General features: G+C 42.5%; 1 protein-coding gene across 3 annotated transcripts; it reads right to left on the bottom strand.

Moving 5' to 3' along the window:
- Window positions 1-13,795: 13,795 nt before the first annotated feature.
- Window positions 13,796-57,708, bottom strand: runx3 (RUNX family transcription factor 3). Of its 3 annotated transcripts, none has more exons than XM_029493518.1 (8): window positions 57,486-57,708; window positions 57,055-57,167; window positions 39,124-39,365; window positions 38,207-38,363; window positions 36,727-36,831; window positions 25,156-25,302; window positions 19,248-19,322; window positions 13,796-14,342 (listed from the first exon to the last, which is right to left on the bottom strand). In XM_029493518.1, the coding sequence occupies exons 2-8, from the start codon at window positions 57,110-57,112 to the stop codon at window positions 13,861-13,863; spliced, it is 1,266 nt and encodes a 421-aa protein (XP_029349378.1). In that variant the 5' UTR covers window positions 57,113-57,167; window positions 57,486-57,708; the 3' UTR covers window positions 13,796-13,860. The 3 variants fall into 3 exon arrangements, with proteins under 3 accessions (XP_029349378.1, XP_029349379.1, XP_029349380.1); XM_029493519.1 differs by having other exon boundaries at window positions 57,513-57,708; XM_029493520.1 differs by lacking the exons at window positions 57,055-57,167; window positions 57,486-57,708 and having other exon boundaries at window positions 39,124-40,222.
- Between the last annotated feature and the right edge of the window lie 12,470 nt (window positions 57,709-70,178).

Genomic DNA, 70,178 nt, shown 5'->3' with positions numbered 1-70,178 from the left:
CTTGTGTGTGGCATGCAAATGAACCAATAACATTAATAATGGCGGTGGTCCACTCAGGTGTACCAGGGCAGAGGTGTTGGGCTTGAGCCTACTGGCTCAGCAGCTGGTTTTACTGGCACACCTGAATGAGGCACAACCACAGTGAATGTTATTAGTTCCTCCTGTGCCCCCCAACTCCACAGAAGCTTTAATAACGGACTGACAGAATGACGCCTGAACGCACCGCCGCTCCCCATTGAACAGAACAGGAGCTCGTTGGTGATGAAGATTGGCCCCAGGTGTGAGGGGCCTCCTGCAGCCAATCAGAGCGGAGCAGACAGCAGCAGCTCTGTTGTTGTTATTGTTGGGCAGCAGTTCCCGTCAAACTACCGACCCCCCACAGCTCTCCGCCGCCTTTATCTCCGGCCTCAATCTTCACAAATGTTGGCCCTTATGCAGGAAATATGTTGGCATCAGTTCGCTCCAGCCCGACGGGCCCGCTCGTCCGCTGCGTCTGGTTAGCGCCGAGCTTGTGTTGACCCTCCAACAAGGTGTGTCTTTCCTGCCAAACGTCTTCACGTCGCGCAGGCTGTCATTGAGCCATCAGCTTGTGTGTCTTTTTTGGCTGCAACAGAGAGTTTTTGTGCGTCGGCATATAGTTCCTCATAAATAGGCCTATATACTCAGATTGCTCTGAAAAACACATCAATATGCTAAGAGTGATGCGGAGTGGCACCCTGAAGGAAAGTAGGAAACTCGATATTTTTATATATTTGCTTTGTTTAAACAGGTTTCAGATGCAATGAATATCAATGCTTTGGAGATATATTTGGTGTCAAGGGGTGTTTCTTAAAGGTCCAATTCGACTGAATGATTAAAAAAAAAAAAAACAACCCAAACCTGTAGTATATCCTCAGTAAGCTATAGATTTCTGCTGCCACCTCAATAAAAACCAGGTGACTGTTCATATCAGTGAAAAATGTATACTCAAAACTGTAAAGGCGAATATATGTTCCCAGAAACCCAGTCCTTCCAAGTTTGTAATGAAACATTTTTTGTGTGAAACAACGCTATTCCATAAAGATCTTAACATTGAAAATGTTGAATCTTTTAAAAGTTATAAATTGGTTCTTATAAATAACATGTTTTCACATTGGTAAAAGTGCTCACAATACAGAACAAATACTTTTATCATACAGGTAATTTCAAATATTTTGCATTGTTGGTGGATTAATCCATCATTCCAACAATGCATCTGATTCTAATTAATACATCAAAATTTGTCTCTATAAGTCTTTATATTTCTGATTTTAATAAGACAGACTCACCCCTGGTTCAAAGTGGGATGGAAGTATTTAGGAATAATTTCCTAAATAATAAGTAAAATGTTGCAATGAAAACTATTGAGAGTTCCTTATCTTATCCAGAAAATTGGTGACATTGTTACAGGTTTAAGAATAAGCAGTTATTGTTATATTTTTAAAAAATGGGGTAAGAAAAACAAGCCACTTGCTAGATAGCCCAACATTTTCAGAAGTTTACTTTTCATTCATAATTTTCATGATTCTCGGTCTGCAAAATTGTGGACCAGATTGGGTTCCAAGCCCTAAAACAGTTTCTTCAATCCTTCATGTCAGGCCACTGTACTCATGCTGTCTCTGCACCAAACCCTGCCACTCATTATTTGACCACTGGAAGGGTCTAATGTTACTACAATAAGTGGAGTTCATTGTGGCATCAGCCACCCCATCAACTCCCAGACCACCGAGTAACAGCCCAGCTTATCTGCTCTACTCCAGTGCCCGCAGCCTACCAGTCAGGGTGTGTTTTGTGTGCTTACATTGTTTATTTTAGCCCTCATTAAAATGTGGTGTGGTGGCTGCCTCTCTCCGGGGCTCAGTGGCTACTGTGGTGGGGAGATAGGGGACTGTGGTGGACCCCCTTGGGCGGCCCACAAAAAGCTGCCTCACCCCTTTTCCCCTGCTTGCTCACCCCATCTGGATCCTGGAGTCAAAGCCCTGTGGCAGAACTGCGGTTAACTACCGCTGTTGGTTGGTAAATAGGCACAGTGATGGTTCAGTGATAGAAAACTCAAGTTGGAGATGTGCCATTCCCCTAATTGCCACTAGAGGGTACTCAGCCACAGTAAGCCAAAAGAGAGGGAACCTCTGAAGCCCAGCAGACATTATTCTCCAGGGCTTTTGTTCTTATCTCCTCTACATGGTCAGCACTTTTTTCACAGGAAGCCTGAGAGAGAGGGTGTGTGTGTGTGTGTGTGTGTGTGTGTGTGTGTGTGTGTGTGTGTGTGTGTGTGTGTGTGTGTGTGTGTGTGTGTGTGTGTGTGTGTGTGTGTGTGTGTGTGTGTGTGTGTGGAGATGGTGAGTCGGGGATAAAGAACGATGTGGGTCTTAAAATTGGTCCTTTAACTAAAGAAAACATCAGCTGCCGACTTGAAAAACACACTGTGACGTCAGGTATTTCATGCCTGCAGGAGCGTTTGTCCAGGTTGTTTAGTCTCTTTATAAGACTACAATAGTGGCCTGTTTTATTTTGTCTGTGACAGAAAACTATTAGACATAAAGGCTTTGCTCTGTCAGCAGCCGCACCCCTACCTTATCTCTACACAGGGGAAGGTTTACCTTGCAGTTTATGTTACACTAGTGTGTCAAAGCTTGCGGCGAGTATCTGTCTGGTATGTGGTGAATAATTGGTTTGTCTGTACTGCTTGTGTGTAAAACGTGCTGAAATGTGTGTTTTATCATAAACAAGCCATCCTTCTGTTGTTCCATTTAAAGGGAATGAGGGAGTATCTGTTGGGTGCACTGATAATCGTGTGTTTGCGTGTGCGCTTGCGCCTGTGCATGTTTTTGTGCAAAAGTAAACTAGCAGGTTCCTTTTCAGAGCCATATAGCACATCCATGGGGAGAGAGAGAGGAGGGCTTTGAAGTTTTGGTTCTGCCATCCATCTCCAGCTTGCTGGCTTTCTTTTCATGCCAGCTACTGCAGAGGCTAGGCCTGTTGTGGAGAAATGCCCCGGCTGGCTCCTCCCTGCCATGTCGCCATGGTAAATGACAACAGACTACACTCTTTACTGACAATAAAGCTGCTCTCTGTTTTGATTTTTGCTTTTGTTCCGTCTGTACTGCCTTAAAGCAGACAGTTGTCAAACACAGCTCAAGTGCGCAACCAAGATGCCAGACATTTGATCACAGTAGAAAGAAATGAGTACAGAGGCCTAGAGCAAAAGGCAATTAACTTCTAGCACACGTTAATGGTCATATCTGATCTGCCCACGCTGCAGGTGCTGGCCGGCTAACCGTGGTTTCTCTCTGATCTAAACCAAAGATTCTCCTTTACTTGCCAGCAGCCATGTAGACTGTGACACTCTGGAGAAGGAGGTGGTGGATAAGAATGAGGGGAGATGTATATTGATTGCTGCTCGCTCATAGCATGTGCATGGTTTGTGTTGGATAAGCCCACTAGCCTAATGGCTTTTAGACTTCAATAAGGTTGTTGCACACAGCGTGGTTTAAGTAAGTAACAAAAGGCTCTGTCAGAATGCTTTACACATTAATAAGACATACACTGTTACTTCTCAGGCCTGTCAGCTCATCAGGAACACACAAGTCGTGAATACATAGCCAAAAAGACTGGTTTACTGTTGTCATCTTGAGTGTTTCTTTGGCCACACTGGTTTTGAGCTGAGATCTGCATTAGCTTTTTTTTTAACTTAAAGGAATTCGTTTGATTTGAGCAGTGAAAGCTGTGGCTCACTCACCCCATAAACTTGTAGTGTCTCTGGACTTGTGTACAGGAAAAGTCCTGTCTCAGCCTGACAAACATGAAGAAGTGCCAGCAGCTATGAACGTTTTTACAGTTTACTTAATGAGGAAGACCTGTGTCCTAGTACTAGGAAAAGAGAAAAAGGGTCAGAGCTCCATTGTCTTGGTTAATATATTGCAAGAGAACCACAGGCCTCACTTGAGAACGAAATTGAGGTTTTTATTTTTTCGTGCTGCTTTCTGATTCTGCTTCTAAAGTCTTCTTGTTTTTATTTAAGTCCTTTATTAGGAGCAGGGTTTTTCTCTTTTTGTGGAGAAAGGCACTGTGGCCCACGCTGTTTCTACTCAATGTAATTATTGAGTAGGTCTGGCTTTGATGGCATATGGGTGGTCATGTAACCCAACATACTGTGTTATATACAGACATATTTCATACCTGAGCCCGTCTTATATGAATTTAATTGTCCTTAACCACTATGTGGGTGTATTTTCCCTCACTGACACATTTAACCCAAGAAACTCTTTTCTCCTGGATATTTTGTTGTGCTTCTCCTTCGTGTGTCTGTCTTTAAAGCCACTGTGTCCCTGCAAACCCTCAAAGTGCTGGGCTTCAATGCATCGTTACCGTATTTTTCCACCAAGATGACTGTCGCTTGCCGGGAAGGCTGTACTTTGTGTGTATGTGCATGCCACTTTTGTGCCATTTTTGGAAGAGTCCCTGTGTTCTCTCTGCACCAGCGCTCGAGCTACGGAAGCCTCCTGGGTCCATTTCTTCTGTGGCTGGACCACATACCCCAGAATCCTGCTTTGGTTGGATATGTGTCTGTTGTTTTTTCCAGCCATCATAAGGAAGACAAACCCCTCCACTGTCTCACCATCCTATATTAACTGGCTGTGTTTGGCCCTGGACACTACCATAACAGGTCCTCTCTGGATTGCCACTGGTTTCAGTAAAAATCAACGCCTCCTTTACCCCAGACTGACACTTTTCAACGTGCAGATTCAGTTTACCCCATTTGCGCTTAGCTTCTTCTGCCATCAGAAGGGGTGCATGTATGTGGACAAATTGTCCCTTCTCTAACTCCTCTATAGCCTCTAAGGATAGTCAATTAGCTCCAAATCTTCATTTTCAGGTGCCTGGGTGGCAGACTAAATATGATTTGACATGCTGCAGTATGAAAATAGTTGAAATGTTATTTTTATACCTGCTAAGTTCTGTCCATTCTCTTCTTTAGTCTATGCTCGATGCCATTGGTTGGCATTACTGCCACCTTAGGTATATCCTAAAGGTGCTCTAAGATGGGGACGCCGTACAGCTGTCTTTTTATTGGCTGAGTGCTCTCTGATCTGCCAAAGAAGTGGGAAACAATAGAAGACCAGAACAGTGAGCTGGCTACAGATCAGTTGGTGCCAGCTTCTCCTAGACGCTACGTCTTATTTCCTTTTTGATTACTCATGCCTGCCTGATGAGCGGCACACTCACACTCCTCTCTGCTTGCCTGCGAGAGAAATCACAAAGACTTTTTGTAGTGGACTGGTTTTGATTTGGAGGTTGGAATGCCTTTGTGATAATGTTGCAAGATTTGTTGGCAGGGTTGTGGTGTGTGTGTGTGTGTGTGTGTGTGTGTGTGTGTGTGTGTGTGTCAAAAAATAAGTGTTGGTATTGTGTGTATTTTCATGATTCAGGTCATGCTTTTTTTTTCTTTTTTTTTTTTTTTTTTTTGTATTGTGTGGTTGTCCATTTTTTATTTTTATTTTATTTTATTTTATTTTATTTTATTTTTTGGTCTGCACTAATCTGTCAGTTTCCACTGGGCTTCCAGGGTCTGTCCATAAACAGCCTTTAAAACCAAGAAATAGGAGTGCTGGCACTGAAGTCAAAACTGTATTGCCACCCAAGCGTGCAGCTAGCCTGCTGTGGGCTGGGTCCCCTTTGCCTGGCTAGCTCCCACCACTGCTTGTTACCCCTCCCACCCCCACCCCACAACCACCACCACCAGGCCGGAGGTAGGAAATCAAACCAATTACGGTTGTATTTAAAGAAAATTGGAGCAGGGCCGGAAAAGTCAAGGCATTTCCAAAAACCACAAAACGAAAACTACAGGGCCACTCTTTGGCAAAATGCAGGGGGACCTTGGAGTAGAGTGGAATGGCACTTCTCAGAAAGAGCAAGGAGACCTATATTGTTTGGTTTTAATGTATAAAATATGATGTTTTCATCCACTTGTGTCCTTACCAACCAAACCTTCAAAAAATACCCTACAATTCATTTTTATGTCCTACATAATAGCACGTAAAGTAAACAGCTTGTGTGAGAGAGATTGATGGAGCCTCCTCGTGTTGGACCTGTTGTAAGAACTAACTTTGTTTATCTTCAGGTCTGCTGTGCCCTGCTGTGATTGGCCTGCTCCTCATTATATGCCTGAATCCACCAGGACATACATGAACCCAAATCCTCCTTGGCTCTCTCTGCTGCTGCAGCCCCTGCTAAGGTACAGTTTCTTTCATAACGCACAAACACCTGTAGGCTTCACATTGGGGGAGGACAACGTGTATATTAGATGTGAATATGTATGTATGTGGCATTCACTGGGGGGATCTTTACAACACGAGAGTTTGTCTGAGATCAGTGTTGCAGTTGCCACCCCCTGAGCTGATGTGTTCTCTCTGTTTTTCCTCTCTCCCTCTGATCCTCTTCCTCACTGTCATCTCTCAGGAAAACCCCCTCATTACCCAACCTTCATTTTCTATCCCCCCACAAACCCTCTTTGTTCCATGGCCCATTTGTCTGTTATATCTCAGCACTTAAAAGTAATTATTTCTAAATATGAATGCTCTTTAACAGATGTCTCCAGACACTTTAAATATATTTTTCCTCCCTCATATTCCTCTTTGCCTCATGGGGAAAAGACAAAAAAAGAGAAATCAAGGTGTCTGCTGTCTGCAGGCCAACACACATGTTGTCACAGTTTGCATGTGTGCAGACTCATGCACAGTCAGACCTGATGATGTGCTTTTGTCTGTGCAGGTGCATGTACAGAAAACAGAGCACACATACATACAAGCTGTTTACTTTACATACTCACACTGTAAAGAGTGTAAGATGATCTCCCATTAAGGATGAAAACAAACCAGTGTGTGGGAGGTGTCCCCTGAGGAGTTCCTTAGTCGCTATAGAGGAACCATGGGAACTGTTAAGGATAGGCCTGCAGGGCAGCCATGGCCAGACACGAGGGTGTGTGCTACTGCCACTGCTGGACTACAGACGGAACAAAAAAAAGCAAAGGCTTTTAGTCCCCTCACCTGTCTTAATGGCAACAATAGCTCACACTTTCTTGGGTGTCAATTTTGTCTTGATACATTCAGACCTGTCTTTGATTATCTGGATGAGAGAATTTCATGATCGTAGTGATCAAAACACCAACAGAAATCAAAATGACTGGGTGACAGAGGCATAATGTAAAATGATTACAGACTTTTTTTTATCAACGCTTGTTTGGCTCGGGGAAAACATGTTTTTAATGTTGTGTGGCTGTCAGTTTATGGGTCAGTGATACTTCAACAGTTATCACTGATTTCTTTAGACCTACATAAGCCCTCACCGGTGAAAGATCAGATGGACAGTGCCAGAATGTCACTTGCTTTTAGAGGGAGACAAGATACTGGCTATTAACAAATGAAGTTTTTCCAGAGTAGATAGTGGGAACAAAAAGACCATGGAACTTTAAATGACTGTGTTCCCACATGATTTAAAACAGACTTGGGCAGTCATCCTCCTTTTACTTACTGCTTGCGCACATGGATGAAAAAAGAAAGGCAGATAAAAAGATAGACAGTGTGTATGTGAACTGCCAATTTAGTGTGTTCCCCTGCTTTAGCAGGAAGTGAACAGAGACCTGGTCCACAGGGATCCCTGTTTCCTTTTCTCGCCTTCTTTCCTCCCCCCTTATTCAGGACCCCACCGTGATGGGGAGAGCCTGGCAGTGAGCTACAGTGTGTGGAGTTTATAGTGTGTGCGTGTGCGCGCGCGTGTGTGTGTGTGTGGAGTTTATAGTGTGGAGTTTATAGTGTGTGTGTGTGTGTGTGTCTTAATTTCCTGTTTTATAGAGGAAGCACTGTTCACATGTACAGATCGTTATACAGATTTTCACTGTGAGAAAAAAGGGACAGAAAAAAAGATTGTCAATTCTCATGAATCTGTATGGGAAACAACTAGCATTGTTTCTGGGAAACTGCCCAACTCTTTTTGTAAAAACATATTTTGGTTTGCTGGTGAAGTGCAAATTCAATGTCTAAATCAAGCTTTGAAGAGCATGTCATTTCATTATTCCAGTCAGCATTATCCACAAAACACTACAAGCCATTATGCTCATATGATATGTTCTACTTTCATTCCCTAACTAATCACATTAAGGGCAGATTGGTTAGACACAAAGCTGTGGTCATTATGTAATGGCAAAAATCTAAATGTAAGCTATTAGTATGTCTAAATCAAAGTTAGCTGCTGTGGTCTCAGGCAGAATACCCTCAAACCATGGTCCGGGCCACAGGTCCTCAATGCCGTGGTCTGTTGGTTTTCTATAAAGGCCTTCATCTGGTTTTGACTCATTTACATGTCTTGGTTTCCTGTGACGGGACGAGTGAGCAAGGATAACAGAGTTCAGTCAAATGCTCCCTGTGTTTATTGCTGCTATAAGGACACTTCCTTGTATTAGTGTTGTCTGTACTCTTATTTCTTATTTCTTTAAATTGCAGCTTCAAATAGAAAACATTCAAAAGCTTTGTCGTTTAAAAATCAAACAGTATCTTTCAGACATGTTAGAACTATTTTTTTACTAAATGGAAAGAAATAATGTTAATAAGCACCAAACACCATTGTTGCATAATCTCACCTTCACAAAAATTTGTCTAGCTCCATAAATAATTGTTTACATTTTAATTTTGTATATTAGCATTTTATCTCCAGTCAAACAAAGGTGACCCTAAGTTTAAGAAGGCAGCTTATATGATTGATACTGTGACACTGTTTCTGCAATTGCCTCTGGTAAGCGTTCAACGATCCTCTTGGCCTGAGCGGGAACTGAGTCCTAGCCCCATAGAGAGGTGCTCCACTGTGGGAACTGGGGCTGCCTGGTCTATCGTAACACAGAGTAGTCTCTGTAGACCCAGCATGGATGAGAAACTACCTTCGCTGGGATCCCTCTGATCTGGGAGAGCCCTCTCTCTCTCTCTCTCTCTCTCTCTCTCTCTCTTTCCCCATCTTTCCCTCCATAGCCTGCTCCCTGTCAGAGAGGCAGCACTGGTCATCAGTGTGAGAATGGTTGCATCACAGCTCTCGTGGTTTCTTAGCCCCTGGCCCCTGTGTTTCTCTGTCAATCTGTGGGAACCCTGATTTTGGACGCCAGCCTCTGTTCCCACCACTAGTCTGGTTAGAGAATAGACTTCTGGTCATGTACCAGGCACCCAAACCCAAGCTGGTTCTAGCCCACTCCTTCTCACGGGTTCGGGGAAGAGAGGTCACCGGCTGCAGTAGAGGCCCTAATGGGTTTCGCATGCAGGTACCACAGAAGCAACACGGGATACTGTGTTCATGAGAAATGAGAGGGTTTTAACGATTTGGTGCTTTTTCCAAAACACTCCCTCTCTCCCTTCCCTCCTGTTTTTCTCTGTATCTCTTTCTGTATCTGTCTTTCATTTGTATCTATAAATAGTTCTTTTGCTCTCATCTTTCTGAGCAATTTGAAGTTGTGTGAGGGATGATTCTGTTACAAGGCAAATCCAAAGACATTCATGGGGAGTTAACATTTTGGGAAGGATGTAGCAGGACCAGAGATTGGATGAAAACAGCAGTTTAGCTTATATACATCCATGACAAAGACCGAACCAGATGAGGACTCCTCTGCTCTCCACATGTATCTGAGAGAGTCAGGTCTCACTAGAGTGTTTGAAGACAGCTAAAAAATTCCCCTGAGCTCAGGCAAATTGAAAACTTATCATCCTTTCTTTGTGCTTCCTGAACGATGGGGGGCCCAGCCAGGAGCAATGCACAGAGCCACTTTATGATGAGACCTGGAGACTATAGAGCGGTTAAGATGGTGCAGATCTGTCATATGCTCAAACTGTGAGGTGGAGCACAGACTGTCTGGGTGGAGGCTGGTGTGAGATCTGTCAGCAGGGAATTGTGTATGTGAGTTTTCTTGTGCGTGCATGGAAGTGCTTTGAGTGTGCAGAGTTAATTGAATACAGTGTGTATCAAGGCTGCGTGTGTGTCTGTGTCTCTCAGCTTTGTTGTTCTGCCAACACTGCCCCCATAGAAGGCCTGACACACACAGAAGAAACCATACAGAAAGGAGGGAAATGAATGAGAAGAAAGGATAAAAGAGAAAGAGGGCATAGATAAAGGAGAGAATAAACAGGGAGAATAAAAGAGTGAAAAACTGAAGGAGGAGGAAAAACAAAGCGTTCAGAAGTGAAAGCCCTTTCATGGCACATCAACAGGTGGCATTAGTTAAAGGGTGACGAAATGTGGATATTATGTTTCAGGTTAACCACATGAGACATCCAAAATCAGACCACCCCCCAAGGTAGCATCTCCAGTGTTCAATCTTGAAATCAGCCCTGCATAAATTAACAACCATGTAGCTGCTTAAAAGCAGTGGGTTGACATTCCAAACTTCTCCTGTATTGTTTTTAACAAGTGACAACTTGCCAACATGCGCTAACATGGAGACTGCCAGGGCGGAGCAGGATTCCTGAGCACTGCTGTATTTACACCCTGGGTACCACCGTGTTGATGGCCGGGTAGAAGTGAAGGTAATTGCCAGTGAGAGTCTCACTAATGGGGGAGAAGATTGTAATTATTAAAGGGGGTTATTGGGATGAATTGGCAGAGTTATGAGGTGGAGGCGGTGGCATGTGTGGTATTTACTGTGTTACGAGAAAGAAGTCTGAAGAACAGAAGTGGTTGGATCAGAATGTGCTGGCATCAAATTGGATCCCATGAACATTTGATGTTTTTCTTTTTTTGCTTTTTTTTTTCCCTTCCCCACCCGTTTGTCTGCTGATGTGAAGATATTTCTGATGAAGTTGAATTAAAACCTACCTCCATGCTTACTCAACACCTCCCCTTTTTAAACCATGAAAGACTTTCAAGAAATGAGTTTTAAAATGACCGAACTGTCACAGTAAGGATGTGTCTATAGTAATGGGAAGAATGTGTCTGTAAATATTAAAGCTAAAGTTAATGTGTGTGATTTTTCTCAAAGGGCCAGGTGGGACTTTTTAGGTTGAAAAAAATTTTACCAATATGATTTTCTTAAATGAAACAAACTGCAGTTGTGAAGGCAAAAGTGAGAGACTTTTTTTTTTTTTTATTAAAATGATTAAAAACTACATTATCCGCAAATTGTACAAGCACTCAATATGGAAACATTAATGATATTAATACATATGTAGATGAGAATCTTAAATTAACATATTTTCAGATGTACATGCTTTGAGCATAAAGAGAAATGAAGACAGCATGATGACCTTTGGTATATGAAACAGAAAAGGAGAGATAAAAGAGAAAATGTAACATTGTGCTCTTTAGTCCAATATACAGTAAAATTCACTTGTACATTTTGGCTTTCTAGTTTTGCATAAAGAATGATATCAGATCAATCAAGACATGATTAATTTACCACACACCCAGCTGTTTTAGCGACAGTTGTGAAGCTCTTTTTTTTTTTTTTTTTTTTTTTAAAGGAGCCACACACATATAAATATAAGTGTGATTTCTCTAGCTGCATGACTTTACTCACAGTAAAGTAAGGTCTTCTATTATAAAGGCTCCAGAGGAGACAGCAGGGAATATGGTTTCCTCCAAATCAAAGGTAATAGGAATGAGACATTGATACTGATTGTTATAAAAAAATAAGAATAAGGCAGAGGGTTTCATGATAGATCAGCAAAACACCATGCATAACTTTTTTTTTTTTTTTTTTTACCTGAGCTGCAAAATCGTAGCTTTGGTTCACTATCATTTTGAAATAAAATCTTGTGTAATAACTGCATACCTGTCTTACAGTCATGAATGATAATTATCCTCCTTGTTATGGGAGACTTTCCAGGTAAATTTGAGGTACCTGATAGTGGCTGTAAATGCGTTTGTATGGATCATACCAGGATGATCTGTGCAGGTGTATGAATTATTGGCAGAGCCACCAGCTCCTGGAACTAATAAGCAGTAAACCAGACAAACAAAGACATAATCTATCACCATAATGGCTTCAAAGCACAGAAAAGACCTGTGCATAACATGGGATGGTTTTTTTTTTTTTTTTGCATAACTGCAAGGTGTTGGTAAGAAGATACGACTCTGACCCCACTGCCTCCCTCTATCCCTTCATCCTCAAACTCTTCTTCCTCCAGGGATAGAGGGATCACACATGTACCTGCAGGGGAAAACACCCACAGGACAGGGGGAATATGCACACACACACCTGTGGTGCAGGAATGTGTGTGTGTGTGTGTGTGTGTGTGTGTGTGTGTGTGCGCGTGTGCGTGGTGAAGAATTGTTTTAAAGACACACAAAATGTGTTCAGTATATATATATAAAGGATTTTAAAAAAATTATTTAGTTCGGTCGACTGAGATATTTGAAAATGCAAAACCATAAAAGAGATATGATATCAAACAGAGTGCAAAAATTAAGCAAATGACTCATTTAGCGCAGGAAGGAAATTTGGAAATAGTTTAAAAAGTCATGGCTTTAGATACACCACCTTACTAACAGAATCCATTGGGTGTGGTTCATAAGGAATAAAAGTTTTTAGTGCATCAAAGCTACATTGGAAGACAAAATAATTACATTAAAAGTTTTTTTTTTTATAATTTAGTAACAATATATTACACAAATTCCAAATGCATACTTAACAGCAAAACATGACATATATACTGTGTGTGTATGTGTATAAAAGGAAAGGTAGCAAGAAATGCTCCAAAGAAATTAGATGCACATCTAGATTGAATGTACATTTTCTTTCTTATTTCATTTGGCTCAAATAAATATCAAAAGTAAACTGTCATCCAGTTCAAAAATACCAAACTAGGACTTTTTCAGAAAAGGGCTTCAATAAGAAATTTAAGGAAAAAGCAAAAAGTAGACAAAACAGGATATGGTTATTTCTGGAGTATAAGAAACCAATAAACACTCCTCTGTGTGTCTTTTACATTCCTCAAAATATCAGCCATTGTCCTGTTAAAACCCGATACACTGATGACGCATCAGAGGAGATCTCATTGCTTAAAAGTTCTGACAGATAAAATGCTTTTTTTGTGTTTAAACATCTGCCACATACCATAGCACCAAAGGCTGTTATGTTCATTTGGACAATAAATTAGACAATAAGGTTCTAAGTACTGTGAGCACTGGGAACGGCAGGATTTTTTCACAACTGACAAATTTTCATAGCAATGTTCAAATTTCTTACAGAAATTAAAGCTTGAGAGAGCCGATCACGACACCACTGCAGCTGTGCACTGGAAGGATATTGGTGTCACCGGTGGAGCAACCCTTCAGTGAGACTGCTCTTCTCAACCGACAAAGTGAGTTGGATCAGTCCCATCAGTCTGGTTGACAAGTGTCCATTGTGGTTTTTCAGTTCATCAGCTGCATGGACTGTTTAGACTTCCATTGTCTTTTGTTCTTTTGTCTCTGATGACTACCTGTTTACATCAGACAAATGATCCTGAAACATTACTATGACTTACTTCTATTTACAGTCTTGGCTGAACATCATCTCAGTTCATATGGCTTTGATAGTCCCTTAAGAGTACAGTGCAGGAGTTCACTCAAAATTTACAAAATACATGGAAGTCTTGGGAGAGTTGGTAAAACACAGAAGTCTTTAAAATGAGTGCCAGAGAAATGATCGACAAACATGCAGCAATTTTCTCTTTTTTTGTTGTTTTTTTTTTTTCTTTCAGTGTTCATCATCTTTTTTTTTTCTTTTTTTTTTGTTTTGTTTCTTGTTCATTTCCTCTTTAACCCCCCCCCCCCCCCCCCCCCCCCCCCCGACAAACACACACACACTCTGATCGTTTAGTTGTCAGTCAGTCAATAAGGCCTCCAGACGGACTCATCCAAGCGGCCTGAAGCACTCATGGCCGTGGGGGAGTTGCTGTGGCTGCCATCAGCTTCCACGCCCTCACTTTGGGTGTTCAGGCCAGGGTTCATCAAGCTGTTGGTCCCTCCAGTGCCTCCAGCCCCTGAGCAGGACAGCAGACGGGTGGGAGAGCGCTCTCCTCCACTGTTCCCCGGCGCCACCATGGAGAACTGGTAGGATCCAGAACCTGTGCCATAATACAGGTAGGAGTTGGACTGGAAGTTCTGGGTCTGGTTGTTTGAGTAGGGTGGTGGCAGGTAGGTGTGGTATCGAGAAGAGGCTGACATGCTGAGGCCACTGATGCCAGTGCTAGAGGTGTTGGCGGAGTATGGGAAGGCCCCAGGGTAATGCATTCGTGGGTCTGAGAACCGAGGATCAGTCAGTGGCGACAGAGATGGGAAGGTGGTCCTCTGTTGGAAGAGATCTGTAGTCCCTGTTGGAAAAAACAAAGAATCTAAATGGTTGGAACAAGCATACCGCCATGAATGAAAACTTCTGCTGTGATTATGAAACGAGTTCAGAAATTTCTCATTTTCAGTTGCTTTAAAAATGAAAAACCACATCTCAACATGCACAAACTTTGCCTAAACCCGAGTTCTGAGCTCAGATATCTTGCGATATGCCTGTCCATGGAAATATTTGCTCAAAGTAATGAAGTGAGACATTTTTTGCTTAATAACAGTCATCAAGCACTGACAACACATCATCCCACAGCCCCATGCACAAGACTGAAGTTATGAGAAGGCCCCCTCACCACAGCCCTCCTACCTCTCCTTTAAAAAAGAGAGCAATGCACAGTATTCTGTCTCTCTCAAAGCAATGAAAAGAGGCATTGTCAGCGGTGAGGGGTGCTTTGTATAAACACTGATGGCTTGTTGCACTGTTGTGCAATGTATCATAAATCATACTTGGGTGACAGACACAGACTGTCACGATCACAGACAGAAGAGGACAATGAAAAGAGTTTTGGAAAGGGAGGGAGAGTGTGTTTCTGTGAATATCCTCTGTGTATCGCAGTCCAGGACCTGTCAGAATTTACTGCTAAGTGTAATCTCACAGGTAACAGTGTATAGTTGGCCCGAGCTGTTAGGACTTCAGTTTCACTGCACACTTTGTAATTTCTTCAGCTGACAAAAGGAAAGTAGAAATATTGCTCAAAGGTTTGACTTGGCAGTCAGCTTTTCTAAGATTTGTGGCTGCTACTGTCACCAACTTAGCTCCATAAGTTAAACAGCATGTTGCCCATCTCACTTAGCTGAAGAATATGATTGACTGATCTTACATTCTACGTTTCAGATATGAGCGCATTCACTACCCTGAAGTCCTCCAGTACCTCTGAGTTCTGCCTCCTGAAACCTACTGTATAATTTGAGTTTAGCTTGTGGGACAGGGACAGTTAGGTTCAATGTTTTATCTGCATTATACAATATAGGTTAGTATTAGAAGAAGATATAATAGTTTAGAAAATCAAGCCACTTATGCCATGGTGAGAAAATCTAAGGTATTTGCCTCCCTCTTGACATTTCAGGCCTATTTCTAGCTTCTGAGACACTTTATAGCAAAAGTCACACACACATATCTGTTTTGGCTCAAAAATTGAATTCTAATGCTCAGGTCGAAGTCTTGGCTGACGAGTTAAGCATGTTGAGTCTTTGCACTCGTGACACTCAGATATCTTGGAAGAAGCTAAGGTGGCTAACGGCCAGGCTGAACTATTCTCCAACTGTAAACGCCCTTAATCTAGTTATACTCAATGAGTAGAGACACTTCCTCATAGTGTGCTCATACCTGGTCTCAGCATACAATATGCTCCATCCACACCTGCCTCTTGTGCACACAGTGCTATACTCACACACACCTCAGTCCATGGTTATTTGTTTGTCCGCATGTGGCTTTCATGCGTCCAACATACCCACATGACTGGAAGTGTAAAATGTGGATTTGGATGGCAGAGAAAAGAGAGCTTGTATTTGTGAAATAGCAAGCGGTTGCACGCCACTGCCCTGAGGGGGGAGAATGCCAAACTTGCGTGCCACGGTCTTGTTCAAATGTCTTTTCCCTATGTCTGGAGAAACGGGTCCATTTTCAGCTGCAAAAAAATCTGTTCCTTTGCAATTTCCATGGCCCCTGCAAGACTCTGTCTCTCTTTTTCTTTTTCTTTTTTTTACAACACACTTTTGCAGTTGAGTTTCCTCCTCTTTTTTGGGATGAGGGAGTTTGATAGTGGGGGGGCTGTTTCTTTTTCCAGAGTCTACCAGGCACTGGAGTCAGACTCCATATCTGATTTCACGCGCAGAAAATCCAAGCCTTCAGCTGCTGTTGATTCGGGTGAAGTGGAGTTGGCCTGCTAATTCCTACCGGACTCCCAAAAAGCTGTGGCCCTCTCCCACATTCTCCCTCTCCCTCTCTCTCTGTCCCTTCATCTTTTTCTGTCTATGCTAAATTTAGGATTCAGGGTAAAGCAGGGGAGGGGGTGTGTAGTGTGGGCTCCTGATGGCTTTGGCTGCTGGGGCCCTCCCCACTCGTGATCTCCATTTAAATGGAGTTGGTGGAAATGTGTTGGCTAAACTGCGGTGGGGATCGACTCCTGTGTTCTGTCAGCGGAAACAGACTGGACACTTATCACAACACCTTAATGGGCTTGTGCAGTACCAACCTCTTGGCCTGGAGCCAGAGGAAGCCTGCTGCCAACATAAAGTCTCCATGGTACAGTAGCACCCTCTGGAGGAGAGGGCTAAACAAACTGCTCTGTAATTGAGAAGCAAAAGTTTTTAGGTCTGATCTTCCTCCCTCTTAACCATGTTGCATACCTTACTGCATCCCCACCCTCCCCCACCCAGTATAAGTACAGGCTACACTGTTGTGGCTGCGGTAACAGTGGTTTATCTTTGGCAGAGAGGGTCTTCCTAACTGAGCCGAGTAGTAGCTCACTGTAACCTCTGCGGCCTAAAACCACACATGATCTCCATTAGGCTCATCTGAAATGTGTTGGCTAAATTGCAGGGACAGGAGAGGGGATAGACCCCAGAGGGCTAGCTGGCACAGTCTGCCGTCTGTGATGTTCCCAGTCTATGAAGCTGGTAGCTGGGAATCAGTTTTTTATAGAGAACATAGTGTTCTAGCACTCTTTCTTTTCTGCTCTCGCTCGGAAGCCTAGCACCACAGACTTAATTCTGTTGCACCAAGGGTGGAGTTCTCTTCCTTTTTGCTTAGCTCAAGAAGTCCACTAGTCCACAGTCAACCGTGTAACCCAGATATGACGGGAGGTTTGCCTCATTTGCATACGGGAGAAACTGATTTTGATTGTTAACATACGGGCAAGTTTGAGGCGGGCACGTCTGTGTGTAATTGTACGCAGGGTTATGTGTTTGTGTGCGTGTGTGTCCACATGTGGTGGCTGGCAATGGGGAGATGCAAATCCAGGCGCTCACCTGTGAAATGTTTACTCAGGCTTGATGCAAACTGTGACGGCCAGCGCCCAGGGAATGGTGTCTCAGGCAAATAAGTTGAGGGAAGGGAAAGGGAGCGAGAGCTACATACACAGACACTGTGCTGCAGATTGAGATTGTTTCTAATCTCTCAGCTCATCTCATCCCCGAAGAGACTCCCCTGAGCTGTTCTATGTATTTTATGACTCCTGTCAGAGGAAGAGAGTGTCTTTTTGATTACTGACTGGTTTGCACAGCTGTCATGGCATGCCACGAGGGTGAGTTGTCATTGTTGATAACAGGGTGATGACAAGGCAGCATAACGCCACGGCAGACCTGTTGCTGTACAGGCCAAAGAACAGGAGACTCACATGAACACAAATGATCGCCAAGTGTTTATTTAAGCACCAAGGCCTTGGGGAAAGAACATTATGTCGAATGCAAATGATAATCACCTTTCTACTGTGACACTATGTTCAACAGCCCCAAAGCCTCATCCATGTCCTGCACTTTATCATGTCACCGCAGATGATTTTGCATGTCCCCAGCTTTTGACGTGCAATACAAGCTAGGTTAAAGGAGGTTCGCGATCACAAAAAAACCTGATATTTTCCTAATGCATCAACAACAAGGTGACATGATCTAAAAGTTTGTTTGTTCAGCAAATCCTTGTTTATGAAAGACATGGTACTTCCTTGTACAACCACTGATGAGATGTGTTCTGCTGACCACAGAGAATCTCATCGTGTATGAATACAAGTATCACTATTCTTCATCATGCTTTTTTCCATCTTAGTCACAGTGTCTTAATTGTTAAGATCGACTGGAATTTCAAGTTTACGCTGCAAGATCTCAAACATATCCTTTTCTAACCATCATTGTAACTCACACCATTATTAGTGTCTTGTGATGCAATGAATCTCTAACTAGAAAAGGCCGTACTCATTACTCAGACAGTCAAATTTCTTCTCTTCAGTTTCAGGCGTCGTATCCTATCTGAGAAATTGTGGAAAAGAGAGCAAGACCAGTGAACCAGATCTAAGGCTTTTTCTTTCTTCTCTGCCTGTGTTTGTGTGTGTGTGTGTGTGTGTGTGTGTGTGTGTGTGTGTGTGTGTGTGTGTGTGTGTGTGTGTGTGTGTGTGTGTGTGTGTGTGTGTGTGTGTGTGTGTGTGTGTGTGTGTGTGTGTGTGTGTGTGTGTGTGTGTGTCTTAATGTCTGTCCTCATCACAGTGTGAGTGGATGACTCAGCGTGTCTGGTGTGGTGTGGTGGTTTCTGGGTAGGGGACGGATAGGAGACTGTGGGGGCTGTTAGACAGCAAATCCAAATCTTCAAGAAACAAATGAAAGAGGGAATGGGAGGGAAAGACCAAGAAGAAGAAGAAGAAGAAGAAGCAAGCAGTGTGGTGGCGTCTTAGGAATGTTCCGGTATGTAGTAGGGCCCTACGGGCAAAATGAAAAGGACAAATTGTCGCAGCTAATGGCACACCCTGAGTTATGTCTGCCTTTCCAGCTTCTCTGCTTCATTATTGTTTGCTTCAAAGGCAGTTGGCATGTCTGTTAATTGAAATAAATGACTCTGGGAATCTGTAGCTTCTTCTGCGATGTTCTTAAAGATGGACCGTTTGGAAGGTGTGAACTATCTTTGCCAGTTAAACATGCCGCAGTTCGCTGCTCTGTATTTATCACTCCTGTAATTCAGGCCAGTGCTTACTAGTGACCTCACCCCTCATGCAGTTTGTTGATTACTTACTTCTGGACAGCTAACTAACATCTAACAGGTAAATTTCTAATTAAAATACATGCACGAACATCATTTCAATAAAAAAAAAAAAATCACAAAAATTTGCATCAAATCAGAAGTCACTGCATAAGGAAAGTTTTGGCAGGTCAGAACCTCTGAATTGCCTCACCTGGCCATGGTCTCAGGTCCTCCTCCACCTTGCATGTCTTCAGAGTGGGGGTGTCCATTTGCTCCTGCCACAGGGCTGTTTCAATAGAAAGTATGAATAGTTGGTTAGCACTAATATCTCCATATGAAAAAGGAGAGACAGTCTGTTTGTGCAGGACCATACAACTTGTGTTAATTCTGAGAAGTGTGTAGGTTGTGTATGTTTAAAAGTGAGAAAGGTGCTGCCTGTGCCATAAAAATTTAAACATGATTTCCAGAAAAATCCTTCATGACAGACTTGTCAAAACTGTCTTGACATCTGGTGGACTGAGGATGTTTCTTCCTGTCACAGTTTGGCCTCTGCTGACTGAGCAGTGAAGACTGGGAAGAGTAAGGGTGGATTTCTCACCAGAGTGAGACCAAGCTTGGAAAAACATGCTTGATGGGAGCATGGGAGATATTTTTGGGTTATTCAGACGAGACATTGGAGAGGCAGCGGAGACCTGTGAAGCACAGGACACTCAATAGCCTGTCCAGCCAAGCTGTCAGGAAGTGAAGGAGGGTCACAGACCTACTGGCCCAACGCGTGGGACCCTGCTTCACACTCAACGGCCACACCACAGGAGGCCTGACACAAACAGGGGCTGTTTGCTTTAAGTCTGAGACGGTGCAGTTCTTACAAGCCAACTTTCACGAAAGACTGTGGACATGAGGAGACGCAGCACATGACATGGATTGTACAGATGTCTAGTCGACATGCCTTTGAAAAATTTTGCATATTCCTAGGTTTCCCCCCCCCCCCTGAATTACACAGAAATATTAACATCATGCATTCAGAATCCAGCATAGCATATAACAGTATAATTTCTTTGCTATTAATTCAGCAGTCAACCATGTGTTGTCATTTTGACCTGCCCTCCCATGTTGAGATACCGCAATGTAGTAAACTCCTAACCACCTGCAGTGGCAATTAGGATGAAGAATTATGCCAGAAGCAGAGAGAGTGGTGATGTTGGGTTCTTCATCTTTAGCCAAACTGGTCTCAGCATGTGCAACATCTTTGCTTCCCCTGGAGCTCCTCCACTTCCTTTGCAAAGGCCCAAATCAGCACTCAGTCAACGAGAGGTCCCGCACTATGCCTCACAATGGCAAATTCTTACACATAAATGGCCTTATTCAGAAAGGCTTGCAAGCAGCTGGTACGATTCGCTCAAGAAAATAAACATTTCCTTCAAATATTTTGATTGGCCAGCAGACAAAGTCAATACCAGAGGCACAGATTACCCCTGTTAATAAGAGAACCAACCCCCTGGGTGGAGCTGAGGAGTGGGGAAGGAAGGGGCTGAGATGGGAAGAAGTGGCGACTGCGTCACCAATAAGTAGCTTTGGGATGGTGCCAGTACAGTTTTGGGGGGGACACAAATAAACACATGCACTGCTTTTAAATTACATTTGTAGATGAAAGGGATGGCTATTTGGCTGTTTGAGCCAAAATGGCGGCCATCCTCGTGATTCAAGCAACGCCTCTGAGACATGTAATGCGCCTGCCTTAATGAAGCGTGTTATTGAGACACAGTGAATGCTGGTCCTTGTGCTAGCTTCCTGCTCCGCTTAGGCCTTAGGCGTTGCAATGGGGAGAGAATGTGAGAGAGCAAGCAAGAGAGAAAGAAAGACGCCAGCAAAGGAAGGAGAGAGAAAGAGAGCATGTTAGAGAGGGGAGGAACACGGCCTTGGCTCAGCTATGTGGGACATTTGATATGTCTTTTGAGCCCTCACTTATAACGCAAGCAAAAACAAACACATGGGCTGAAAAATCCTATGTTCTCTTTGAGAGCTCATCGTCCTCCCGCCCTTCCCCTCTCTCCAGACTCAATAGAGACTGTTCATAGCACACATGTAGTTTCTGTAATTGCTGAAATGTAAAACTCAGCCTGACTCTGATGTGAAATTATAACTTACACAAACAGTTGAGTCTAGTAAAAAACAACTTGCCCTCACTTCTTTTTTTCCACCAAGGAGGTGGCTTCAAAAAGATTATTATTTTTTTCTTTTTTTGTTGGAGAACAGAAACATTTTCAGTTTGAATTATTCATCTCAGGGTCACAAAAAGAGTAACCACAAGTGAAGCTTTCAGGCACCATAACAAATAAACTCTGTGGCAGCATTTGACATATTATGTAAATATTGGAGTGAAGAAGTAAAACAGAGTGTCTAAAGGGCTGGTCCAGATTCCTGCTCATTTTGGTTGTATTGGCCTCAGAGGGCCAGCTTCCTGCTTGGGTTTGGCAGAAATCAGCATGAAACCCAACTAGCGTGACGCCTATACTCAAAAGTCCACACCACAGCTACCTGACGGTGCTAATTTCCTGTCTTGCTCTTGCTTCTAATTGGCTGATCATGTCATTCTGGATGTGTGAATTAGTGTGAGCGTTAGTAGCACAGCGCTGCCTTGAACCTGGGGGGGGGGCGGCCGGCTTGTTTATGTGGAGTAAACAGTGTGGTCACTGTGGACAAGGCAGGAGGGGCATGGCTGCATTGGGCATGTCCTCTATCAAACAGGACTTTCTCACGTTGAAGTCCAGTTGAGTGGCTGCAGCAGGAACACACTATACAAGAGCGCCACAGCTGCAGCAGATGTCAGTTGGACCGGCCAAATCAGAGGTACCAACATTTGTGTTGGTGTAGTAGAAGAGCTTTGTTCCTCTGCAATATAAATGCTGCGTACATTTAAAAATTTGTTGTGTAATTTATTTCTGCAAGATTCAGCTGACATTCTTACAAATCACCGCGTTGGTCATACATTCAGAGAGAGAGAGAGATACATGTGCACATGCACCCATTCACGCTCACACACACTGACAAATTTTTATTTACAAAGACACAAACACGCACAGACGCTCATCAAAGCCTTGAGCACTTGACTTGATGGCGGAACGTTATGCTGTATGCTTTAGTTTCTGATATTCATCTTCAGAGAGGAACACACAGGTGTTGGAACAAATAACACGTTAAATGATACCACCTCAAAAGTGCCAGGACTTTCTTTTCCCCCACTCTCTCTCACTGTTAAAGCACATTTAAGTTAAAAGAGCTGCTTTCGTCTGGGCTGTCTATTAGAGGCCATGCTAGGGGCTTGTTGAGTTTTGTCTGTATTTAAAATGGAACAAGGCAAAACTGGAATCTATTTTCCTATTTACACTTTGGGGAAAATCAAATTTTCTATCAATAGTTTGCTTTTCCCAAGGCTGGAAAGAGCTGTGTATAGATTCTAAGTTCCATAGTTATATCAGTATCAGTGGGGAAAAGAAACACCCACAGATATATAGTATACACATGTTCCTCACTTGAGGTTTTGAAAACTAGAATAACAATTTACTACTTGATTGTCTGAGTGTCAGATTTGCTTGACTGCACTAGTTGAACCACGCATTTTCAACCACACGCACACTCCCTCCGCCCTCTCTAAGAATCATTCCACATGTCTAGCAGGCTTACCTGTGGCCGCTGAAGAACAAAAACAAGCAGCAAATGCAATGTCTGCCAGTGTGCAGGAATCTTGTCACTGCATGCACTGTAATGAGCTCTTAATTACCCCGTCTGTCTGGGCCACTAACAGAGAACTTGCAGCGCTAGCACGGAATTGTGTATGTGTGTATGTTTTGTGCTTTTAATGGGCCTATGTTGCAATTGTCTGTGTGTGTGTGTGTGTGTGTGTGTGTGTGTGTGTGTGTGTGTGAGAGAGGGAGAGAGAGAGAGCGAGCAAGTTAAAAATCCAGGGTACCATTGAGCAGATGTCTTCAGACATGTCCTGTTGACAACAAAACTGAGACAGTGCTTCATGACACAGACAAACAAACTGAAGCAAGGTGGCTTTAGGGGGAGATGACACTGACATTTAGTCGTCTTCAAGGGGAAATGCAAGGTTACAGCCCTGGATAATGGAAAACATCTTTTGTAACTGCGAGACGGGAATCCACTTAATTATAACGTGTTGATGGGCGATCTATCACCCAGCAATTCCCAAACAAACAGGCCCCAGGATTTAGAATAAAATACAACAGTGTCTGGCTCAACTGCCAGAAGCAGAGATGTGTGTGATGTTGATATGTAAACATTTCACTGTGTCTCTGAATGGGATTTATTACAACAAAGTCTATTTTTGTTTGAGCTTTGCTTGTAATACTGTGGTGGTGTTGTCTGTGAGTGATTCCTACACATACTAGAGTGCACTGTGTGATCTGGGCTGGGACATACATTTTCAGTCTTGTGCTTAGACACTCCAAAAGATAGATGTGGTGGGAGGGAGCAGGGCCCTCTGCTCTGTTATTTAATTATTTTACCACACTTGCCCTGTGGTATGCCGTCATGATGGTAATACCACAGATTAAGGTGTGTGGTTTTTACAACCCTTCCCCTCCTCTTTCTTACTTACACACACACAGACACTTCTTATAGACGGCCTCCAGTCACTGGCAGCTGTAACTTGAGGCTCAAGGCCTTCCCAGTTGCTGACAGTTCCAACTGATGTTAATATGTTGTGTCTGCTCACAGTGCATATACTGTACATGTGTGAGTTTCAACATCACAGCCCTTTGAAGCCTGACAAGCCTATGACGCTCTAATTCCTGCCCTAATCCTGTGTGAGGCAGACAAGAGCAGTGCAAAGAGCTGCTCTTCGTCTGCTGTCTGGACCAAGTCTGTACACCTCTCTTTGCCGACTAGAGCCCCCACCCCCCTTAGTTTTCAAGTCAGTCCTCAGAAACCTAAATCTCCCAGTAGAAGCTTAGCTGCAGGGGGCTTTTTATTGGCAGACAACGTACACAGCTCATGCCAAACTCTAAACCATCAGAAAATTATCATCACAGTGGCCGTATTGTGTTGAAGCTCCACTCTGTTTATTTTCAGCATAGCCACTCGATGGTGTTTCTAAAATGGCTGACATGTTTTCAGCTCAGTACAGGCTTTGCAAGGGAACAAAATCAACGTCAACACGAAGTAAGGACATGGGGGAGCAGGGCAAAAGACCCTGTTTTCTTCACAGTCAGCTGTTAGATAGGAATATACTGGTGACTCAGCGCTGGCTAAGCTAAGCACAAGGCCAAACACTGGTGTATGACTGTGATACACACTGATAGAGTTCCACCCACACACGACCCAACACTCCCAAACAAGCCCTCCTGTACACAGCAACATGCTGATACTAAAGTAATGAGGTTCATTAGCCAGCATGAGAACCTGAGAGTAGGCGGAAGAGGAAAGGTGTGAGTAAATGTGAGTAGTGTGCATGCTTCCAGCTATGGCACTTTGTAAAAGAGGCTCTGTCATATGATGGAGAGTGAACACTCATCCTCATTCCAAGCGTCACCCACGCAGATGTCCACAGCACACACATATGCTTGACACAACCCCCTCCCCTCCATCGCACCATTTCAGTCTGAGTTTCAGTCTGAGAGTGACGTGATTGCCAAGGTAGCGGGCGGCTGCTACATTCCTGAGGCTGTAGTGTGTGGTGTGCTTCAGTACCCAGTCCAAGCTTGGTTGGCAGCATCCACCATGCCACCTGGCCACAGACTCAACCTTGCACTCTGTGGGGCCTGGACCCACCAAGACAGGGCATCCGGGGACAGAGCTTACATGAGCTTCCTCTTGAACGGCCAACACATATAACAGCTCCCAGATTAGGGAAACAGATCCTAAAAGCCAAGCTCAGAGGAAATGCACATGAAGAGCACTTGGCTTAGTTTAATGCAGGTTGAACGGTATGTACTGTGTTGATGTCTGACAGATTTATATTGCAGACTATCTACCCACTGGCCAAATGAAATATACTTTTGTCAAGGCAGGTATAAATTTATTGTAAGTGATGGCACATAATGGGTTGAATTGAGGGACTTTGGTTATTAGCAATTGTATGGATCAGTGGTCCTCACCTTGTGTGGTGCTGAGATGGGTTTGGTGGATGGGACGGGGATTATTGTTCACGGGGCCTATACGCATAGACCGTTGGTAGCGCTCAATCTCTGACAGCCTGTCCGAGAACTGCATCTTCTGGGAGTCTTCTATCTTCACTCTGTGCCCTGAAACAAGCAACATGAGGAGGAAGAGTAAGAGAGAAATCAAAGACTTGCTAATTTGCCACTTAGGCAAGGGAAATGGCAGCAGTGGCACTTAATATTTCCAATGTTGTATAAAAAATTGTCTTTTTGGAAGCATTCTTCTTCTCCATAATTTAACTAATTGACTTGGAGCTTGACAAATCCTGGCACAACAACTTCTCTTTTCCTTGCTACAATTAATGTGAAATTGGCTTGGACTGTGACCATCATGATTCTCCATTGTCCACACATAAACACAGGGAATTATAAGGGAGACAGAGAGAAAGAGAGAGAGTGTCACTGTGTTTTCAGCTTCCAAATACAAAAATATTATTAGAATGTCAGCAGACCTTGAAATACATTGGCTAGACACTAAGTGTTACCCAAGCTGCACCTGTGGCCGCGTCATCCACAGATAAAGACAGTGTAAGTGGTTGAAAATAATTGCTTGAGGAATGTTGTTTTCTCAGAACCTAAAGTCTAAGAAATAAACTATACACTGTGACATTGGGCTTTTCTGTGAACTGATGAAGTTACAAGATGTTATCTTGCTTAAAAAAGACGAAATTGTGTGATCTACCACCCTCACACACACACACCCCACACATACACGCGTACATAAATGTATTCAGGTCTGACTGACAGAGCACTTAGTCAGAAGGAAACACCCAGACAGAGCTTCCAAACCATGTATCATCAGTCTTAAACATAACAGAGAAAGCAAAAGACTGGAAGAACTTTTGTGTGTGTGTGTGTGTGTGTGTGTGTGTGTGTGAGAGAAAGTGGGGGGGGGGTGTAGGAGGTGAGAATGAACTGCGTATGTGAAGCAGTCTGCTGCATCTTTTGTTAGTCCATGCAGGGAGATGGTAAAAAAACAAAAACCCCTCTGATCATGCTTTTTTATGACTACACTTACATTTATGCTTACACGTACAAATACACATGCACACATATGTGCACACCATCTACATGTGAACACACCTCAAATGTCAGACCTGAGTCCGGATGAGGGCTTTGTCTCTAATGGGAGGAAGAGATTTTAATGTAACTATCAATGCACCAAAACTGTGTGTGAACCAGCATGTATACATTCTGTGGTTTTCTCCCTGGCATCTCTTCAGAGTAGCCTAATGTGAAGTAATGGCTGGATTTGAATATTTTATCACTATATAAAGGGGGCAAGGCAGACGGACCAATATGGATTTTGCCCGTCCTTTCTCTCCACTGACCCATGGGCAATATATCTTCCCTCAGAGGCTGACCCATGGGTAAAGTTTCCTCCCGTTTACCGCTCTGTCCATTTGTTTGTGCCCACCACCATCTCCTCTCCGTTCTCTCTTCACAAACTATATAGAAATACCTACCTTCAACACTTGGCAACACTTGCCCCCCTTCCCCACCAAAAAAAAGAAAAATGAACCATTGCACTGCACTTCACTCTTGTAAAAAAGAGATAGAGACTCAGTCATGACTAATAGGTCTGAGCAGAGACAGAAGCGCTGTTGCTGCTCTCCAGCTGTTTGTTTTCTCGAGCATTAGGACATGGGATGCCAAAGTGTGTGTGTGCGTCCGTGACTTCACCCACCACTGCACCAATTTGCTCCATGCTGTTACTTAGGAACATATCCTGGACAGATGCACCCCCTGCCACACACACACTCAATCTTTTTTATTCTTGCTCACATACATGCATATCAGTCTGCCTTCTCTGTAAACCGTGATGGAAGGCATGAACGCCAGCGTTTTTACTTTCTCTCACTCACACACACTAAAGGTCCGAGCTTCATCAGCCACATAGACACTGTGGCTACTGTCTGTTCCAGGCCAGAGCTGGGGCGGCCAGGGGAAGCAGCTCTCCAAATATAGCCCCTATATATGTCCTCGTGTAGTTATTAAGAGATTTACACCACCTCAAAAGGCTGAGGTCAGGGAAATGATACATCCCACTGCTCTCTGGTTGGAAAAAAAGACAGACGGGCAGGAAAAAAAAATAATAATTGGTCAGTTTTTCTGTGGCCAGTGGTGGTCTAAGATGAATTAACTGGCTCTTTAGGGATGAAAGTGATCATTCAGTCACACACACACACACACACACACACACACACTACTTGAGCCTAACTGTGGATCTTGTGGCCCATTTCCAGCTGGCAAGGGCAGTGCAGTTGGTGGCACACTGTTCATAGTGTCCAGTAGGGGGTTTAGTGGGCTGTAAGATTGAGATTTTGGGGGGAGCAGAAACTTTACACAGGAAGAAGGGGGGAGCCCATTAACCAGGAGCCATAGTCCCTGTTCTTCTCACTTTGACTTTTTTACAGGGCAGCACACTTTTAAGTTTTTGAAAGACATTTTGTTTTACTGGACCAACTTCAATCTACTTTTCTCTTAACTTATGTCTCTGTGAATTCTTCAGGTCATGTTTGTCTTTGTCCAAACCTTTGTGGTTCCAAAGGTGTTGTGATAAGACTGTGGGAAGCTTGTTTTTGTAATACTAAATCAAAATGGAACTATCACTTGGATGTTGTCTAAACCATGTGATGACTGTACCTTGAACTTGACTCGCACATTGAGTATTGCTGAAAGAAAACAGCCAAACAGTGTAGAAAAGTTTGAATGACTGCCTAAATCATTACTGTCAGAAGCCATATCCTTCATGTAAACCTTGTATTAATATGCTCTCTTTGGCCAGTTGACCCGGACTGAAGCCACAGTGTGTCTACTCCGACCACCAACATTTGACTTATCTCTACAAGGCCGGAGGCCAGAGGGGTGCGAGCGCACCACACCAACCCCTTTTCAGAGGGGTTTCTGTGGTTGGATGAATATTTAATGTGTCAGGGTGCACTTAGGAGAGAATGCCCTTGTTTTTCTCTCTATGATATCATAACCACAAGATAGAGCTGGGAGATGGGGGCCAATGCACACATGAGGCCTAAACAGCAGCGCTCAATATGCACCCAGACCTGAAATGGATGCTAAAGGTTGTAGATTTACTAGCCTCCTCTCAGAGTAGCGGTCACATCATCTGAAAGCATTATGGAAGTCTGTGAAGAACGAATAAAATGCTTGATATAAAATGTCTGGTATTAACGATGTACTGAAAGCAGCAATGGCTGTGTTTTGAAGAAATGGGTGTGCCGTTCTCAATCCCCGCTTTGTTTTCTTTCAGTGTGCGTGCGACAGTGTGTGTGTTTGTGTGTGTCTTTATTTCCTGATTGTGTTTTATCTTTGCTGCAGACATGTTGCTTTGCTCTTTTTCTCCAAGTGTGTGGAAATGGGTAAATATAAGTGTAAATGATTTTGTGTAAAATTTTTTACACAGTGCTTTTAGCTGAGACTGCGTAAACAGCAAACTAAAGGAAGCATTGCCTAGCCTTCCATCCACAAAGCAGGTATCAGGTCAACACAGAGACCGTGTTTGCACAGCAAGGTGACAGCCAGGCCTTAAACACTGACGCCATCGTGAAATGATCAGCCAATATGGCCTGTTTCCTTCCTTCGTAAGACACTTTTTTCTGTACTTCTGTCTCTTGTCTCTGTCTGCATTGAAAGAAAGAAACATATGTTCCAGTCCAAAGGGAGACACATTAGACACAAGCTCTTTTTAGTAAAGGGCTGGGTGCTTTTTCAGGGGCAAAGTGAAACTCTATCTGGATGGCAAAGGGCAATACGTGCTTTGGCCGCAGCCCAAGTCTTCCCTGAATATATTTGAAGTGTAAATATTTGTATTTGACGTATAAATGGACTTGATAGGCCACTGATAAGAGAATAGAATTGATTTGGAGCACATGTATCACACTTACCACTAAAAAAAACTATGTTTGGACTGTAAAGTGTATGTAAGTACAGTATAGGATTACATACAAAAATGTATGGGCAGTCCAGTAAACATTTCTGATTCTAAAATGTGATGTAAACAATTGAAAGTGCATCTTGCTTTCCCTGTAATTTGGGGAAGGCTGTGCTTTATGCATTCATATATTGAAAGTTGCATGCTGAAAAGGCTAGAACGCAGGCATCCTTTTAAAACATGGTGCAATGTGGGGTGACAGTTGAACACATTTTGCAGGAAGGCCTACTTGCCTACATGCAAACTTCCGTTTGCACTCAACAGACACTGGGGACGTTTCACCATCTGTTAAGCAAAGCCATGTACACCTGTCTTCCTCTTCCTCCACTCTAGCGGACCTGAACCCCCCGTGTTCTTGTTCCCACCCTGATAGTTTCCACCATGCTCTCATACTTCCCTTTTCATGCTCTTACACTGTCACACACAGCTCAAACATCACTGCACCAAATGTGGCACCGTGTTTCCCATCGCTACCAATCACACAATTGGTTATTTACAGTGGGACAAATCAAAGTTCTTGTTTTGAGGCTGACCCTGAAGGATGTGGGTTTTACCCTTGGCTGGTGATTGTGGCTGTCTCGTCTGGGCCTACATGAGTCGATGCTAGTAGACATTACACTACTTTGCACTCATTTACATAACACTCTTATAATACTTTCAGTATTAGTGCATTTAGATTTAATACTATGTCATTACCATGAATTGGATGCATAAATTATTATTTGTTTGGACATATATATTATTTCAATCCAAGCTTTCAGAAGGAGGTCACTGGAAGTTTTGGCACACTTTATCTCTGCTTCACCCTCTGTGGCAACAGCTGCGGGATCATCTGGTCCCTCAGGCACATGCATCAGCCTCTCTCTGGGGACATCAGCAGTGTGAAAATCCCCCTTGCAGGCCTGAAAACAAGCTGCTCACAGCGGAAGTTGCTACATGAGACTGTTTGAGCGAAGAGCACAGCCTTCCTTTTCTGATAAGGGGATAAAGCTATTTGCGTATATATGCGTGTGTGTGTGTGTGTTTGTTATGTGGGGGGGGGGGGGCAGATGCAGTGCCACACAAGGGCAGCCCTACATCCAGGCAGGTTGAGACAGGCAGAGAGGGATGGGGTGCCAAAATGAGGCCCAATGCACCCGGATTCTCTAACAATATATCAAGGCCCGTAGCATATTCAGAGCAATCATCTCTCTTTTGTCCTGCCATTTCTATACTCTGTGTGTGTGTGTGAGTGTGAGTGAGAGAGTGAAACTGTGTAACTCAGGAGTTGAGGCATGTTGGGGGTGATATGAGCCGGGCTGTGTTCATGCCCTTTTGGCTGCTGGCCTGTAGACTTTTGCAAAAGATTTTGCAGTGCTGCTGCTGCTGCTCTGACCTTGTTGAGTGCAAAAGGCCTATTTGGCTGCAGTGACAGATCATACTAAAGCAATACGCTGCTTTAAGTGTGTTATTTTAACTCTAATGCTGAATGAGGCTGTTGTGCATTTGCTGTGTGCATGTGTATACAAGGTAATCAGGATGTTCTGAGCAATGAAATGTCGGGGGAGAGGTGGGGGCCTCACAAGGGTGTGGGAAAGGAAAGCAAACTGCTGCTGTCACGTACATCAATGCAACGCCAGCAGATGTGTCAAACGTCTTTGTTTTTCACACCTCCGTATATACCAGCTTATTCACAATAATTGCAACAAGTATATTTGCCATGTTCACACACAGCTCAACTGAATGACAATTGATATTCAAGTTGGTTAAAATCAATATATAAAATGTGTGAATTTTCCACTGTGTAGACATGCAAATATTTCACTTTCAGTAATTTTTCTAGAGTTATCCTGCTGTTCATGGACTGCTACAGTAATGTTGAAGGTTGTAAAGAGTCATTAAGATTCACCCCTTACTTTCTGTGATGTTTCCAGCCTATTTTGAAGAGCCAGGCATCCCTCTGTGTTTACCCACAGAATTACAACCCTCTCTACTCCTGGAAGCAAAAGAAAGATCTCGCTACACCTATTATTTGCTCCCTGTTTCTAACCATTAAGGCCTGAAGAAATAAATGTCCAAACCGCAGGGTAGTGGTACACAGCGTCTTTTCCAGTAACCAGCAGGTGCCTTCTTCCCACAAACCGCCCCCCACCCCACCCCTGTCCCCACTGCCCTAACACAGAAAACGGTTTATTGTCATAATGCAGTGGGGGAGAAAATATTCCTCCACTCATGGGCCATTTATTTTTCTAAATGCAGATCGGAACTTTTATTGAATTACGGCTGAAAGGTCGTAATGGCTCCCTCCTGTATGGGTCAGTGTAAATAAGGAAGAGTGAGCACATACAGAGTGGGCATTTTACTTCCCTTCATAGGTAAGTAAACAGGAAAGACGCTTGGCCAGTGAGTTTAGAGGGGAGTAGGCAGGCAGTCATTGGAGAGACAGACCAGTAGAGAACTCTCAGTTCATTCTTAGAAAATGTTTTCAACTTACATCATCAGAGTGAATTAAAAGTGCTGTCTGGGCGCCTGTAAATAATTCTTTAATTCCTAGTGTGTCCTGCTGTTCTATTTGGCGTCAACAGACATAGGGTGGAAATTTTTGTCTGAGTGGAAAAAGAAATGGCATTTCACCTCAAGGCTATTGTGTGTCTGTTTCTAACAGTCACCAACTGGCCTGAGGAGACGGCATTACACTGTTTCAAAATGTTGGACAATGTTCTTCTTTTTTCCTGTTTTAGCAGAAACTTGTGCAGTGACGCTGCAGCAACATGCCGAAGCACAAACAGAGGCAGTGAGAAGGGAGAGAGAAAAAGTGCCAGTATTAGACTACTTTTCTTTGTTTATATCTCAGCTTAGTCAAGGTATTTAGACTAATTAGCGCCGCTTTCACAGGAAAGATTAAGTAAAAAAGCCAGAGAAGGATTACCAACAGCTGTGTGCATGTGCGTCAGTCATGTGCATGTGCGGCTCACAAAGAGAGTTGGCCTCAAAGCTTCTAGATGTGGTTAAGGTGGCAACAGTGGTCAAAGATCTTCCATCTCTACTTAATTTACCTCCAACAACAAAATTTTATGATGGATGCTTTGACATCTGTGATATCATACTTTAATGACTCGGGCAGCAACAGTCATACAATCGCTTACATCTAACAGAAAAAGGCATAGTAATAGTAATACATAGTAATTAACAACGGAGTGTGTTTGGCGGTCTGTAGTCTGTAGACATCGCAATTGGAGGACAATGTCCTCACAAGTCTCAGACCTCAGAATGTGGTAAATGTTTTGTCCCACCGCACACAGGTTCCTCTCTGAAATCAGTTCGGTCCTATTCAGTTTTTACTGCAGCATTCCACTGGATTTATCAGTTGACCAATATTTGTTCTACTTGTAATCACTGAAGTCAAGTGTGATGTGTCTGGAGTGACCACAGGGAGGAGGAACGTGACATTTCCCGGGGAAGACATAAAATCTCCCCTTTATCTGTTCCCACCTGTCTGTGAGTGGTACTGAGGCGACTGTCTCCTCTACTAAATCAAAAAGTAGCTGGGCATGTGTTTGGTTGTTGAGGCCAGCCACAATTTGTGAGTTTATTTGTGTGTGTGTATGATTATGTGCGTAGGCCACTATGCCACAGGTTATACATCTGGGCGTCATGTTGAGCCACTAGCAGTCAGGAAAGCACCCAATTTCAGACATCCCACTGTTTTTTTCCCCTCCCCTGGCATTAATACACCTGTAGGCCTTTCTTTCAAAGGCACCCATCTCCATTTTCAAACATCAAAGTTGCCTTTGAGAGAGCAATTCGCACCGAGGGTGAGCCTTTCATGTGATTTGTGGAGCATGGGCGTGGCCCGTGGGGCCGACTTAAAGAGATGGACGCACCTGGCAGGTGCATGAGCTGCGCACCCACACACGCAAATATATCCACAACAACATGCATGCTGTCTTTTTGTTTACTTTACAGAGAGACTGCAATATCACAGGAGAAATGACAAAGCAAATGTCATTGTTTGTCTATTTGCATACTTTGTACAGTCTGTGTGCCAAATGCAAATAGAATCAACCTGCCAACTCCAACAAGCATCCCCACCTCTGTGAACCCCCCACCCCTCCACGCCTGGCATTCTCCTCCTGGAGCTGTGAACACACCCAGTTGAGCAAATAGAGGCAACAGAACACACCACAACATTTTGGTGGATGTGCGGGCCTATGGGTGGAAAAGTGTGTCTGCACTATCTGTAGTTATTCGATGTGCAGAATCCATGACTTGATAAAAAATGTTATTTTCAAATTAAATGTTTTCATTTAATTTTAAAATGACCTTTTTTATTTATTATTAACAGACATGATTTCTTGCTCAATTTCCAAATTGTTCAGGCCAAACTCCATTCATAATGTTTTGAAATCTCGATCTTCAATTTTCTCCTATCTGTGCATTTCTGTATCTGTTTTTTATACACAGTCACAGAATTTACTTTCAGTGGAAATGTTTAATTTACATGTTCACACATTCAAATGCTGCCATGATAATTATTTCTTCAGGCTCAAAAAGATGACCCCCACCCTACTCCAATTCACAAGATCAAAATATTTCTAACCCTTTTTCAATCTCTCAGACCTGGGATGAGTTCATCTTTTCTTCCCAGGGACTGATTCAGGTCAAGAGGTACAGAAATATAAACGACCCCTCCCTCCTGGATAAATAGGCAGTGGCTGATGTCATTTTTAAGTGAGACAGTGAGAAGTGCACTGAAAATAAAGTTGTGGGATTAATTGAGAATAGCCCTGCAGGGTGCATCAAATGTGTTGCAGAGGCATCTGATACCGGGGCAACAAGCAGGGAGGGTGTTGACACTTAAGTCATCAGCTCCTTTTTTTTTTTTTCTTCCTAATTTTCTAACATGCATTCTCTTGCTGTCAGATCTTTGATATTGTTTAAGCGTCTATTCAGACCGAGGGAGAGTGATGGTTTAACAGTTGCAACAGTTGCATTTCCAGTTTGGCTTTGAGAGAAGTTTAATAGTAAAAAAGGAAAAAGAGAATGGGGGTGGGGTAGAAGGGTTTGGTGACGAATGCCGGATGTATGATGAGGAAATCAGCTGCAAGCAAGCAAAAAATACAAAAGCTGAACATTTAGCCTACTTTCTGTTCGGGGACAAAATGCTGTCTATTTGTGTGTGTGTGTGTGTGTGTGTGTGTGTATGTGTGGGCACGTAAGAGTGGCTTATTGCACATGTGCTTTCTCATCTGTATCTTTTTTTTTTTTTTTTTTGTCTCAAATGTTTTCAGAAAGCATGGTGTTCTCTGTTACATTGCCTAAGGCGAGCCTCTGCTGCAGTCCTGTCCATCAGGTTCTCCTGACTGGATCAGTAAACGTTAATGAAACCTCCTCCCTGTCAGTGCCAGCTCCTGCCGCTGCTCGGCTGGCAGCCATGCAAATGCAGGCCCTGCACAAACAGCCCGTAAAGCCCTGTGCAAGCCAGCCCCGCAGCCTGCCAGCCTGCAGACAGGTGAACACAGCTCAGCCAAGTCTGGCTTCTGGCTGTCTACACTCTATGAAAGCTAAAGTTGAATTGTACAGGCAACGTTGTACGGCATTGTTAGAGAAGAATAGTAGGGGATCAAAGCAGTTTTGGAATATATGACTGTCTCTGAGGATGAGATTACTAATGAGAAAATGCTGTTAGTTTTATGTGTTGGCCACAGTGCATCTCTACTTTGGCTTCAAACCTTCAGCAGATATAATGTGGTGTCTTGTGGTTTGAGAGGAATCAGATTATTTTTATGGTCTTAATAATGTCTGAATGGTAGTGTGTGTTCCTGTGCTTTGACTGTGCCACGTCATGGCTGATATTATATTCTTACAATGTGCTGCTGCTTCAAATATGAGCAGTCTCATCTTAAATCGGCCTGTATCTCAGTCCTTGAAAACACTAAAATGCCCCAAAGACTAATCTGTGATCTGACATCTTATCGAGCAACATGAATATGTTGTTTCATAATTCTTCATCAAATTGGTTGTAATTATCTGCTTGATGATAGATTCGTTTTCACAACAACTGGGTGTATTCAGAATCATGTTTAAGATAAACTTTGACTCAGTATTTTAGCCATTTTAATGTTAAAAACTGAAGGAAGTTCTTGTGAAACTGCATTCAGATCTAGTCTTTAAAAACAGGCTTTGCAGTAGTTTATTTTCTCTCAGCACTGCGCAATAGAGTTTAATGGAGCCCTAAATTCCTGTTGCCCTATATTAAACAGTGTCACTTTATAGCACCCAGCGCCAGTGTAAAAGTAGCACGGTCACTCTGACGCCTCAGCTGAAGTGGTAACATGTTGACGGACAGACGGGGGACAATCTTAATGTGCGCAGTTATTTCCAGCTAAGACACTCCCAAATGCACACAAGAATGCATTAATGCACAGACACATGCTTTTATTTATCTATTTTTTGTAAGTGAAAGACAATCAACGTGAAACTCTCCACACAGAATGTTTATTATTATCTTGTCCCTCCATACTTTGTAGTCACTGTTCTTTTATACCTCTGCAAATAGCCTGATAGGAGTGGAGCAGTTGTGCCCCTTTCCCTGTGCCCCTAACCCCCCTCTCTGCCAACCGTTTCTGATGTCGTGGCACTTGCTGCCACTCTCTTTCCCTGCTGTGGTCTGTTTCGACTGGGATAAATCTTCCCTGTCCCAAATATCTCCATCCACCTCCAGCCACACACCCGTTCATAGGCCTCTAAAACACTGCTCTCTAGAACCATTAGTGCGCCATCCCTCCATTCGTAGGTCACGAAATCCCATCCATCTCATCTATACTGCCTCGCGTACACGTGTGTGTGAATAACACTGCTTTCCACCATGGCACAGGAGCCAGTCTTCCAGGGCTACCAGTGGCCAGAGTCTGCCCTGTGTAAAATCAACGAGCCACTTGTGTGGTTGGGCAGGTAGGACCCCTCTGACCAGCAGGTAGGGGTGAGGAGCCACCTGCGGCTTGGAGGCTCACTCAGCTCCTCTTAGTGGTCTTGGGTTATGTCTTAATATGCTTTACTGTTTCCTCTGACTAGGCCCTCTCAGTGCCCATGTTACACACAGACAACCCTGCATTGCTGTGCTTGTGAGGACAATATACTGAGCTCCATTCACTCTCTGGAGGTTTACCATAACCACTGCTGCCCAACCCCAGCCCTCACATATTCTTAATTCCAACGTCAATTCCAACCTCAAAACCAAGCCTTAACCTCAAAATAAATCCACTGAAGACCATATTTTTGCACTTGATCCTGTGAACAGATTTTCACCTCCACAAAGTGATGCATACGTTGCACACGCACACACGCCGCCCACACGCACTATCAGACTTCGTCACTGTTTTCGTCACACATTTAGGTGCCACCTGCTCGCGACTCATGCAGTTGTTTTAGCTTGCGGAGATACTGACACCCGCGCTTTCATAAACAGGAATAGCTGCTCAGACTGGGCGGCTATGCAACGCTCACATCGCACCCTGATGCATTTCAATGCAAGCAAAAGTAGTGTGTGGGAGCGCGCGCTTGCGCGTGCGTGTACTTACTGCGCGGCTCCCGGGGACCGTCCACGGTGACTTTGATGGCACGGTGGTAGGTGGCCACTTGCGGCGGTCCGGTGAAAACGGTGATGGTCAGAGTGAAGCTCTTTCCTGAAGCACAGCGACAAATCCGTGAGATTCAACTGTCTGAGTGGGCCTGCTCGAATTATCTCTAAAACATTTCTTTGTCCTTTTTGTTTGCAACAATACCTCACTTTGTTCAACCTCAAATCATCAGCGGCTTTTGTCCCGCTCCAACCTTTGATTGAAGAAAAAAAAAAAAAAAGGAAAAGAAAGAAAATAGGCCGGAGACCACCTCTTTTGATGGCCCGACTGCGGATATGATTTAGATTATTGAGAGAATGCGTTCCAGATTATTCAAAAGGGCTTACAGCAATAGTTTATTGTTCAACAAGACAGGATCTTGCTCCCATCTGCCTGAAAGTCCGTGCGGTGGGGGGGTGGGGGCGGCTGCATTAAGCAGCGGCTCCGGTGCTTCTCAGCAGCTCTGAGAAATGCATCTCTTGTTGACAAGAGACTGCGTGGGAAGAAAAGAAACGAGGGATCCTGTGTCTATGTGTGGGGGGGTTATTAACTATAGAAATAACCTATGAGCCGCGTTTTAAATCGGAGGGGAGAGCAATTTTTCATTTCATCAAATCGCATCTCATTTTCCATTAAAGGCGCACAGGAGGCCGGGGAAGGCCAGAAAAGGCTCTGATGAGAGCGAAAAAAATGTATCATGGAGATAAAGATGTTGTCAACAATCGGGCGTTTTTAGATTTCGGTTTTTAGGCATGCAAATTGAAAGATTTTAATTTAGGCTACACAAACTATTACAGCAGAACCATGCAGCAACCACAAAAGCCTGCAAACGCTATATGTTTTTTTTTTTTTTTTAAAGGCTAATTAGACGCAATATACATGAGTTTAGCCCGTGAGGTCCTGGCAAGTTTGCCTCCGGGGCATGAATTGTACAGAGTGGTTTTAAACCCATCCCTCAGATTCACACCACGTGGGTAATTATTTGTAGACTTATTTTCTTGGATTAGGAGAGTTTCTCTGCAGCCCCATCGTAGCCGTGCGCAGTGACGCAGACCAGATGTTTCGGATGACACCCGTGGACGTCAGTTGGCAGAGTGTGGGCACTTGCCGTACCCACACCTAAACGATCCCACATTTGCGGTTTTTAGCTTTCTAATAGGCAACAGAGATCGAGCCCAAACTGACAGAAAATTATTTCAAAGTTATATTTGATTGAGCATAACAGTTCCTTTTGTTTGCGAGCGTGCAACATATTTGGTGTCCCAGACATTTATCATATTTCACATTCACTAAAAGGTAAGACGTTTACGTCTAATTACCTCTAGATCTTTCTTTTATTATTATAAGTGCGTTTCTTTTGCTGCAAGCAGATACTCGCGTTGCGAGTCTCTCTGTGTTTGTGTACATGTTTATGTGTGTGAGTCGCAGAGTTTGAGCTCACCTCGTCCGCTCCTGCCCACGAAGCGCAGGTCATTGAAACGGGCCACCTGGTTCTTCATCACGGCCGACGCGTTCCTCAGCTCGGCCGAGTAATTCTCGTCGTTTCCGGCCATCACTGTGACCAGAGTCCCGTCGGGCACGTCACCAAGAGCCACGACCTGTGCACGGCAGACAGCAAGCGGTCACCTCGGGTCACCAGAGCACAAGTACAACAACTTCCCGCAAACAACGGAGCCCTGCTCCCATAATGTTAAACACCAACAGGCTGTAGTCAGTTTTGCCACAATGCCAACAATAAACCAAAATGTGCATCTGAAAGATTTCCTACAGCAGACACCTCCAACGCAATCTGTTTACACTTTAATCAACATTTTTCCAATCATCAGAGTGGCATGTATTTCATGTCCCCTGTTACTGATATTTATTTTCCTTCCGTTCACATTGGCTCTAATCTATACACGCGATTTATGCAAAGCAAAGCTTAATGTAGATAAAGGTCACATGTATTTACATATAAACCATACAGATAAAATAGTTACAAAAAATCTAATGATAAAACTTTGCTCAGACCTCTTGTAATTTCAGACCTCTGCTCTGTAATCATTTCTGGCCCGGCTGAGGGTGTTGGTATTCTGGATAGTGCAGTTTAATTCTAATTATAGCAAAGCTCGAATGATCTGTACATTTTAACAATTTAACATCCTAACAAATGCAATATACAGAAACCCAAAAAAGTACAACTTCCAGAGCCCACTGTTATTTATAAATAGGCTAAATGCCATTAAATTCCATTCTTAAATGTGTGCATGTGCTCTGATATGATTTTTTTTCTTGTATATTTATTACAGTCAGAAAGCAGAGTGTGTAGTTATAATGAAAATATAACTGGTAATAATAATGAGAAGTCATGTGTCTTGCCTTGAAAGCCACGGGCAGCGTCTTGTTGCACCTCCAGTGAGACGGGAGGACAGAGCAGAGGAAATTGGGGCTGTCGGTCCGGACCAGCTCGCCGGCGTGGTCAGCCAAGACGTCCACCACGTTCCTGGTATCCGGTCTTGACCTGAGGGGCCCCGGGGTGGCCATGGCCCCGTTGCCGTCTCCAATCTTACTGCAGGGGAAGGACGTGGAGGGCGGCGTGAACCGTCTGGTGGTGGGCGGCTCTACGGGAATATGCATCACAACAGCTTGGGTCAGTGCCACCTGACTGGGTTGTATCAGAAGAGAAGGAGTCTTTGGAAGAAAAAGGCTTCTCTGTCCGTCTCCTCCGCGCGCTGACGGTCTCAGGAGTCCAGTGTGTGAGTGCGAGAGCGCACTGAGTCTGAGAAGAGAGACTCGCTAAAGACGGCAAAGTGAGGACTGTGTGCTAGATCATCTGCCCGGGATGCGTCAGGCGGAGCAGCATGAGGGTGGCTCTGTTTTCACTAAGTTCACAAACAGCGCACAAACAAAAGGTCTCCAAAGTCTCTCGGTGCTGACTCTCTGGTCTCGGCACCTTGTCTGTCGTACACTTGATGGACAGTACCGGCGCGTGTGGACAATTTCTAAACACTACAAACCGCTCAACTTTCAAACCAGTCAGTGAATCCCCTGACCGGTTCGCTGATCTGTTGGCACTGATCAGATAATCCAGACTCGATGCAAAAAGTTCAACAATCCTCCTCACTGCCTCTTTATCCTAAAGTTTTTTTTTGTTAAAGGTAATTGTTCAAACTTCTACAAACTCCGGAAAAAACAAACAAATCGAAAAATTCCGCAAAACTAAAATTTTCAAAACCGAAAATATACAGTCAAACTGCAGTTGAGGTGTTTCACTGTCCCTTTTTCCTGCATAGAAGGTGTCGCAACTTTATCCTCGTTGGATCTTCCCAGAAAAAACAACGTTATTCTGGGATAAAAGAGATTGTCCCGCCGCTCCAGTCCGGTTTCCTCTCAGGTTATCCTTTAATGCAGGAACACGGGGCGCAGCGAAGGAGCCGTGAGGCTGAACGGAGTGCAGAATGCCGCGATATTATTTTACCCGAGTCATTTTAGTGTTTAGTGGTTGGGAGTGTGGAGATGATTTCCACCAATGAATCTGCTGGGTTGGGCTTTCACCAGGCCAATCAAACTCTCTGCTGCTGCTTCTGCGGCCCCTTTCTGCTGTCACACACCAGCTGAATTATTAATACAGATCTATGCTCCTCTCTCTGCGTGTGTTTGAATATACTGTATGGACACAGCGTCACACAAGACGGATAAATATGGCAAGATCTGGATGATTGATACGGGATATGTTAAACATGTAGAAGGGCACTTGGTCAGCGCTGTTGCATTTGAATGATTTGGATAAGTAAATATTTTTATAATTATAGCCAATAATCATAAAACACCGAAGGCAAGATGGGGCAATGGTCGATCTGCCAGACGGTCAATTTGACTAACTTTAAGAAAAAAAAAAATATGAATGATGAGATGATGACTTATTCTACAGGGGCAATATCAAATCATGTAGTAAAATTGCTACCGTATAAAATGAAGTGGTTTTGGTTTATCAATCCTCTGACCTATTTTACTTTGAGCTGTTTCTAAGTTATCTACAGGAGGATTTAGGCTGCAGAGCTGCGGTTTCATCCTTATTCAATTTGAAGAGCTATTACACCTGGCTGCATCACACCTCTCCAGGCCAATCAATACTTCATCAAAAAACTGATTCATATCATGTTCATTGGCTCCATTGAATTATATCTGAAAATGAAACTTTCTTTGTTATTGTTGTGTTTTTTATTTATTTATTTTTTTGGTTCACATCAAAATAAGTTTGTGTGCCAGAGGCTGAATTCGGGAGCAGGCTGAGGTGGAGGGTGTTGCACTGGCACACACCCTGCACACCCTCCAACCGCCGTGCTGCTTTTTGACACTAGTTGGCGCATTTGTCTTTTCAATCGCTGTCAACTCTGTCAGTCTCAGGAAGACGCTTCACATCTGCTGAGGAGAGGAAACGTCTATCTGTGCTCTCTCACAGACGGCAATCAGAAATCATTTCGCCTCCGTTTCATTCGGCTAAACGAAATATCTATGAGAGGCGTTTTCTGTTGTTGAAAACCGTACCGGAGGCTTTTTTCACACCCATTGTTTAAGTTTTAACCTGAATCACACTCAACTTTATTATTAATATTGATAAATGAAATCATTAAATTAGTATCGGCCTTTATTCGTTTAATAATAGTACGTTGAAGCCATGTGATTGTTAAGAGTTAATATCTCTATCTCTTAATACAGCATTTACAGATTTCATTTATTCAGCGTTATTGTAGATGTACGAGTCATCTTTACAGATGTGAACTTGCTGAGAATACATAGTTTATTGCTAATTAGATGAATTTACATATTTTTTCAATGTTATGCAACTTGATTTGTGAAAAAATGATATAAATATCCCTCAGCTGTGATTAAAACGAAACCAAAATTAAATAAATTTAATCATCGACTTAGTATCTTTCGAATTGGCAAGAAATAAATATTTAGCAAGTCGTGGAATTTATTGACGCATATTTAAATAATCAATAAATTAAAATTACACCTTTTAATTTGATGTGCGCGTGCCTCCGCGCGTGTGGGCTTTTTAAGTTGTTTACTTGCATGATAATAAAATCACTGCTGCTAAGTGGCACAGAGAGTCAACTCCTTTAACGCACTGATCCAAGTCAGAGAGGCGGAGGAAGGTGAAGAAAGAATATTTAAATAAGGTAGAAATAAAAACTAATGAAGATGGGCTGCTGTTATCAATTTACTCTTGTTTTAGTGCAGCATTAACACAAGCAGAAAAGTCTACACACTTTATATACAACAATTAGAGCATGTCAATAATTTCTGCTGTTAATTGTTGTTAAAAAATCTAGCAATTAAACCTACATAAAACTTCTCCTTTCAACTCCTTTCTGTTACATTTTTAGTGTCATCTTTATCTATTTATTCATTTATTTGCAGTCCTGACATCACAGCAGTAATAACTTATAAACCTCTGACATTTACAGTTTACAGATGGGTGCCTTTTTGATGATCCAGGACAGTGGTTCAATGAAATGTCATTGGTTCAGGTTCGCTAAAATAATAATGTTAAAACGTCTTATTTATTTATTTAGTAATTGTACAATTGATAGAGATACATCATCTTTTAAGTAAATATATTTAGTAAAGCTTTAATCCCATTGTCTGAATTCAGTGCAGCCAGTTGGCCTGGGAAAGACTGTCTGTGTGTTGGTTCTCCTTCTTTGAGTTAAAAATGCAAATCATAGAATCTTATTTCACAGTCAGATCACGCCATGTAACAGCAGCAGCCAAATTACCTCAATCCTGACAAAAAAAATAATCTCTGATCAGATCACCTATCATGTGGCCTCTATTTTGAGTAATGCTCAACTGGGACAATGACAATGCCAGTGATATTTTAGTCGTCCTCCTGCCCTAGTTCATTATTAATATGTGACCACACGCCCCAGCTGTACCCTGCCCAGCTGTAGTGTACGCTCCGGGCGCCTGTCACATTTAGCCCTCCACATTTCAACATGCAGTTTCTACAGTTTCAGCCGCACAGGCTGTAAGGACAGAGCCCATCGTGCCCCTGAACGATTTTTAATGATCCGAGTGGCTTGAGCCTGAAATTAAGACAGAACTCCTGGAGGATATGTGAAACCCCCAGACCCACTTCAAATAGGCCTCAGCATATATGATTCGACAAATCAAGAATGAAAAGAAAATATATCCTTCAGATATAAATCTAGAGGTTACATTGTTGTTTGCTGATGTGACCGTGAGGTTGTCTTCATCTCTCTATTGATGACCAAAATAAGAACTCACTGTGGTACCAGAGAGTGGTTACTGGCCACAAAGGAACCAGGAAGTACTTCACCAGCACCAGAGTCAAGCAAATTAAATTCATATTGATTCATTAAAGACACAAGAGAAACCTTAATAAATGTGTAAAAGGAAAACCAAAGGTTCCTTGGAGGTCTTATAAGATGGTAAAGATACTTTCTCTTCTGCATTTATAAAACCAAAGCAATACTTGTTTCCATTATGTGTCATGTATAATGAGTCAGATTGTGAGGATGAAGACCAAGACAGTGATCCTCATTAGCTGAGAAGCATGCGAAAGCCTTTGGGGTCTGTAAAGGTATACCTGACTCTTAAATGCCACCCACACTGCTTTCAGTGCCGTTTAAAAGTTACTTTGAAGATAGGGACGGTCTCAGATATGTGGAGATCCCTTTAAAGTTCCTATTTTTTTTTTTTTTTAACTGAATATGATCTATTAGCCTGTGTAAACTCCCGGGCTATTTTCAGACATGCACACATAAGCTCTTGGATGGGTAGCTATTCATTTGGTGAAGGGGGCTATGGGGGCAATTAGAAATAGTTTGAGGTTCAGGGATGACATAAGACAAAGATTTCTATCTTTAGAGGAGCTGTGGCGGTCACACATTTCTGTACATTCACAAATTACAGGGCAAGCTTTGGCCCTGTAACCCACCGAATGCATTCCTTCCGAAAAGTGTCTGCTCAAATTTCAGCCGGGGGTTTCTGCTCAGTGGAAATATGAGTGTTCTGAATGGACGACTTCTATGAAATGGAGTTTTATTCCTCTCGGATTAAATTAGCTCTACTTTTGGGCTTCGGGTATTTTTTTGTATGACTGATGAATTCTGCGGTGACTGTGGAACGCTGGGCTTGTTTACCCTTCCCTCCCTTTTTTTGAAACATCCCTCACTATGAAATGGACTTTTTCTGCTTGATATGACAAGAGTGTCTGTGATTAGACTTCCAAGCATGATGTAAGTCACCAAAGCCATTTGTGCCAGTCCCCTCAAAGCCAAATCATATTCTAGCGTCAGTGTGTTTATATACACAAGTATATGGAGAAACTTTTAAACAACAGTGAGTGGGTACAGACTGTTTGGGTTTGAGGCTCTTGCTGCTCTGATGGCTGATTCTCTCTCAAATTTTGATTACATAACGTGTCAGCACATCACAATTGGTGGTCATTTTTGTCCATTTTGATGTTCAGACAAGAAAATAAGAAACACATTGAACAATTTTGATCTCAAAAATTCTCTTGTTATTTTTTTTTCTCCACCAAGGCTGTCTGTGTTAGTTTTAATGATCGCTGGATTTCATTTCTGCTCCCAGCTTTGTTTTTAGATTGAGATGACCCCAAAACACTTGATTTTTATTTTAATGTCTATGGTTGACTTCAGGAGTTTATCCAATGTGTAGCTTTACATATCCTGTAACCCATGAGAGTTTCAGGTCCCATTACAGATCTTTTCAAGCATACAACATCTCAAAAGTGATTTTGACATTTCGAAACCCAGTGGCTAATTACAATATAGGTGTGACAGGCCGAGTTGCAGCGCAACAAAGAGACAAAGAGCACATTCATTTCATGCATCTTTAATACTCAGCTTTCATTTTATAAAAGGTGCAGAGCGGAGCCAAGAGCTTATTAAAGCTCTCTGAATCAATTGAGCACCATAATGGCTGCTGGGGGACGACTCCAACTATGTTTTTATTTCTGTCTGCTGAATGTAAATGGACTTCTTAAAGACTGCATTTATTTTCAAACATGCCAAGCATGTGCATGTCTGTTTGATGCTTCATTTCATACATAAATGAATACATAAAGTCATGAGTTTGTTAGTGATGCCCACAAACATTTCCTAATCTGTAGTACAATTTTAAATTTACTTAATTCAAGGAATTCTCCTAAAGTTTTACACTTTAGCCTCTCAGCATTTGTTTGATTTCCTTTGTTTCTCACTACACTTATTTGGCAGCTATTGCCATCAGTAATTAAAGTTAGGAGTTTACTTAGTAAAAAACATGTTAAGTATATTAAATTAAAGATTACTTATGGATCTCAATTTTCTGACATTTGAGGTCACTGTCTAGGTTCAGGTTGCTTCTTGCAACAAAAAACGCAGCTCCACTCTAAAGATCTGAGATGTGAGAAAAGACTCAAGACTCAAACTCATCGTCTCACAACCCTGAAGTTCAACATTTGACCGTTCAGAGGGCAGCTGTCCACAGGTTTGGACACCCCATGACTTAACCAACTGTTATAAAGAAATTAATATTAGCTTCCAAGGGATAAGCCACAAATTTAAAATGCTATTTGACGATCAGTGTTTCAGGTAGAACAGTAACAGTTTTGCATTGTGATTATGAGGCCAGCTTGTGATATTTTTAATTGCCATTATGAGTTTTGAAAGAGGAAGTAACCCAGTCTCTGTCTCTAAATTCATCATCAACGAAATGCACCGTTTCTTAACTCCGTGTGCATAGGTGTTTTACTGGTACGATTGTATGTAGCCCCATCGTTAGCAACTGCTAGCAAACAGTTTTTCGCTATTGCTGTGTAACTAACAATAGTCGGTTTGGTGAATTTTTTACTTATTTAGAGCTTTTTATTCTACACATCACCAATTGTGCTTACACAGGCAAATGTGTAGAAGGGTTTATTCATTTAATAGCAGTAAATAATACCTATGCTCATTTCAAATTTTGTATTATTACTAAAGAACATAATCTAAATTGTGCAGATCAGAATTGATGTGAGCATATTGCATTTGAAGAATCAAACATATAGTTTTAGTACACACACATAAAAAAAAAACAAAGAAAACAACAACAAAAAAAAAAAAGAAACTAACAGGACTCACATCTGTCTTGTTAACAAAGACCCCAAAACTTATGAAATGCACAGTGACACACTCCGATGCGGTCCAATGTGGTTGGGCCCCCTCCCTGGCCTTTCAGTTGCAGTTCAATAGCAAACACCACGCCCGAGGCAGGCAGGGGGGAACTAGCCGTAAACCCAGTGTCACGGTTGCTCCGCCCTCACATCATTCGTCGGGTACACTCACCCAACGATGACAGTCAGCAGCTTGTGATGTGGTTCACGGTCCTGTTTATTCTTTGGAAACCCACTAAAAGTAGCATTGGATGGTAAGCTCACCAAAAGGCCCCAGTGCTATTATAGGAGCACTTTGGGTTGAGTTTTGATCTGGTGGGATTGTAAATAGGGCCCTGCCTTGCTGCGGAGCACCACTTTTGGTTTATATTGTTTAGTGTGACCTGAAGGAAGCTGTCTGATATTTAGGGTTATTTGTAACCTGGAACCAAACGTAAAGTCCAAAATTGATTTGACTTGTGGAGCTTTGGGGCTGTGTACTTCATGAGGGCATCAATGTATGCTTTTCATAATGGTGATGATGATGGACAAAGGCCTACAAAATATACTCTATTCCACTTTTCTTCATTCTACTGAAGGACAGATTGCATTTTTTCCAGGGTCTTTATTTACTCCTGAAAGTCAGTATAACTTTTAAATCTAAATGAGTCCCATAAATACGTCAACTCCCCCATTTTTTCAGTTGTGGTTTTTAGTGGGAACTATAATCATTTCTCATCTTTCTTTGTCTGTGTCTGACTGTCTTTGTGTGTAACTACACACACAGAGATCCACATACACACGAATGCACAGTGTTTCTCTTTTCTGGCGAGAGCTTCTGATGCAAGGACGGCAATCTGTAATCTGTAGTAATTGCATGTTGCAGAAAAACATTTTTCCGCTGTGGTAATCGCTGCAATATGTGCAGTTGTGTTGCCAAAGTGACAGCACCCCCACCCCCTACAGACACACACACACACACACACACACACACACACACACAGTATCCTGGCTCACTTCAACTTTACCTAATGTGTCCAGAAAAGATTTAGAGACAACTGCTCGTGATGGCTGAGGGGCACAGACAAAATGTGCAGTATTGTGACAGACTTGTGACCAATAAGCAGTACTTACTCTCCCTCTCCCTCTCTCTCTCTCTCTCTCTCTCTCTCACTCTCACTCACACACACACACACACACACCTGTGCTGCTGTCATGCTACGTTCACCTTGTGCAAAAAATTTACAGTTCCTGCCAGTGACAGTTTAACTGCCATCCAGCCACGGTGCCAGAGCCTTGCCAGCGCCCAGCTGCCACACACAGATCAGCAGACAAATCTTTCTCTGGAGCCACATCAGTTCACTCTCTGTGCTCTGTTCTAACAGCTATCTCACATTGCAAGCAGGTGATTAAATTACCCAGAGCTTGCTTAATACTAATTCCGTAAATACTTGTGAATTCCTTATCAGAGAATTTAGATTTGTTATAGTTCTTTCTAATTCGTGGAAGTTATAACTACATTCACTAAAAGGAGCCTTGTGACATTTGTGGCCAAACTATTGAGGCATATTTATCATATTGTCCACAATTTCACATCTATGATAACAACATCTACTCTGGACTGTGGCGCAGGTTTGTGAGGTCATCACCACTGTGATGTAGTAGGGAAAACTACTGTGTTAATCGTACTTTCTCACCCCCAGAGCAGATAAGCTCTCTCCCTCTTTTGCTCTCTCTCATGCGCGCTCTCACTTTCTCACTCTGTCATTGCAGCTCAGCAGTGCTGCACATTTATGATATCATTACCCACTGCGTCATCACTCCTATGCTAAACAGAGCCCCTAACTATGTGAGCCCAGTTGGGCTTTCTTACGTTGCACTTGTCTACGTGTCACCACTCACACCTAGAATACGGACAAGTAATGCTCAGAGACATTTATAGATACACAGCACAGACACCAAGACTGCAACCAGACTGTGTGTGCAAACCTTTTCCTCTCTGGGCTGCTACTCTGACTGCTGAAGCCATCCAACCTCCCAGCAGTTGAACTTCCCTGTGTCTCTAATGGAGTCTCTCTGTCAGATCAAACAGCTCCCACTGACGAGGAGAGGAGACAGATTGTAGCGCTGGAAGCCGTTCAGTCTGACACGTTTGACTGGCAACACGGTCTGCGTCTACTCTTCCATCGCTAGAGATCCCACACAAATATAGTAGCGCCACCAGAGAGGGGAAGAGGGGGTGAAGAGCAGGGAGGGGGTAAGTGTGTCCGAGCCTGACGGCTCAGAAAATAAGTTGTGAGGCGTCCCTCTCACACAAAAGCAAAGCCCCATAGCTCAGTCTTTTCTCAAAATGAAATCGCATGTGAGCCGAATATTAGGAAGTGCGCATGGCTTCCAGCAACCACCAAGCCATTATAGCAGAGCCTGTAAACCACATTTTCACCAGCCAGACAATGCCCCTTTGTGCTTGTTGTGTGGTTGTCCCCTCTTGCTGAAACCCAAAGAGAAGCCTGCATGTTTAAATGCTGTGAAGATTACAGAGGAGATGTGAGGATGAGTGATGAAGAGCAAGTGTCAATTCTAGATCTCTGGTTAATTGGTGACAGTCGAGTCAGGAGGGGCAAGCAAGACAGTCTGCCCTCATTTAGCCCCATAGCGAGCAGGACCTTTGATGTGGTTGCATATGGAATGCTGTTGTTCATTCCACCCCGCAACAAAAGCCACATGTTTTTATTTTTTGCGACGCGGTCCCTGTTAACTGTGAAGGAACACAGTAAGGTATGTAACATATGAAATGAATGACATGAACGTTAACCAGCAAAGTGCAAGTCAGAGAGGACTCAGCCAAGGAGTCACTGGGTCAAATGTATTTTGTCTTAGTTGCATTGTCTATTCATATTGAGAAATTTTTAAGGAATCATCCCTGTTGTTTGCGCATGAATGATGTTACTGCACACGCTCATGCATGTGAATACACATAAATACACAGTGAACACATTTCAGACTTTTCAGCTGTTCTGATCGGTGTTTGTCCCTCTCCTCCCGCTCCTTTCATCATTGTTAAGGGACTCTTTCAATAGGGGTCATTCCAGGTTCTGTCACACTCATTCAAGTGCAAATGTACTTCAAAGAGCCCCCAAATATTGAATTTGCATTTATTTCCCTCTTTAAAGGGGTTCAGCCTCCTGAACACCATCTGACTCACCACAAAATCCAACCAGATTCAAGCAAGAACCCAGCGCTGGTTTCCTGACAAGTGTCCGTGCCACTTTCCTCTGCAGACGTGAGACAACTCTTGGAAAGTGCTCAGCTGGCCCTCGGGGCTTTTCATCATAAGGAAACAAGGGTGTGGCAACTCTTAGCTTGCAAGCCAAGGAGCTCAGGAGAGCACTTATGCACATAATATTGTCATCCCCCATAAATCCAATCATTTGCACAGTAAGTGATTATTGTCAATCATTCCAATTGATTTCAAATTAAATCAAAAGAAAATTAATCATACCCATATGTTGCTGAGCCTTTTCAGCAACTGTTGAGAGTCCCTGTGTTGCATGCAGCTCTGTTTCTATGATGTCTTTGGGCTTGACTGCCAGTTCTAGATTAAGCAAACCTAATTAGAAGCTAAAACGTATTTTCAATGGAGTCCCTCCATTCAAATCATCGCTTGAGTCAAGCACTGGCCTTAATTGGAGTCCGGGAAACCACCCGTATGTCCGAAGTGACTGAATGTTTCCTCTCATCATCTCCATCACTAATCAGTTGTGGCATTGCCCATGTACAGTTAGCACTCTGGCCACGTGGAGCGAGCATAGTAGAACAAAACTTTTCCCGCTTTGACTCAGAGCCTGAGGCGTTCATTGAGGCTTTGCTGTAACTGCACACTAATCCCCTGATTGCTGTGTTTAGGCCCAGCACGTCGCTGCTCCACGTCAAGGCGGCCACAGCTAACGACGAGCTAATGACACAACGATGACAAGGGGCGTTTGTAAACCCAATCAGAAGCCTGGAGTCTGGCTGCCTGGTGATTAGGTTAATCAAACTATACTGACTGAATGACTGGCTCGCTGTCTGCCTCTTATGTCATCAAGCTGATTAAAGGGGAAGAGTTGTGCTCAAGTCTGTCAGGCACTTCTAAAACAAACGTCTTTCTGCCAGGTTGGCAGTGTCAGCACAGCTAACTGTCTTACTGTGAAGTGGAGACCTGAGGGGACCATTTAACTATTTAACTGAGGACTAACTAATGTTACCTTCTGCCTATAAAGAAATATATAAATCTGTAACAAGCCACATTTAACAACTGACATAAAGCTTGAGAGTGACACAAATGCACCCTCAGTCTTGTCAGTAGAATAATCATAATACAAAATAGTTAATTAATTTTATATTAAATTTAATATATAATTAAATTTAATATAAATTGGCCCTTTTATGAAATGAAGAAAGCAGTCACTGATATTTTTCACTAAGTCCACTGCTGTTGAGTCACCATGAATGTAATTCTGCTGGACTAAGGCATCGGGAGACCATATGTAAGTACTGACCAGCTATTACGGTGAGGTCAGACAGCATTTACAGGGGAAAAGTGTCACGGTCATCATGTTGACATGCACTGCTCCTCTCTGAGTCAGCAGGGAGGAAAAACTCAGGCGGTGGACTTCTCTGTCTGCGTCTGTGAGCGTGCACATATATGCATACAGTCTCATGAGCCAGTAGCAGTTTGCGCGTGTATGCCATAACGTTGCCTGGGCATTTTAACTTGTGACGACAGCACATGCGGCCGTGAGAACGGTATTTGCAGCAGACAGACTGACCTCTCACCAGACAGATTGTGGAGAAGAGATGGAAGGGACACTTCTGCTGCACAGCTGAGGGGGAATCCCTCAGTGTTTCCTGTTGAGCCAATAAAGAAGTGAGCAGCTGCAGCGAAAACTCATTAAAGTTTACTTGAGGGCAAACCCTGATGCAATACAGGGTTAATAGATCATTTTTGCATGATACAAAATAGAATAAAATAAAAATCCTTTCTAAAGGAGTAGTTCAGCATTTTGGGAAATTCTTATTAATTTAGACAAAAGTTAGGGTGTCATCACATTATTCAGGGGGAAGGCTGTGTTGGAGATTATTTTTAGTCTTCTTGTAATCGTGTGCTTATGAATCTGCCCATGAACCATACGGATGTGATGCGTAAGAATTGAGATTTTGAAGTGCTGGTGGACAGAGTGAACCTAACTGCTAACCACTGTTTGCAGTTTTAATGTAATGCTAACTGCTTGCTGGCTGTTTTAACAAGCCAATGCTGTAAGAGAACAGTATCAGTCTCATCTAACACTTTCTCAAAATGATATCACTGTTCTTTCAATTTTAGTCAAAACGTAAATGATTCAGTACTGTTCAAAAAACACTACTGAGTGGCCCATTACTGATGTAGCTTGCTGCACTGACAGTTATTTGTATTGAATGAATAGTGCAGGAGGAAACTGAAATCCCATTTTTCTAAACGCTGCCTCCATAAAAAAAATAAATTCCCTGTGGTTAAAGTTTTGTGTTTGAGGAGAGGAGAAGCAACCCAAAAACATGTTTTATAGCAGCAACAACAACTAACTGAATGTAAACAAGTTGAAAAAAATCTGGGAAAAAAGCGGAAAATAGAGAATCAGAAAACATTTCATAGCCTGCAGCTTCTCACATCCTATCATTATCTGCATTTTTCCTCCACCGTAATTAAGTTTTTTCTTTATTGCTTATGGGAAGAGGGATAGGCTATAAGGATGTTTTGAGTATGATTAAAGTTGCTCATAATGAAGTGAAGATTCAGTCTGGAGGATGGAATTTTTTTTTTTTTTTTTTTTCATCTGTGAAAAACATTCCTTCAAATCGTTTGATGATGACAGAATAAATTCCTTTCGGCCTCAGATCTTTGCTAAACTTTCACACATGATAAAATAAAATCCTTCGTCCCTCCTGTATTCCATTTTATGTATTGAAAAAAGTTGCTGTCTGCTGATATGTTTCTGAACATGTGGGATCTCCATAAGTTTGAGTCATTTTATGTGCTGCTGACCAGACCCATGCCCGCCCATTGAAGTAATTTGTGGGTTAGAACACAACTGTAATGTTAAAAACAAAAGTGCCCAGCAATCGGCATTGTGCTTAGTCACCTAGAGTTTTTGGCTTTTCTCTCTCGCTGCAGCAGAGGATGTTGTTGACAACATCTGTTTAACGATACAGGGAGGGGTCTAAACAATAAGTCGTCTTCATCTAAGTCAAACTCAGGTCACTGCTCTCTCTAATTGTGATGGAAAACAAACCAAACCTGTGATGAAGCAGATTTCATGCTTAATTTCAAGTGAGTTTACTTTCAATGGTTAATCTTATTTCCAGCTTTTCTAAAAGTTGCAGCAAATTCCATACACCATTGTAATTGCTGCGTAAACTAAGGTTAATAATCCATAAATTAGCTTAAAATAATACTTTGTGTTTTTTCTACAACCCCAGCCTTACCATGTAATAAGCTGTGGGGCTGGTCTGTGGTTTAGGGCGTAGGTTTAAAACAAAATTAAGAAACAGAAAATTGCAAGAAAGGTTTTTCCTTAATTTACTTGTCCTACATGCAGAATGGATGAGATCATGAAGAGTCTAATAACAGTGATGTGGGTTTAATCATTTTAACGTAAGGGTTTGTATTAAATATTATCAGCTCGTAAGTGAGGCAAATGAACCATTAAGAAATGAGTCACAGTAAGGGAAGAACCTCATTTGGTATGGGCATTACTTTTTAAGCTAAAGAATTTTATATCGTGATGATTTCCAACTCATTATCCAATTATAAAAACAATGTCAGAGTCTGCATATTTTCCTGTCGATATGCTTTTTTTTTTTTTTTTTTTCAATGTCAGATGGTCCCAAATTAAAATGCTGGTCCAGACATTATAACACCTTTGACATCAGTTGCGTCATATCTGTCATACCAATTAGTATTTCACCTCCTCTCCAATAATCCCCTAAAACCACAGTAAACACTCCCTCCTTTTAATCTGAGTACGACCTCAGGAACAAGTTCAACATTTATTTAGCTCACAGTTGGCGCACACAATCTGATCATAGAGTTTAACGTGCTGCTGAGTGTTCTTCCTGTCAGCTTGACTTTACCTCCGGCTCACATCACGTTCGCTTCTCACTGGATGCTTCTTCAAAGCTGACACACCTCCATTTTACTTTTCAGAAGAATTAGAGAAACCCCCTCCGGGAATATTTGTTGATACAAGTTGCTCAACCTGTCAGGACCCTTTTTTCCTAGTCAGAGAAAGCTGTGCAGCATAAATCCTTATTATCAGATTGGCTGTAAAGAATCTGGCCCCTGTGGTTTCTCGCAGACCACCAGAAAATTGTATTTACTACTACACTTAGCACGACTTTAACCTTGACCAACACAACGGCAAGCATGGTGGTTTGAGCCTAAAGTGTACAAGGGTGGAGGCAGGTTTGGGATTAGTCGACCACATAATCACTACGCCCCTCCGCATGCTCTACCTTAAAGCCATTTTACTGGCAACTCCAGAAAGTGTTCTCCATAAATTTGTGTTGTCAGATGGTGAAAATGGCGAGATGGACCAAAAAGTAAATAAGTACCTCCAAAAACGTTTACAGCCCTAATCAAGTCCAGAGTATTTCTTCAATTCAATATGCCTTCAGAGTTTCATAAATAGATATGATACTCAGCTAAATTGGAGACAGGATTTCGCCGCTCTGTGACTGCCATACGTTTTCTATTATTTGCTTTCACTTCACAATATTGAAATCTTAATATCTGGTTACAGATTTCAGCCCGCTCAGCCAGTCCTCATGTTTTGGCATCACTGTGGGGCCTCACACTCAGCAGGATTTTGAATGAGATCCAATCAAGCATATTAATTTAAGAGTGGAGAAAAAAATTTCACCATATGACTTCGTTATTAATAAATTCACCAGAGGCAAGCCATGTGTTCTGTGAAATTTATAGTCTTTCTTTCTTGAGCTACTGTATAGCGCCTTTTTATTTGTCAGTGGTATTGAGCTTAAAATTCATCTTGAGTTTTATCCTCTATGAATGATTCATTTTAGCACCGCATGGAGTTCAAATCTTTCTCTCTCATGCTGTGCATATGTTGGTCAGGGCTTTTCCCTCCTCAACACTTGTAGAACAAACCAGACCACCTCCCAGAATCCTCCAAAATAACCTCGCTACAAATGTGGTGAGGCATGGCACGTTTCTCACACACAAGGCCTCACTTCCATTCATGCAGTGCAATAAGCCAAACATATAAAACCATTCCCACCCTAATAAACCAGGGCCTTTTTCTCTGCCACAAAAGGAGCTGGCTTCTAAAAGCGTAACACTCAAAAAAATGGAACCCTGTATAAAACAGCCTGCAGGCAATATGGCGGATCTTCCAAGGGGATGGAAATGTGGTGACAGAAACTCAGCCAAGGATATGACCCACCAAACAGGCCCAATCACTCCTGCAATAAACCAGGTAGCCCACCTGACACAAACTCTGCCAATATGTCAGCATCAGAAAGCCCAGTAAAGTTTATACAATTCTGCTGGGGAAAGTCCAGTGTGTTTCTTTTTTACTAAGCTTGCGCTGCTTTTTTTTTTTTTGTTTTTGTTTTTTTTTTGTTTTTTTAGAGTATAAGTGTATCTCAGAAATGCTGCTCTCTGATTAAATAGTGCTTCTGCATGAGGGTTAGCAGGTGTAGCCTCATTGTGGTCATTATCTGTGAAGTGCAGCAGCACTAAGAGTCTACATCAGATTAACGCCTCGTTGATGGAAAGCTCTCCATCTCTCTATCTCTCACAACAACACAGCTAACCGTCAGATTGTAAGCTTTCTCTTGTCCTGTAAACTTAGCGTTACACACCATGAGAAGGACAGCTGCTCTGTTTGTTCTGTTTAGGACTCAGTGTACATGTGTCATATGTTTTGTGTGTGCGTGTTTGTGTGTCTCCCTGAACTTCAGTGGAGAATTGAGGTTTCTGAGGTGAGGCGTCCTCTTGCTTCTCACGCGAAGTGCATCTGATGTTGCACATCACATGCTTATGTGTGTTCTTTGTCTGCACTGTGAGCAAAGATGAAATGTATAGTACAACTATAGAATGAGCATTGCACAAATAAAGATAATGCTGGCACCTTTTTATTTTCTTTATCTCAAATAGAATATCAAAAGATACTCAAGAGCTGAAAGTTTAATCTTTTTTTTTTTTCAATCGTCTTTATTTCCTTCCTTGTTTTATTTGGAAACTTTTTAATCGATTCAGAAACACAATGCCACATTGTGTCTCAAATGAATGAGATATTGCTCACAGCAGCATTTCCTGACTTCTAAAGAAATGAATACCGTATTTCCATATGCTTCATGTCACACAGTATTAAAATCAGAGCCATAGAAGGCAGACATTTAACAGTCTCCTTGATTTTCTGTAACCGTTCCTCTTAATTTCAGTTTCATTTGAGTCCTTGATTTGAGAACCTCGGCCAAATTGCTTCTCGTGTGTAATGCAAGTTGTTAAACTAACCACTGGGGTATTTTGCTTACTCGAGGTAGACCCCATTTGAAATGCTTTCAGATAGAACTTGAGGATTTAATGACTCTTGGTCTTTGTTCTATCACAGTTCAGTTTCAGTCTCCTGACAGAATAAATTGTAAAAGGATATAGCATATTCACTAATGATTTCCAATGGGTGATTACAGCTTTAAATGCTTGTCTCTCTCTTCCTCTCTTGACCGGCTCTCTCATGTCCTGTCTCACTGCTCTGGTGGAACTCAAAATCAAAATCAGGCACTCAAAATTGCATGACATTAGAGGTTAAAATGTCTCCAAAGTCTGATAGATGGCATGCATGAAACCTGAAGTCAGTGACACTGTGATCTGTAAACAGTGAAGAGATAAAGAGATGCAGATCCAGCGGTTATAGTGAAGAAAACGAGGGAAAAGCCTGAGCCTTGTCAGGAGGAAATTGTAAATGCCTGGGTGTCTGTAGAAGCTGTGAGAACACTGGAACATCATCCCCTGTCGCTGCGGTTCCACTGAGGATATCAGAGGACTACTTTCATGTGAGACGCAGATGTACTCACTGTGTGTGTCTGACTGTACAGTATGTGTCTGTCTGTGTGTGTGTGTGTGTGTGTGTGTGTGTGTGAGAGAGAGAGAGAGAGAGAGAGAGAGAGAGGCTCCAGAGATTTTAAGATATACTCTGCAAACAATTAGGAGCTGGTAGTGCTGCTCCCGTGGCTGTCTCTAATTAACACTGCAACAAGGCCTTAATTGGGAAGGAGATTTAGGTTTTTTTTTCTGCTGCCTGTCGGTGTCTGTCTCACTGGCTGTGTGAGGATCAGTGGGAACAACTGAGTCCATCAGATGAGCAACTCTGCTAAGAAAGGCTGACTACTTTATGTTTGTGCTGATCATCATTTACAGGAAAAAACACAGGCATTCAATTTAAAATCAGGAAAAACCTTTTGCACTCCTCATTCACTCACAAACTTCAACATTTGCAAGTAAAAGCCATCTGATTGGAATTGCCATGGCAACAAATGGCTTCTTCATTGGGGCTATTGTTTAGCGTCTCCGAGTATAGTGCACTCACCTCACCACACCGACCAAAAGTACCTCCTGGAAGTAAGGCAGAGTGAGAGACCCTAATATGTTTTTTCTCTTTGCTCTTTTATTGTATTGCCATGTTCCAGTAAAGGGCCCAGTCACATGGAGACTTGAGCTCGTATTCTCACAGAGAGTGGCGAGTTTTACTTCATAATGAATGTCTGTGGTGAGAATCCCATTATGGTGCCACTCCATCAAGCCTACAGGAGCAGAGAGGCAGAGGCCTTTAAGGGCCATATCAGTCAACTAGTTGAGGGCTCCTGAGCAAATGAGATCCTTCGTAAACCTCCCTCAGCACACGCTTGTGTGTGAAGACAGAGATAAATGCATTCACACTCCATGAGAAGCATGTAGAGCTCAAATTTGAAAATATTAATGTCTTCTTTTCTTTTTATCAGAAGAAACAATTTGTAAGAGACAGCCAAAGGAGGGAAGGGGTGAGTGGGGGGTGGGGTTGGGGGTGGGGGGTAGGGGGGGTAATGGGAGGATCAGCACTCACCTCTGAGAAGACTGCTGCTGTAGTTGGAGAAAGAATCAAAGATGCTGTTGGATGCCATGACAGGGAAGAAGCCAGAATTGTGTGGAGCCCTCGCTGCAGTCGATTTCACCGACCTTACAGACGAAGAGAGGTGGATTGAGACACCGAAATGAGGGAGAGCAGAGACCAAAGCAAAGAGAGAACGAGAAGACAAAACTCCTGGAGCTCTGAGCCCGTTTGCAACCAAGAATCTAGGGTTTGTGACTACCGCAGGAATCTCAAGCCACAAGCCTGCAGAGAGAACAGCGGCATGTGTTAGCAGCAGCACCAGGAGACGGTAGAGAGAGAGAGGTCAGAGGGAGAAAGAGAAGAAAAAGCAGAAAAAGTGGAGAAGGGAGCAGTTTACTAAGAGGCAACAAGACAGTTATACCCAGGTGTTGAGGCAGACTCACCAGGGCTGGAGATGAGAGGGGGCCCACCTAACAAAGCCCGGATGGTGGAAGTAGGCCGGCGTAGAGGGCTGGGTTTGTGGTCCTCTGTCACGCAGGCTTAGGGTCTGAGGTTAGCCCGCTAGCTTGGTACCGTGGTCTGTCTTTATCTTCACAATGGTGGCCTGACAGGAGCATCAGCTCTAGTAAAAGGCTAAAAGCCACATCTGCATCCTCCTCACCATCCTCCACATACAGAGAAACACACACACTCGCACACACTCCCCTCTGTGAGTGGTGGAGCTCACATCACATGTCACGTGAGGTCACCGGGCCTCTCCCTCCCACCTTCTCACCCTCCCTTCCCTCTTCCCCTATCGTCTTTGCTTTTTCTCTTGTTTCTTTGCTTTGGTTTTTCACTTTCCATGCTTCTCCTTCCCTGACTCGCTGTCTACACTCTCACTTTTCATTGGTTGTCCAAGTTTTGGAAACATTCTATTTTCTTTTGAGTTCAAACCAGGCAGCGGCCTGCGCCACTGTGGCTCACTGAGGTTTACAGAGAGCACTGAAACCACCGCAGAAGAACTGGAGAGGCATTAAAATGTATTAAGCCCAAATGCAAACTCAGGAGAGAGAAAAAACTAACGGGATGAATAGAAAGCAAGTGAAAGACAGAATTGAAAGATAGCTGTGGCTTTGCAAAGCTCTGAGACAGGAAAGTGTTGTGTCTGATGAATAACACAGTTAATCTTTACTGTGTATGCATATGTCCTGTGCTAGTTTTGTGTTTGTCTGACTCACTGCACATCTGTGTTTGTAAGAATGAGTGGTTTTGGGCCTGCAAAACCTCCACCCTCACTTACCACTTGATAGTATCATAATCTTAGTCTTATTAGAAGCGTTACTGTCAGTTGCTCGGCTCCGCTTGTGTCCTCTCTTTATTCTCAGACTTAATTTTCTGTTTCTTAGACATTTTTTCTCTCTCTTATTTATATTAGATGTTAGCCGACCTGATCATGAATATGCCACCTAATAAATGTATATATTCAAATTCATGGGTTTTCTTCAGAAAGCATTTGCCTTTACTATGTGTTTCTTTTTTTTCTTTTTTTTTGAGCTTCCTTATGTGCTACAGAAAAAATTATTTGTGGGCTCATTGCGTGGTATAGTCTCTTTCCCCCTCTGAGAGTGTAAAGCAATTCAACCTGATTGTGGTTTTCACACTTTTTCATTTTCTAAGTTGAATTTAAGAGCGGAAAGTTTTCACTGATGTGGCAACTTGCACTATTGGTACAGTATCAGCCTGAGATCTGATTTAGAGCCAATATCATCTTTTCTGTCATTTTAACGCTGTTTATTTGGAGGTTTCTTCTGCAGTTATGTGAAAAACAGGAAATGATTCATAATGCCTCAGATTCACACAGAGTAGAACTGATGAGCACAGTGACATACGTGCCTGAGAGAAAGACCAGCTGTTTGCTGTGGTACTGTTAACCTGACAAAGTAGCAGTATTACATGTGTATGTGTGTGTTTCTGCATGTTTGTGTGTGAAAAAGCCCAAATCACTAGCATTTGCGAACCTGTGGTATCCACACTTCCTCTCTCCTTTCTCCTGTCTGTCAGTGACACACTGACCATGTCTGGCCACGGGACAACCGACCCAAACCACTGTCTGGTCATTCATGTGACCCAATTGCTTTCCCTGAGAACCTGTGTGTGTGTGTGTGTGTGTGTGTGTGTGTGTGTCTAGCTGCATGAATGTTTCTGTTTGGTTTCTCTTTCACACTGCTTTGTGTATGAATGTCAGCCCACGTTGTCCTCTGCTAATTGTGGGACAAACTGCTGCATGGACCACAGGATGTGTTTGTATGTGTATATACAGTACCATGTTCTGAATATGTGTGTGTGTGTGTGTGTGTGTGTGTGAGTGAGAGAGAAAGAGAGAGAGAAACGGAGAGTGCTCTCCGCTCTTCCTGGTTGCCCACACTGCCCTGTAAATGAGCAGTTGCCGTTGAGTTAGGCGGCAGCGCAGGCTAAATGACACGGCGTGTCGGCAAGTGTGGCCGAATGCTGAGGCCACAGCCGCGGCCCCAGGGCTTTTATCAGTCCGTCCACACGGCCACTACAGGCCTCTGAGTTTAACCTCACACACAGCAAGGCTTCCTCTTCTAACACCTCCACTGCCTCCTGACATGGCCTCGGCCCTGGCCTGCCAGCCCATGGACAGATTGCAGTTGTGTGTGTCTCAGCTGAACATGAGGTATTGCTGTCACACAGGCTCACAGGGAAACACTGCTCCTGCAAGACTAAAGACATGGTGGCCGAACCTTTTTATTGATTGTTCTTTAAATGTTTTAGCTTAAGGAAAAAAACTGGAAGCCATAAACCTCTGCAGCTTTTCTGCTTTTCCTCAGGTTTTGCACATTTGAGGTGGTCTCTGCAGATTTCTACTCTCATCTGTGTTTGTTTAGAAGAAGGGATGCTCGAGAGTGCAGAGTGCTGCTTTCATAGTGGAGGGGTTTGTGGTTGTTTCAGTTTATAATCATTTTATGTTCATGTTCTGTGAGTGAGACCTGTTGCTGGTAATAATTCATGTTGTTTTGTTTTTCAGATTTCATTTAAGTGAGAAATATATTTTTCCTCTACTTGTTTTCACAAGCAGAGACTGTTTCAAATTATTGTCAATTTCCTTATTTTTGTCCACTTGTTTAAAAAAAAAAAAAAGACATTGCATCTGGATTTCAATGAGGAATAAAGAAAAGCAAAACAAATATAGGACCATCCCACAGCATTGTGCAAGAGTGGGAACTGTGTCTATTGTAGTTTAGTCCAAACTGACATTTGAAGAAAGCTCTGGAGTCAAGGCCTTTTCCTTAGTCCTCAGTTCGCTCTGTGTTTTTTCTTCTTTGTCTAGGTAAACATCTGCTTCATGTTTTGAAATCTATCTCATGGCTTTGCACTGCCCATGACCGTGAGGGGAAAATAGTCTGAGGATCATTGTGGCCATCTTTCACTCAATTCTTTTTTTCCCTTGCCCAGGCCTTGTTTATCAAGCCCCTGTATTTAAGCTTAATATAACTCCTGTTTTGCTGAGAAAACTGTGGTGGTTTAATCACTGTCAGTGGTCCTACGCCTCTCGGGTGTGGCTCGCGAGGCAAAAAGGACCCAGTGCGGTCGTGCGTCCAGCTGCAAAGGGGCTTATTTTGTGGTCTAAAAATTGTAGGCTTCCCCATATGTTCCCCATAAACGTGGAATGCAGCGTGGGACTTGAGGAGGCCTTTATAATGAAGTGGCCGTCATTGCATCAAACACCATGGTCCTGTCTGCCTCTAGGGTAGGCCATGGGAGCCCGTAGCCAGGCTGCGTACACAGGACCAATGTGCTGACTGCTCACTCACACCTCGTTCCTTCTAATTATATTACACTGCTGATTTCATTGACTGATATTCCTGTCCACCATCAGCACGGCATGCCCATAGTCTATTTTTAACATGCGCACTGAATTCATGTACGAAAAGTGTCCTCACCCAGTTTATATGGCAATTTATTATATGGAGCTCACATTGATACAAGAAGAGTTCTCAAGCTATTTCAAAGTATCTTTACAATCACTGGCACCTCCAAAGACGGAGGAGGCACAGGACAGCACAAGACAGATGTGTACAAATTCCAATGCCACATTTAAAATAATCAGCAGCCCAACAGTTGAAACTGTTATTTTAAAGGGTCAGAGTTCTTAGAAACTTACATCTGTGTGAAAAATTAGTTTGCTGTGACCAGCTCAGCATTAATGTGTGTGTGTGTGTGTGTGTGTGTATCTATCTACATGTGTGTGTCTGTGTTGTTGTTGTCATTGTAAACGAGGCACTCCCAGATGCAGTGGTTTTAGCGTGCAGTATCACAGTTGGAAGTGATCACTGGGCCCATTATTTATTTATTGGCTCCAGCAGACATGGAGACTCTGGTAACCACACAGAGAGGAGGGGAGTGGGGGCGCCATGTCGCCACACACTGAGCCGGCCGTATCCCACTGTTCCTGAGCTGCGCTGCCTGTATACAGTAACCTGTGGAAGGACTGAGACAACAGAAAGGAAACTGACTCTGTTATGTGCTGTAACAGTGGGACGTCACCACCACAGCAGCATGGATATTTATGGAGGACGTCGACGCAGCAGGGATCGCTGTCGGGAGCAGTGATTGTAAAGAAAAAATGTGTGAGGACAGATGACTAAAGATGATGATTAAATGACTAATGCTCACTGAGAGATGTAGATATGTTTTCCTTCAGTTGAGCTTTTGAACTGAAAGCACCTGCTACAGCTCTTTAAGACGCATTTAACATGTGCACAGGTTGTAGATAAAGCCTGCATCCAAACCATCTCCCTCAAGCTCCTCTTGTTATTTAGAAACCGTGCCAAACAAAGACCTGCATCCAGCTCCCATTACAGCTGGTCAATTTAAAACACTGGCAGGAAGCTGCTGATAATCCAACCGTTTTTGGATGAATACATTTTGTCAGTGGAATTGGACCGCACGAGTCAAACAAGTGTCTCACTGATACTTTTCTAAATGGCCAGGTTACATCTTTATCTATATTTTGCCTTTTAAATTTTGTTAAAGGCAGAATGGCGGCATAGTGGTTAGTATTGTTGTGGCTACAGTTCCTGGGCCTGGGGCCTTTCTGTGTGGTTTGCATGTTCTCCCCGTGCCGGCCTGGATTTCCTCCCACCGTCCAAAGACATCATGTTTTGGTTAATTGGTGACCCTAAGCTGTCTGTACGTCTGAGTGGTTGTTTGTCTCTGTCTGTCACTGTATGTTGGCCCTGTGATGGACTGGTGACCTGTCCAGGGTGTACCCCACCCTTGCCCAGAGTGAGCTGGGACAGGCACCAGCACCCACCGTGACCTGGAAATGGATAAGCAGTAGATGATGGATGAATTGATTAATTTTTGTTAAAAGAGAAGAATCTTCTGTACCTCCATTTGTTATGTGGTATCCACTGGTTATAATTGGTAATAATTTCTCATCTGTATTTTTAAATTATGAATTGAACTCATTAAGGGTATTCAGGTTTCTCCAATTGATCTGATTTTGTGGTGTTACAAATGATTTGTTTGGTGGACATCAATGAAGCTGGTTAAAAAGGTATAAATATCTCTTCTATATCCAAGTGCTTTCTGTTTCCTCGAAGCAAACCAAATGGACTCTGTAATTTTATTTATGAAAGCTGGCAGTAGTTTGTTTGAACCATAAATAACGCATCATACACAGCATATATAGATTTCTTGGCATGGAGGGAGAAAATATTCTGTTTTTAGAATGGTGTCTCTAAAATTTTTTGTCAAATTGACTCTTGGATTTACAAGTAGAGTTGTTGTTGGACTTACCTTCCATCTTGATCTCCTTTTTAGATATAGCATAAAGCTGTTTCAGCTTTCAAGTGCTGGTGATTTAAAAAAATGCAAACAAAGTGTCAAATGTTCATCATAGTCAGTAGCTATTTTATTTTAAACTCTCTTTAAGATGAGTAGTACAACAAATTTAAAAACAAACAAAGTGAGTACCCTCATTTTTATCACATTTTCTTTGATAACACTTATCGCATTGTGTGTTTTGTGTCTTCACCAGAGTGGTAAATTTACACTCAGCTTTGAGGTACGTAGAGGCACCACATCAGCACAACAGAGCAGCTGGAGGGTGAAGTGTTGCAGCCTCATATAAAAGCACCCGTAAACCCGAGACCTCAGTTACCCCAAATGCCCCAACGCTCAGCACACGCACACAGCTCAGCCCCAGCCAGACCAGAATAGAGCAGACCACGGTCTTGCCACAAACCCAACTGATCCCATTGACCTCAAGGCATCATTGGGATCTTCACAGCTAACACAGGTGGAATGTTGCAATGTTGTTGTTGTTGTTGTTGTTTTTGTTTAGTTTTTTTTTTTTTTTTCTTGCACTCTGATTAAATTTTGCACATTTGCCACTGAAATTAAACTAAAGTTGAAATGCAAATTCTCTGCATGGCTAATGATTTCACTTTGCAGGAATGCAGTTTTTTATCTCACAGTCTTAGTGTTTTATTATCTGTGCGTGCATTCATGCCTGTGTTGGTGTCTATATGTGTGCATGCACACTTCCTGTGGTCCAGACATGGGTTTTGGATGTGACAGACAAGCTTGCAAATATGCTAGATTGTGTGGGGCAGGATGTTCCTCTATAGCAGATGCACAGTGGTTTACTGAGGCACTGTGTGCGTGTGAGCATGTGTCACTGCACAGCTACACTCGCTTCAGTCCAACCATTGATTGTGGGAATTTCAAAAGAAATGCGTAATAAAAATGCAGTAGTTGGTTGCTTAGTGTTAATGTTGTATAGCATATTTAGATCACCTACGAGGAACAACTGCATCACCATACAGTGCAGTACAGAAGCTCTATAAGCAACATCAACTCCAGTTTCTATTGTGAAGGATTTTATGCTTTGAAAAGCATAGGTTTCCTAACCACAGCGACTGAAGAGTTTGACAGCTGGTACCTGATGCAGAGCTTGGTATTCAGTCTTATTCAGCTTCAACATATGAGTTTGCAACATGATATCACGCAAATCTATGAACAAATACGTACAGCTTATTTTAACCGAGTTAATGGTGTGGTGTATTTTTTGCTCTCATCTGAAGCCAAAAACAAATTCTCTAGAATATTTGTATTACTTATGAATTCCAGTTATTCTCTAAAAGACATGATAAATGTTGTGTAATCTGTTTAAAGAAGAGTTAGAAGAGGTCCACGTCACACTACAGACCACGACCTTACTTTATGTAATTACTATGATTAATAATATTTCATTTGAATACAATCGATAAGCAATATCTTTTAATTACTGCGCTAATGCTCTTTGTCATGTCATGACTTCCAAAGCGGCTACCATTGCATCAACACAATAAAGTGAATTTATAAATCAACAAAACACTCCTCCACATTATTATCATCAGGACAGAACAGCATATGGGCAAAGTAAAGCTTTACTGCCTGTTTATACCAAGAATTTTATTTGATATTCTAGTGGGCAGCATCGAAACCATATACCTCTCACTCTCTGCCCCTGACGTGTGTGTGTGTGTGTGTGGCTGCGACCTGCTTTCATATAACAGCCCACACATTTCTCATTTCTCAGTGGGTTTTACTGACCTAAAATCAAGGAAGGGGGCTCAGGAAAATGACTATGTTAGTGTGTGCGCTGGGGTCTGTGTGTGTCCGTGTAACTGTAAATGTAGGCATATGTGCATAAGCCTTTTATAGTCTTTTGAAAGCCAGTAACATAATAGCGCACACCATTTTTCTTTGACATGTCATTCTCACTCTCTCTTTCTCCCCTCCCTCACGTTGCTTCTCTTTCATTTGTCTTTCTCTTTGACAAATAGGAGCGACGTCCATTAGGATGCTTTATGAGGTGATGGTGACACAGGGCCCTCTTGACAGCTTATACTGTCTCAACTCCTCAAACACACACACACTCTCTTTCTCTCTACAATTTCCCTATCTCTCTCTGCCTCCCCCTTCATCCTCTGCACTCTTTAATATCAGAGCTCATTGCTCTTTGTCAACCATCGCAACGCATGCCTGCACTGTCTACTCTTTCTCTGTGTGCGTGTGTGTGTAGAGCTGAATCCTTCAGCTCTGGTGGGCCTTCCTCACTATTCAAAACCAGGCTCAGCAGGCGATACACGTCTGATCTATGATCCAGGCCTGGCTTTTATTCTGAGGGAGACATACAGTGTTTCCTTTGTGAAAAGAGTGCATGTGCATGTGTGTGTAGGTGGGGGTCCTAATGAAGGCCACTCAGGGCGGCCTCTCCCCTGGCGCCTAATGCGTCCCAGGCCCCCTGGCTGGCAGGGTGGATGACTGGTGGGGCTAAAGGGTGCAGACCAGCAGAGTAGATACGCTGCTGCCTCACTCGGCCCCTCACACCACTCTCCCCCAGTATAAAGACCTTTTTGCTACATGGTGGCTGTTGTATCAAAGACTCAGAATAAGTTTAGTATGGAAACAACTTTTTAGGCATTTTGAAAACAAACAAAAACAAAAAAGACACCTTCATTCTTTGAAGAAAAGATGATAACATGAGTTAAAAGGAAGGAAACAGAAACACTGACTGTACAAAAAGGAATTTATAAGCTCTGCACCATAAGTTATACACCATCACTACGCAGTGGTAGAAACTTGCATGTAGAAATGGTCCACAATTCCCCTTAGGACCACTACCTGCCAAAAAAGTGGAGTGAGTGATAGATGCTCTTTTATAAGTCTGCAATATTTTTTTTTTTTTTAAGGGAATCATGTCTGTGCCCAAACTGTATAAATTAACCCTCAGTGTTGACCTTAAACAGAGTCCTCCTCATGGAATCCATCCATTTGTCTTGCACACCTGAAAAATTACATATGGTAAAACAGAACTTTTCTGTACGTTGTCGGTTGGGCTCCCCCGTCAGGCTATCACAGCAACCACAATTATTTCATCTGACAGTTTGGAGGCTATTATTCAGTTCATGGATTAGTTCATGGATGTTTCCATGCTGGTTTATTTCTGCAGCGATGATGTTGGGAGACTTTTTAGTCATTGTAAATGTACACTATCCTCCAGCAACTACTAACACTTAACAAGCCTAACATCAGGGCTGGCAAATTCTGAAAGAATCAGCAAACTGTCTTTAAAAACATTTACTAGTCTAACAATGTTAAACTTACAGCAGCTGATAATATACGGTTTGTGCATTTATGTTTCAGTCATCATCTCAACGCTTGCAAATGTTTCCACTGTTTCTACTATATCTGTCTTATCATACATAAGGACTAGCTTTTGTGTAGTCTCTGTGTGCCTGTGTAATACCTTAATGTGTGGAACAACACTGAGTGTGAAGGCTTGATAGATGATAGATACTTTATTGATCTCCAAGTGAAATTCACAAATTGATCCTAGTCTGTATTATATAACAAGTAATATAAGATGTGTACATGTGTATATTTCTACTCAGCCATTTATTTATTAGACATAAAAATACAAAGTAAGATGAAAAGGTTTTTTTGGTGTGTGTGTGTGTGTGCGCGTATAACATTCACGCTGGTCTTTCATGTATATGTAAGCGATGGTTCAGAATGATCTCTCAGTTTTGAAGACGACACCTCTGTTGTTTCCCACGCTCATTGCTGAAAATAAGTCTAGAGGCTGTTGGGTCTATCTGTAACTAAGATGCACACACAGGCACACACACACACACACACACACACATTGACACAAAAAGGATGTGCTTCCTATTATGATCCATGCATTCTTTCACCTATATACACTATATGGCACAGCGTTCAAAGAGTTGCATTTTCAATCTTCTTCCTCAGTAGATGTGTAAAGAAGTTTGCATCTGTTGCGCCCCATGCACATTGTGTATGTGTGTCTGTCTGTCTGGGAGCGGGTGTATAGCCAGGTGCTTGCTGACATACTGGGGTTGTGGTTGTGGTCGGTGGCTTGCTTGCTGTGCAGACAACTGAGAAGGAACTGTTTCTTTTTTCTGTACTTCTATGTGTGTGCTTGTCTGAGAGTATAACATGAATATAAATTCTGTTGTATATTGTTCAGTCTTCTGTGAAATGACTTGGGGAGGGGTTGGCTTCCGCTCTAGTGAGTGCTACTTCAGGGCATATGAATTTGATGTAGTCTACCTTTATTTGAAATTCTGTTAAAGTGAGCTTTTATTAATCGCCGTTCCCCATTTATTTTTAAGTTGCAAACATGTTCGATGCAACATTATACACTGCCGAGGCAATGCAGCTATTAGTGTAGCACATAGGTTTAATTTTTTGGATGTCATTTCCACATTGAACCTGTGTGTCATCGTCAACAGCAGTTGATAGATCAGACGAGATAGAAGCATTGGTTGTATCAAAGGCCTTGTTCCAACCCACATGAGTATCTTCTTGCGGCTCACTTCAAAGAGCAACAATGGTTGGAGTGGGAGTAGATAATGCTGTGCCAGTCCCGCAACCTTGGCTCAGGATCTATGGTTGCACAGAATGGCATGATGCCCAATGTGAATATGGCTGTGGCTTGAAAGCAGCAGCACAGGTCTGTGGGCACATGACATCGTTGTAATATGGTAAAGTTTGGCTAACCAAGAATGCAGAGCAAAAGGCTGTTTTTATCGTGCGGTAAAACACTTTTAGTCGAGAAAATTGATTTGACTAATCAGAATGATACTGAGTCACATCTGCCTGATGAGTAGTTCTTCATGGAATCTGAATTGCTTCATTTATTTATTTGGGTCTCTATTACATCTCTATTACATATTTTTAGTACAACAGATATATCTATATGATTTTTTTGGTTTTTATTAGTTAGATTTTTGCATATTCATAAAACTTATGAAAGCAGCCTTACAGATCTGTGTACAGAGAGACAGAACGAGGCTAATGTTGCCACAGAACAGGACATAGGTTGCCACATTCTCACGGTGTTGGTTAGCCAAACCTCTTTACCCAGAACTCTTGGCTAGGTTCTGCTAAGTTGAGTCATCTGAGCACAGCTCAAGGCTTCAGCTTCACCCACACATAAACCACTGCGCAGTCTCTGAGTCACAGCGATGAAGTCCTTAAACTCACACACATATGCATTAAATACACAGATTTAGCCTAGTGTCTTGATTTGACCTCATGAGGAGGTTTATTGGTCATTTGGAAAATGTCATTTTCCTTTCAGTTAAAAAACCATTACTACCTTCACTATATTACTAACCATTCTGCATCACTAAAACCCCCACTCCCCCACCCCCCAACAAGCTACACACACATACAAATTTTCCACTGCAATACCAAACTATTAGATGTCACCTGATACCTCAGTGAGCAAACACTGTTGTGATTCATACACATATGGAAATGACTTGGCCTGTTGCATCACTAGCAATTTGTGAGCCACTGATCCTAAGAGCTACTGTCAGAGTTTACACAATGTAGCTAAGATTAAAGTTTATTTAGTTGTTTTTTACAGAAGCGAATGTGTAAATGAATTTGAAACCAAGACTAAAACCATATGTAAAAAATCCAACTCCACTTGTTCTTTTGTAGAAACGTTAAATCCCAGGGTGTGCTAATTATGAATCAATTCTTAGTTTTTCAGCTCTTGCACTAAGTATAGTCTAAGAAGCAAATTAAGGTGTCAAAGTGTGTGATGATAAGCAGTGAAATGAGTGGGCTTCATTGAAATCTTGCTATAAAGAAATAATTACCACTTTTCATTTGCTAAGTTAATGATCTTATGACTGCTGGATTTAAAAGCACCAATGGCACTCAACATTTGTTAAATAAACAATTTTATCATTAAATTAAATAAAATTTTTTTTTAGCTTTTGATTTGTACATGTATGGATCATGTGGATAAGGACACAAATTGGCTGGAAAGCTAATATTAACTGCAGTCTACAGATAATGATTCTCCTACATCTGCAGACCTGCTTTTGATACAGCTGTTTATACAAAAAAGGCGTTCTTCATTTTTTTTAGTTTGACTGAGAGATTCATTATATGAAACCTGAATCTTTCAAAATAGCCATAATGTAAAATACATTGTGGCTTATTTGCTGGAATTTTAGGGGCCTTGAAACTTTTTGCTTATAAAATAGAAATATGTTGAAGGATTCCATTTCCTCTCTGGAGTTTGTTGAAAGGTTTCAGTGTGTATGAATGTGTTTTAAGTTTGTTTGTTATGTGCTGAGTTCTGACCTGCTTGCTATAGATGAGTGAAATCAGAGACAGGTTGGCATCAGGAAGACTTGCCTTGGCATAGCACAGGCCGCAGACAGGTTCCAGTATGAGTCTGCAGTATAGTTTGCTCGTCTGTGGCTTGACAACTCTGAGAGAGTCTCAACCATGCGACAGACGTGCTATGCACTTTCCCACAGCCGCTGAGAGGCTAAGGCTACATTTATGGTTGCTTAACATTTACGTTTGGCTGGCTACTTGGCACCCTGATTGCAGAAGCTTTGTGTTTGTGTGTGTGTTTTCTTCCTCTTAAGGAGAGCACAAACCTTATCATGTGCTTAAACCAAGAGAGCTGTGGTTGTTTCAGTTTTCTTGCAGCCAGTTTTGACAAAAAGTCAAAGTTGATCATCGTGGGCATAATTCTCATTTCTTCATTCTGCAATGCCCTTTTCATATTTAAGATTTAATCGCCCTCTCTAGTGCCTACAGTTTTGGATTGATTAGAATTAATTAATTAATTCTCACCCAATATTATTATTGTTTGCTTTCCTTCAGCCTGCACAAGAATATAGGAGTGATTGGCTTACATAAGTTGTGTCAAAGTGAGAAGGGACAGATATGAATCGACCCATCAATGCTCATGGTTGCCATTACAGAATGTTTCCATCTTGCTAATGAGGAAATACACATGCTATGATCTGATCAAACTCAGCAACAAGCTCCTGTATATCAAGAAGGTAAAAAATATTGCACCATTGTAGAACTACATATTAATGTATTGACTATGATTCTGGTGTTAGTAGCAGTTTTTGTTTCTTTTTTTAATTCAAAATTATCTGTGTGATTTTTTTTTTCTTTTTTTTTTTTTTTCCCCCTCCACCCCGCCATCTCCTCTTAGCTTAGAGATTATGGTTTCACTTTGGTCAGATATGAATCATCACAGCAGCACATTACACTGGCTGCATCAG

The sequence above is a fragment of the Echeneis naucrates genome, chromosome 22 (genome assembly GCF_900963305.1).
Source record: "Echeneis naucrates chromosome 22, fEcheNa1.1, whole genome shotgun sequence".
Lineage (NCBI taxonomy): Eukaryota > Metazoa > Chordata > Actinopteri > Carangiformes > Echeneidae > Echeneis > Echeneis naucrates.
Note: the sequence above shows the minus strand (reverse complement) of the source record. Positions and strands in the feature narration are given on the sequence as shown.

What these genes read in the sequence shown, in the direction of transcription:
- runx3 (XM_029493518.1), bottom strand. Translation starts at nt 57,112, where the DNA reads ATGGCATCCAACAGCATCTTTGATTCTTTCTCCAACTACAGCAGCAGT. An exon ending in CCATCTCAGCACCACACAAG is followed by an intron (nt 19,323 to 25,155) that starts GTGAGGACCACT and finishes CTATTGAAACAG; the next exon opens with CCCTGTGGCAGGAGCAAATG. An exon ending in GGACCTGAGACCATGGCCAG is followed by an intron (nt 14,343 to 19,247) that starts GTGAGGCAATTC and finishes TTTTTCCAACAG; the next exon opens with GGACTACAGATCTCTTCCAA.